Here is a 72,089-nt window from a genome sequence, read left to right as displayed (position 1 = left end):
TTTTTCTTGATGCCACTCATGTGAGTGGGAAGCAGTGTTATCAATAATTTTGTAAACTTCAGTTGCGGTTTTCTTCATAATGGAACCACCAGCTGCTATGTCGATGTCTTTTCGTGTAGTAATGTCGCATCCTTGGTAGAATATTTTTACTATTTGATAAGTATCTAAACCATGTTGCGGACATCCTCTCAATAACTTTCCAAATCTTGTCCACGCCTCATATAAAGTTTCATTTGGCTTTTGTGTGAACGTAACAATTTCTCCTTGAAGTCTCACGGCTTTAGATGCCGGAAAGAATTGTTTAAGAAAATTTTCAACTAAAACATCCTATGTATCAATCGCCCCTTCAGGTAACGATCCTAACCAATCTTTGGCTTCTCCCTTTAAAGTCCATGAAAATAACATGAGATAGATCTGTTCATCCTCTACTTCTCTAATTTTGAATAGAGTACAGATCCTATTAAAGGTTCGAAGATGTTCGTTTGGATCTTCCTTCGGCGCACCACTAAATTGGCATTGATTAGTTACCATGTGTAGGATTTTTCCTTTGATTTCATAATCTGGCGCATTAATGTCTGGTTGAGTAATTGCGTGACCTTGGCCAGTGCGTTTAGCTCTCATTCGGTCTTTGATAATGCTAAAAACGAACATATAATTCATAGCATTATTCCTCAAGAAAGAAAAGCTTTTAGTTGCAATTGTTCTATTTACAAGTGATATTCGTTTAAATAATAAAAGGTGAAGACAAAAGACAGATTCGACGAATTGAAGACGCAAACGACCAAAAAGCTCAAAAGTACAAAAGACAATCAAAAAGGTTCCAATTATTGATAAGAAACGTCTCGAAATTACAAAAGTACAAGATTCAAAACGCAAAGTACAAGATATTAAATTGTACGCAAGGACGTTCGAAAATCCGGAACCGGGACATGAGTCACCTCTCAACGCTCGACGCAACGGACTAAAAATTACAAGTCAACTATGCACATAAATATAATATAATATTTAAATAATTCTTATAATTATTTATATATTATAATAAATAATAAAAACCGTCGGCAAGAAAGACTCCAAACCAGAGTGAGCTGTAATTGCAAACTCCGCGACTCGCGGAGTTTGAAGGGTTATTCACCGCGAGTCGCGGAGCCCCAAAAGTCAAAAATCCCTATAAAAGCAACCGAATTCTGATCGCAAATCATCATCTTTTTCTTCTTCTCCTCATACGTAAAATATATATATATATATATATTTATAATTTATATTTTAATTTTAATTATAATTCTAATAATAAGGGTATGTTAGCGAATGTTGTAAGGGTGTAAGTCGAAATTCTGTCCGTGTAACGCTACGCTATTTTTAATCATTGTAAGTTATGTTCAACCTTTCTACATTAATGTCTCGTAGCTAAGTTATTATTATGCTTATTTAAAACGAAGTAATCATGATGTTGGGCTAATTACTAAAATTGGGTAATTGGGCTTTGTACCATAATTGGGGTTTGGACAAAAGAACGACACTTGTGGAAATTAGACTATGGGCTATTAATGGGCTTTATATTTGTTTAACTAAATGATAGTTTGTTAATGTTAATATAAAGATTTACAATTGGGCGTCCCTATAAATAACCATTTACACTCGATCGGACACGATGGGCGGGGTATTTATATGTACGAATAATCGTTCATCTAACTGGACACGGGAATGGATTAATAGCCACTAGAATAATTAAAACAGGGGTGAGATTATGTAGAAGGACACTTGGTATAATTGATAACAAAATATTAAAACCTTGGGTTACACTCAGTCGACATCCTGGTGTAATTATTAAACAAAGTATTAAAATCTTGTTACAGTTTAAGTCCCCAATTAGTTGGAATATTTAACTTTGGGTATAAGGATAATTTGACGAGGACACTCGCACTTTATATTTATGACTGATGGACTGTTATGGACAAATACCAGACGGACATATTAAATAATCCAGGACAAAGGACAATTAACCCATGGGCATAAAACTAAAATCAACACGTCAAACATCATGATTACGGAAGTTTAAATAAGCATAATTCTTTTATTTCATATTTAATTTCCTTTATTTTATATTTAATTGCACTTTTAATTATCGCATTTTTATTGTTATTGTATTTAATTGCACTTTTAATTATCGTACTTTTTAATTATCGCAAGTTTATTTTATCGCACTTTTATTATTCGCAATTTCATTATCGTTATTTACTTTATGCTTTAATTTAAGTCTTGTATTCATTTTTAATATTTTACATTTGGTTTCCACTGCGACTAAAGTTTTAAAATCGACAAACCAGTCATTAAACGGTAAAAACCCCCTTTATAATAATAATATTACTTATATATATATTTGTATTTTTATAAAAGTAAACTAATATAGCGTTAAGCTTTGTTTAAAAAGATTCCCTGTGGAACGAACCGGACTTACTAAAAACTACACTACTGTACGATTAGGTACACTGCCTATAAGTGTTGTAGCAAGGTTTAAGTATATCCATTCTCTAAATAAATAAATATCTTGTGTAAAATTGTATCGTATTTAATAGTATTTTCTGCTAAAATTAATAACTATTTTATACCACTCCGCTACCACATCAAGTATTTTTGGCGCCGCTGCCGGGGAAACTCTTAAACGCTGGAAGCGCAACGCTAATATATAAAAAAAAAAGATTTTTTGTTTACTTTTATTAAAATTCGCTTTTGTAAAAATACGTTTTGAATATTCGAAAATATAAAAAGAAAAAAAAACAAAAATTTATATATTTTTAAGAGTTTGTTAAAAGTTTTATAAGTTTCTTTATTTTTATTTTAATTTATAAAAATATAAGTTTTATTTAAATATCTTTTATTTATATTAAAACAGAAAATTAGAAAACAAAAAAGAAAAAAAAATATAAATAAAGAAAAACGCGTCGAATTTAAAGTAAGCTGTCATCTGAATTTCTGAACCCCACGACTCGCGGGGTTTGATGCTTTAAATACCGCGACTCGCGGAGGGGACCTGACACACGACAGAAGCCCTAATCCTGCATTTATTACGGAGTATTATTAATTATTATTAATTAAATTGTATTAGGGTTAAATAATTAATTAATTTAGTAGTTAATTTAAGTTTTAATTAATTTGTATTATTTAGTTTAATTAGTTTAATTAATTTGTAAAATTAGTAGTTTTAATAAAAAATTAATATAAAATAATATTTTTATAAAAATTGTACTTTTTACAACTTTTTGTATATTTTTATATTTTGTCCCTTTTTAATCGTTTTAGCGTAACTTTTGTATTTTTAGCTCATATTTAGTTTTAAACTTAGTTTTTGCCATAGTTATTTTTACTTCTAGATTTTTAGGCTTTGCCGTAGAATTCCTTAAGTGCTTTTTCTTTAGACTAAGATTTAGGTGCTTTAGAATTTTGCGACGCCTTTTTAAGTTTTAGTTTCTTTTTAAGTAATCTTCATTTGGGATTTAGTTTTTCCTGTAAACTTTAATATTTTTAGACGACTTTTACCTATGTATCAATTATCATTCCAATTAGTAATTTCAATTTGCGATTATAATTTTAAGTTAGTTGTAGTAATAAGGTTAGGTTAGTCAAATATTTTTTTAAGTTTTATAAGTTTCTTTTATTTTTCCGTCACCTTTTATTTTTCAACCATTTTTCTTTTCCGATCTTTTTCGACGAACTCTTTTTCTTTCTTATTTCTCGCTATTCTAGTTTTTAGGACATAGATTTTTATTCTACTTCTTATTCTTATCTAAATTTCTTAAAATTACGAAAATTTATTTTAAGTGGTTAAATTGATAGACATCAAAATTTTCTGGTTCGTAGTAATAGTTGGATTTGTACGTGGACCGGGTTATTGGAGCCAAACAGTCCTCAATTATATTGAGACCAAACGAATCCTGCCCCTCTGCTGCATCTTTTGGCTATTCGAAACGTGGGCAAAATCAGAAAAGTCTATTGGTTGGATAACTTATTATAATTTTTCTTTCCTGTTAAAAACTAATAGGATATTCAGTGAATGCACCGAGCAAGACGATCACCACCTTTTGTACGTTCACCACCTGTAACTAGATCAAGACATTTAGCAAATATAACCTCCGTTGATTTTTCTTTAGAATCGTCATCCAATCGACCAAGTACTTCAGTTCAAATTTCCGATAATCCATTTTTTGAACCCAACCTCACAATTGAGAATCCGGAGAATATTCAGGAACGGTTCGTAGATCCTGAACCATTAAACTTTCCTCCGGAACCACCAATAATTCAAACAGAGATTGTTGAGGAACGAACCATTAAATCAGAATCCTCTAGTGATTCCGATTCAACAAATTCAATTATGGAAAATCTGGAACCTTTAAGTATGGAAGACCGAATGAGAGCTAAACACACTGGCCAAGGTCACGCAATTACTCATCCAGACATTAATGCGCCAGATTATGAAATCAAAGGACAAATTCTACACATGGTGACTAATCAATTCCAATTTAGTGGTGCGCCGAAGGAAGATCCAAATGAACATCTACATACCTTTAATAGGATCTGCACACTATTTAAAATCCGAGAAGTGGAGGATGAACAGATATATCTCATGTTTTTTCCCTGGACTTTAAAGGAAGAAGCCAAAGATTGGTTAGAATCGTTACCTGAAGGGGCGATTGATACATGGGATGTTTTAGTTGACAAATTTCTTAAACAATTCTTTCCTGCATCTAAAGCCGTAAGACTTCAAGCAGAAATTGTTACGTTCACACAGAAGCCAAATGAAACTCTATATGAGGCATGGACTAGATATGGAAAGTTGTTAAGAGGATGTCCGCAACATGGTTTAGACACCTGTCAAATAGTACAAATATTCTACCAAGGATGCGACATCACTACAAGGAAAGACATAGATATAGCAGCTGGTGGTTCTATTATGAAGAAAACCGAAACTGATGCTTACAAAATTATTGATAACACTGCTTCCCACTCACATGAGTGGCACCAAGAAAAAGATATCATTAGATCATCTAAAGCAGCTAGAGCCGATTCTAGCCATAACTTAGATTCCATTTCCGCAAAGATAGATGTTGTGGAAAGACGAATGGAAAAGATGACTAAGGATATTCACTCAATACGAATTAGTTGTGAGCAGTGTGGAGGACCACATTTGACAAAAGATTGTCTCAGTATTGAATTAACAATGGAACAAAGAGAGAATATTTCATACATAAACCAAAGGCCTGGAAATAATTATCAGAATAATTATCAACCGCCAAGACCGATTTACAATCAAAACCAGAATTATAACCGAAATATTCCATACAACAACCAACAAGGTCCTAGCAATCAACAAGTATCCAATAATACTTACAATCAGCAAAGACCAAATTTTCAAAATAAACCACCACAACAAACCGATGATAAAAAGCCGAATTTAGAAGATATGATGACGAAGCTAGTTGAAACTCAAACGCAGTTTTTCACATCTCAGAAACAAACCAATGAACAAAATGCTCAAGCATTTAGAAATCAACAAGCTTCTATTCAAAATCTGGAACAAGAAGTGAGTAACCTAGCAAGGTTAATAGGTGAAAGAAAACCGGGAAGTCTACCTAGTGATACAAATGCTAACCCCCGGAATGAAACAGCTAAAGCCATTACCACAAGAAGTGGTATAACACTTAAACCACCTAAAATACCTGTAACTTCTGATGAAGCCATTCCTACTCCACAAGAATCACAACCTGATCAAGATAAGGAAAAAGAACCGGTAGTTGAAAAGGTTAATGAAGATAACACAGCTAAGGCTAGACCTTATGTTAAACCATACCAACCACCACTTTCTTACCCGAGTAAAATGAAGAAAGAGAAACTTGAAGCCGAGCAATCCAAATTTTTGGATATGTTTAAACAGATAAATGTAAATCTTCCTTTCATTGATGTGATTTCAGGAATGCCTAGATATGCTAAATTCTTGAAAGATCTAATCTCAAATATAAAGAAAATGGAAGAACTCTCGGCTGTTACTATGAATGCTAATTGTTCAGCAGTGCTGTTGAATAAGATACCAGAAAAACTATCTGATCCAGGAAGTTTCACAATTCCATGTTTTCTGGGTAGTCTTAGTTCAATAGAAGCATTGGCAGACTTAGGTGCTAGTATAAATTTAATGCCGTATTCACTATACGCTAAACTAGACCTTGGAGAATTGAAACCAACCAGAATAAGCATACAACTAGCCGATAGATCAATAAAATATCCTAGAGGGATAATGGAGAACATGCTAGTTAAACTTGGTACTTTAGTATTTCCAGTAGATTTTGTTGTTCTGGACATGGAAGAAGATTCTCAAGTTCCTCTCATATTAGGAAGACCATTCTTAAACACGGCTAAAGCAATGATAGACGTGTTCGGTAAGAAATTGACCCAAAGTATAGAGGATGAGAGTGTTACCTTTTCAGTTGATAGAGCAATGCAACAACCACAATCTGCAGATGATACATGTTATTATATTCAAACTATAGATGCACATGCAGAATTATTAGAAGAATTTCCAGAATTACAAGGAACAGGAGAATGTTCTTTAGGAGAAGGTAATGAACCAATTGATGAAGCTGAAATGTTAGCTACACTTATAGCTAATGGATATGAACCAACAACAGAAGAAATTCAAATGCTAAAAGAAGAAGACAGATATCGATATAAATCATCAATAGAAGAACCTCCGAAATTAGAGTTAAAGCCACTTCCAAACCATTTGGAATACGCTTATTTACATGGTGAATCTGAATTACCTGTAATAATATCGTCTTCTCTTACTGAAAATGAGAAATCACAACTCATTTCTGTGTTGAAAGCTCATAAACCAGCCATTGCATGGAAGATTCATGATATTAAAGGAATAAGTCCTTCGTATTGCACACATAAAATCCTTATGGAAGAAGGTCATAAAACGTATGTGCAACGCCAACGAAGTCTAAATCCTAATATGCAAGATGTAGTTAAGAAAGAGATTATTAAACTGCTAGATGCAGGTCTAATTTATCCAATCTCTGATAGTCCATGGGTAAGCCCAGTTCAATGCGTGCCTAAGAAGGGTGGCATGATTGTCATTACAAATGAGAAAAATGAGCTTATTCCTACTAGGACTGTAACAGGATGGCGTGTGTGTATTGATTATAGAAAATTAAATGACGCCACCAGAAAAGATCACTTTCCCTTACCTTTCATAGATCAAATGTTGGAAAGATTAGCCGGAAATAGTTACTATTGTTTTCTAGATGGATTTTCCGGATATTTTCAAATTCCAATAGCACCCGAGGACCAAGAGAAAACCACATTCACGTGCCCTTATGGTACTTTTGCTTACAAACGCATGCCATTTGGACTTTGCAACGCCCCTGCAACCTTTCAAAGGTGTATGATGGCGATTTTTCACGACATGATAGAAGAATGCATGGAAGTTTTCATGGATGACTTTTCAGTCTTCGGTGATACATTTGAATCATGTCTAGTTAATCTGGAACGAATGCTTCTTAGATGTGAACAATCCAATCTAGTACTTAATTGGGAGAAATGCCATTTCATGGTTAAAGAAGGCATCGTTCTTGGACATAAAATTTCAAAAGAAGGAATTGAAGTGGATAGAGCTAAAGTAGATGTAATTACTAAACTTCCACATCCCACCAATGTTAGAGGAGTTAGGAGTTTTCTAGGGCATGCCGGTTTTTACCGACGTTTCATAAAAGATTTTTCTAAAATTGCCACTCCTATGAATAAACTCCTAGAAAAGGATGCGCCATTCATCTTTTCAGATGAGTGTATCAAATCTTTTAATATTCTTAAATAAAAACTCACTAATGCGCCGATCATGATAACACCAAATTGGAATCTACCATTTGAACTAATGTGCGATGCAAGTGATTTTGCAATGGGGGCCGTTTTAGGACAAAGGATTGAAAAACGATTTCAACCTATATATTATGCTAGTAAGACGTTACAAGGAGCACAAACGAACTATACAACTACGGAAAAAGAACTCCTTGCTATTGTCTTTGCTTTTGACAAATTTCGATCATATCTCGTTCTAGCAAAAACGGTGGTCTATACCGACCATTCTGCTCTTAGATACCTATTTTCGAAACAAGATGCTAAACCAAGATTAATCCGTTGGATCTTACTCTTACAAGAATTTGATATTGAAATCCGAGATAAAAGAGGAGCAGAAAATCTCGCCGCTGATCATCTTTCTCGACTAGAAAATCCTGAATTAGAAGTTCTAAAGGAATCAGCCATAAAAGACAACTTTCCTGATGAATATCTATTGAAGATAGATTATAAAGAAATACCATGGTTTGCAGACTATGCAAACTACTTGGTTTGTGGATTCCTTGAAAAAGGATTATCGTACCAAAGACGAAAGAAATTCTTCAGTGATATAAAACACTATTTTTGGGAAGATCCACATCTGTTTAAAAGTTGTCCCGATGGAATAATACGCCGATGTGTATTTGGAGATGAAGCTAGTAAAATATTAAACCATTGTCACACAGGACCAACAGGAGGGCATTATGGGCCTCAACTAATAGCAAGAAAAGTTTATGATGCTGGATTCTATTGGCCTACAATTTACAAAGATGCACACCTACTTTGCAAATCCTGTGATGCTTGTCAAAAGGCCGGAAAAATAAGCCAACGTGATGAAATGCCACAAAATGCCATCCAAGTATGTGAAGTATTTGACATTTGGGGTATTGACTTTATGGGTCCATTTCCAAAATCTCATAATAATCTATATATACTCGTAGCCATTGATTATGTATCTAAATGGGCGGAAGCACAAGCTCTCCCAACTAACGATGCACGAGTTGTAGTCAACTTTTTAAAACGTCTTTTTGCAAGGTTTGGAACACCGAAAGCTTTAATAAGTGATCGGGGTACTCATTTCTGTAATAATCAACTTGAGAAAGTTCTTAAAAGATATGGAGTAACTCATAAAATCTCCACCGCATATCATCCACAAACAAGTGGACAAGTTGAAAATACCAACCGAGCCTTAAAACGTATTCTAGAGAAAACCGTAGGATCAAATCCAAAGGAATGGTCCATTAAATTGGAGGAAGCACTCTGGGCTTTTAGAACAGCCTACAAAACTCCAATTGGAACCACACCTTTTAGACTTGTTTATGGAAAAGCATGTCATCTTCCAGTAGAAATTGAACACAAAGCATTTTAGGCTTTGAAAACATGTAATCCTGATTTACATGAAGCTGGACGTCTACGATTAAGTCAACTAAACGAATTAGAAGAATTAAGACATGAAGCATACGAAAGTTCGTTAATCTATAAAGAAAGAACGAAGAAATAGCATGATAAAAGAATCAGAAGTTCAAAAGAATTTAAAGAAGGAGACAAAGTTCTTCTTTTCAATTCACGATTCAAGCTATTTCCTGGAAAATTGAAATCAAGATGGTCTGGACCATTCATAGTCAAAAGAGTTTTCCCATACGGAACGATAGAATTAATAAATTCAAATGGGATTGAATTTAAAGTTAATGGTCACAGAGTTAAACATTACATACATGGTCCGATGGAAGTCGACAACGAAGTTAATCACAATTTCGACACCACAGCTAACTAAGTGTGGGGAGAATCAAGTCTTTAAAGGATAATATGTATTTCTGTTAGAGTTAGATTGTCTGCTTTCGTGTAGTTCTCGAAAATGGAACCCGAATGGTCTTTCCCTAGCAGACCCTAAAGAACTAGTCTTCTTCCCCCATTCTGAATTTTTATTTTTTTTTAGGTTTTTACGAAATGAAGACTGCCTGTGAACTAAACCATGGTCTAATGCTACACGCTTTGATCACTAAACGTAATAATGACATACTACCTAGTGAATTAGTATCAGTAATCAGAGAAAGAATGGACGGAGTTAGAAAAGAATCCAGATGCGAAGATAATAAGTTACAATTTGGTAAAGGAAAATCAAAATCCGCAGCGAAAAGAAGAGCACGACACCTAGAAAGATGTCACAAATGCGGAAAATGGTCACATGGAGGTAAGTGTTCAAATAATCAAACCTATTCAAATACCGAATTTGTTACTTTATGCAGAGACGGACCGTTCATATGTTTAGAAGAAAAGACACTGAATGCTCGAGGTTACGCCTATGTAGCCATGGAAAACCAATTAAACCGACTATCTTATGAATGGGATAGATCATATAACTAAGAAATCTATTTCACAGGTATGTCTGTACAGTTTTTATTTTTATTTTTATTTTTAACCTTTTGATAATAAACGCTAATTTGTTCGCTAAAAAGTATTAAATTGGTATTGAATAAAATTAGGTTTGGCGACCGAAATTATTGATATCATTCAAAAATTTATTACATCACTGCGAAATTTAACGTTTATTCTTAAGGTATAAATATCTTTAATCAATCAACCCAAAATATTTCAAAAATTCGTCATGAGTTAAATTAGGTTTTGGAACCGAAATTACTTTACCGAAAAGAGGGGCGCATATTTTTGATAATATTTGATTGACTAAAGTGGGATAAAAAGACAAAAAGATTTTTAATTTTATTTTTACCATGTTTTTAAAATTAATATTTAAATCTTAATTTAATATTATAAACTTTGTAAAAACAATATATTTAAAATTGTAAATATTTGAAAAATTAATATAAGTTTGGTGTGAATTTATAATATGAATTTTTAAATTAAGTTTGGTGTGAATTTTTAATTTTTAAAATATGAATTTTTAATTTTATGCATTTCAAATTTTAAGTTTAGTATGAATTTTTAATATTAATTTTGAATTTTATATTTAAATTGTGTGAATTTAAAAACAAAAATTTACTTTATCTCATTAAGTTAAAAATATGATTTTTAAAATTCGTCGTAAGTTGAAGACTAGGTCTTTGAACCGAAATTGCTTCACCCAAGGGAGGGACGAGAACTTTTATTATCATTATTTTTAATCTTATTGATTTAAAGTATGCAAAAACATTAAAAAACCCAAAAATCTTAGCTTTTAAAACAATCGCTACAAAAAGACAAATTTTAAAATTTTGTCGAGGGACGGAGTAGGACATCGATCCGAAACGACCTCGTCCTAAATAACAAGGGAAACAAAATTTTAAAATTAAGTACTTAATTGTTTTATAAGTTAATGATTATAAAAAAAATATATATATCAAACTCCGCGACTCGCGGAGTTTGAAGGGTTATTCATCGCGAGTCGCGGAGGGACCAAAAACCAGAAAAAAAATAAAACGTAAAAAACAGATCAGTTCACTCCCCCACCCAAAAACACTGCGAAGAACAGCGAAAAAACCCGAAAATACACGAAAAAAACCCCCAAAATCACAATTTTTAACCGTTAATCACCAAATCTTTTACTAAAATCATGTTGAGAAGGATGATATCTAGGAATTACTCAAGAAAAACGGTAAATTTCTACACCTAAACACCATTTAATCCGAAATTAGTGTTCTTGAGCAATTGTTTCCCCAATTTGATTTTGATGCTTTTAGTGTAATTATGATTAAATTGTTTATGTATTATGCTTGTATAACCTAGATTGATGCTATTTAACATGATTAGAAGCCTTAAACTTCAAATTTTGAGTAATCTAGGGTTTGTGTTCTTGAGCAAATTTGGGGCTTTTTGATATAAACAGGTTATGGCCGATTTTTGTCATGAATTGTTGCTAAATTAAGTAGTGTAACATGTTTAGGTAGTTAAATGATCCAAACTTTGAGCCTAAACATGATTTTGAGAATTAAAGTGGACTTTTTCAAGTCTAAAATTCATGAACTTGATTTTTGAAAGATAATGCCATTTGAGACTTGTTTTAATTGCTAGTAATGATTATTTTGACATGTTATTTGAGTTGAATGCTTATGAACTTGGCGAACATTTTCGTATATGCTTATTTGAAAAAGTGTAGATTTGATAAAAATGTGAAAATGAGCTTAAGTTTGATATAAATTGATCATGTCATTGTAATTATTTTGATTGATGATTTTGCTGACACTAATGCATATTTGGATGCACAAAAATTGTGTTTGATGTGTTTTGCAGACTGAAAGGGGTGAATCTTCATCACAAGCCCGCAATGCTCCTGCTGAGAATGTGGAACAACAGGAGGTGGATAACTACTACAAGCAGGATATACCTCATCCAGTCATGACCTTTTCTGATATGCACTTGGAAGAGTTGCACCCGAACCTGAGATTTGACAGACTTTGGATAGATTATCCAAAATATCAAAGGGGTTTGCATACTCTTCATTCTAAGGTTGTTGAGGTACCAAGGGTCATAGAATGGGGACCCTTAGAAGCTGTAGAATTGGCCGGGCCAATTAGAGAATTACTTGTACAGAGGTATGGTAATTCTACTTTTAATGACTGGGTACGTTTATTCACCATGCGTAGACCTGTATATAAAGTATGGTGTGAAGAATTGTTATGTAGTATAGAGTTGAATGATCGGGTAGCTAGTTTAACCGATCATTCTTTTATTAGATTTTTGTTAGGCGGTTCGATGCGCCACATGTCTTTACTGGACATGGCTCAGGCTTTACGTATATATACGTCTGAGGAGTTAGCATCTGCCGATTGTAGAGGGTTGATACTAAACGGTAGAAAGATAGATGAAAATTTTGATACACACGGTGTGTGGAGTCAAATGACAAGCCATCACCATTTCAAAGGGGGAAATTACTCTTATTTGGATATAGATAGAGCCGAATTAAGAGTGATTCATAGGTTTTTAGCTAATTCGATTACACAAAGGGGTAAAAACAAGGAAAAGGTAAATGAACAAGATTTGTTTTACCATATGTGTATTCGAGACCCACAAAGCGCTGTAAGTATACCATATTGTGTGGGTTATTATTTATCAGCTATGGTTTGGGGGATGCGACCGCATAGCATAATAGGAGGTGGTATTTTTATTACTTTGATTGGTGAATATCTCGGTGTGGATATAAGTCAGGGGGGATTATTAATAGAAGAACCAGAACCCCGCGATACTATAGGTTTAAATGTATACCATGGTGCGAAAGTTTTGAAAAGGCGAAATAACGCCGCAGTACAATACCATGGTAGACATCCACAGGTTGAGAGAAACAAACAGCAAGGTAATGTAGGAGGGGGGAATGAGATGCAAGAAATGCAAAGGTTTATAGCTTCTCAGGAGTACGAAAATGCTAGACAGAGAGCATTTGAAGATTGGCAAGTTCATCAGAACCAAATCATATCTCATTGCCAACATATAGGTGGAAACTATATTCCTACACCGAAACCCATCTTCCCTCCCTGGTCTATAGAGATGCAGCCACCGTATCCTACGTATGACCCTGTCGAAGCATTCTATAGCACCTATGGTTATGCCTGGAACCCCTATTGGTACCAGTATCATCCCTAGTATATTTAATTTTTTTTATTTTGTAATTTGTAATGATTGATACGTTTAATACTTTTGTTAATATTGTAATCATTTTTATAATTGTCTAACTTTTATTCTTAGATTTTAATAATTTTTGAATATGGGGTAATATACCAAACTTCAAAAATATGTATATATGTTTGCAGTTTATCTTATGTACACAACAGGGTAAAACAACGCATTTTCAAAGACTGACATTAAGTTCAGCAAAAGCAACTAATTTTGACGACAAGATGCAAAATATATGTGAAATAACAACAAGACGGAATGAACAAATGATGTGCACCATTTATCATTCAGCAAACAAACGCCAATATATTTGGAAACTTTGGTAAAAATTTAATCATTTTCACACAAATCACCCTCAATAATTTAAATTATTACTGATTTCTTGCAAATGAGGGCATTGCAAGATCTTAAGTGTGGGAAGGGGTTAAATTCTTTCGGATTTTAAAATTTTTTACTTTATACACTTGGTTACCATAAAAAATACTAGTAAAGCAGTAGTTGTATTAGAATCTAGTGCTCTCTGATAATAAAGAACAGCCCTAGTCTTATATACTGACTACCCAATTCTAGTAAAATTTTTCAAAATTTTCAATTAAATGAACTCAAGATCATGTTTATATATATTTATGAACGATAAAACTAGGTTTTAACACCGAAATTATTGTTACCTCGGAAAGGATATAAATTGAGAAACAAACCAAAATGTTAAAATTCATTTAAAATGGAATAGAGGACGATAAAAAAGAAAATAAAAGCCAAGTGTGGGAAAATTTACCAAGTTATCTTAAACATATGTCACATATATCTGTAACAAATAACTGAAAATACTTTTGCTTTGGACTAAACTAAACTGTTTTACCCGATGAAAGAAAAGAAGAGATGGATCTACACGATGAATCAATTCCATCATTAAAAGGAAATAAAGTCTTCCGAAAAAGAAACGCGCTTCTTGATTTAGGTCATGAAGTTGTCGTCCAGACCAGCTGTAGGTTGACGAAAAATCCAGAAAAGTCATCACTAAAATCAGCAGGAAATCCACGGACCTCAGCATTAAACAGGGTCGCCAAGTGGTCAGATTTATCCTAACCATGAGAAGGATTTATCTCGTACAATGGGGGGGCACCATGCAAATTAGCTGGATAAGACTAATGAATCAGATCCCCATAAAGGATAATCTCCTTAAAGATTAAAAATCAGCTTTTAAGATTGATATTATTCAATCCTAGAGATTGACCTTAAAGATTGAGAATTCAAACTCATGGAATTCAATGATATCTAAACTCGAGCTTGAACGAGAAAATATTTTGATCAAAATTACAAACCGATTTGTTTTCTGAAAACCCTATTTTCAATGCGTTCATTACCATTGAACGTAAAATCCTAGGAATTCACCTGGAATTCATTAGGTCACCTGAACTAAAACGGGTATCAACCGTAAGAACGGTGGTTGCACAGTGGTCAAAGACAGGACCTTGTGCCATACCGAAAAATTATAAGGGTGAGCTTTACTATTGCTCCTACCAAGGATAGTAATTGCGTCCGACACGTTATAGACCATAATTAAAAGCATGTCAGGGGACATTGCCTTAACAGTTGCTTGTTCAACGCTTTCCTTTACAACCGGACGGTAGTTTACCGAAAGGTAATATACGGGACAAGTAAACTGGACGTGTTGCTTTCCAAATACAAGGTTAGCAAGTGGGTGACACAAAACCGCAAGTTTTGAGCTAAAATTTTCAAATCTGAAACCCACCAAACCCACAAAAATATTTTGCAAACACCGGTAAAGGGTTATTCCGGAAAACTTATCTAGGGTAAAAACTAGATTTAATTTTCAAAAGATCAAATGTTTTCATAAAGATCCAATTTCCTTAATGGATCTAAATTTTTATAGTCATGTGGGACTGTAAACCATATCGTTACTACCATTGTTTATATCACCGTATAGAAATCACTGATGTACAAAGTGTGAAGAATAAAGAAGTGATTCTAGTATTTCAAGACGATATTGCTTAAGGATAAGCAACGCTTAAGTGTGGGAATATTTGATAATGCTAAAAACGAACATATAATTCATAGCATTATTCCTCAAGAAAGACAAGCTTTTATGTCACAACCCTACTTTTTCCGTTATCTTTTTCCGTTAATTATTTAATGACCGTTAACTGTTAGTGTGCCACGTCATTTCTATGACCTATATTATTATTTTTGTGATATATATATATATATATATATATTAAATATTATGTGTTATGTGAATATATGTATTCATATTTTAATTTATACGTTTCTACGTCTCGCGGATTTCCATCCGGCGAATCTTTTCGGTTTTTTAAACCAACGGTCGAGCTTTCGGGATTTTTAAATCCTAAATATTTTAAATATGATATTTTAAGGTCATATTATTATTAGGTGTATTCATATTTATTTTTCGTCGCGCGTTTGTTATCTTTCCGGATTTTTAATCGCGTAATCGTGTTTTCGCGTTTCGGGGTTCGTTCGGGCTTTCGGGCCAAAAGTAATTTAACATTAAGTGAGATGGGCTAGTGGGGCCCACCCCACTCCCCTTGGATCGGCCGAAGCTAAGGGGGAGTATACTCCCATTTGCTTCTCATTTGTTTCCCATATTTTTTTTAGCAAGATATCCCTAAAACCTAATTCTCCTAATTTTCTCTCAACTCCTCCCTCCCCTCTCCCTTTGAGCCGTCGCCATCACCAACCCTAGCATCATCATCATCAAAAATTATTGCTTGATTTAAGAATTGAAGATCATAATCGCGTTCCTTGTTTCGTTCTCTACACGATTCTACTCTTTGATTCTCGATTAGGGTATAAACCCTAACCCTAGAACTTTTCATATTTATTTATATTTCTGTATTTTGAGTTTATATTATTAGTATGATGTATATTAGTTGTTGTAATGTTGTTTGGATGCGTAGAATTACTCGCTTGCATATGTTTTCGGTTTGTAAATTTTGGACAGCAGTTTGATTCGTGTTTTCTGACTTTGTAACTGATATGAATGTTAAAATAAAGTACATAAATGAGTTCCTCTCATCAAGACATTAATTTTAGACTCCGGATTCATGTCGTTTCGATTCCCGGAGCCCTAGATATGCTTAATTTGATTTTTGTTAAAGATTGAAGGGTGTTCTTGGCATGAACAAGGTTGAGTCCGACTTGGTGACTATCCTTGGTGTCTTTAGGGTGTGTTATTTGGTTAGGACTGATGGTGGGACAAATTTTCATGTTCGGGTCACCTAAATCCGAGCCACGGTTCACCCGTTGTGCCCGAATTACTGTTTTGAGTAAATTGTTTTCCCAAGTGTTGTCATGGCTGATATCCACGACCTAGGGACTGTTCTTGGAGTGTTCTTGAGTTCATAATTGTGTCGGGTGGTTTGAGTAGGTGAAGTTGCATATGTGGCTTGCCCGAAACCGACACCCGGGGCTCAAGATACGACCCGGTGAACTTTTAAACTTAAAACTTATGGTTAATGATTAAACTTATGTTAAAATTAATGGATTTCATTATTAATTAATTTCTTATGATAAAAGAAGTAATTATTATTATTTAAGACTTATGATATAAATATTTATTATATCATTTAATCATTAATTATGATTTAATTAACATTTTAATTAAACTTATGATTAATAATACTTTTATTATTAAAGGAAAATACTTATGATAAGTATTAAATTTGTTTTTGAGAAATTATTAAAAGACTTATAATAAACATTAAATAATTATTTATTTATTATAAGACTTAATTATTATTTAATTATAATTTATTTATTAAATACTTATGATTTAATAATTTTAATTAGAAACTTATGATATGACTAATAATTCATTATTAATTAATAATACTTATGATATGATTTAAAATTTATTATAAATTAATAATATTTATATTATGATTAATATTTAATTAATTAATTAAATACTTATGTTATACTAATTATAACATTTCAACTTATATTAACTTTAATAATTCATTTTATTTAATTAAACTTATGTTAAGACATTATTATACACTTTTGACTTTAAATAACATTATAACCTATGTTATTATTATAACTTACACTTTTAAAATTAATGTTGACTATGTTTGACCAAGGTTGACTTTTGAGTTGACTTTTGGTTGACTTTGACTTTCAGTTGACTTCTGTTGACTTTCTAAATAAGGAAACTTTCCTAACTTCAAAACTTTCTAAAAATAGAAACTTTCCAAAAATAGAAAACTTTCCAAAAATAGAAACTTTCCAAAAATAGAAACTTTCCAAAAATAGAAAACTTTCCAAAAATAGAAAACTTTCCAAAAATGGAAACCTGCTAAAAATAGAAACTTTCTAAAAAAAATAGAAAGTGTGTGTCCTTATGCTGTTCCAATCAAACCGATGCTTGCTGAGTAATGTTCTATGCCTACTTGCAACATGTACAATAGCTATCATACTAAGACTTGGCCTAAGTTAGTTATTTATTTCGACCTGCTTTATTTATAGGTCGGCGTTGTGATCTTTCTTGATCACTTTACTTTACTTGCTGTTCGCTTGTTTGTGAGATATCTTCAGTTGCTATTTAAGGTGAGTTATAGTCCCGTTTTTACATACTTTTCAAAGTATATTTTTGGGATGTGATTACATGCAGATTTTTATTTACGGTTAGACACAAGTAACAGTTAAATTTAATTATTCATTGTGAGTTGGACAAAAATATTCCCTAGTCTGGTAACTGTAATCATTGGTTTCTACCGGTGAACGCGAATCCTACGGATAGATCTATCGGGTTTGACAACCCCATTTCGAGCTAGTCGCGCTAGCAATTTATAATCGGAATGTTTAGTACTTCGTAATTTGTTGTAGATACACTGTCCAAGTGTATATTTTTTTTTATTGTGTTTGGCAAGGGTAAATAAAGGGTTAAGTGGTTACCAGGTGGCTCATTGATAATGGAATAATGTTTAATGTTTTCTAACATTTTTAAATCTTGTGGTCTAAAGTTTACTTATTTATTTAAACCTATAATTCACTCAACCTTTGTGTTGACAGTTTACTTGCATGTTTTCACAGGTACTTGAGTTATATGATGCTTCCGCTGTCGTTAGAAGAGTCTGCATGCATTTGGGCAGATTTTATGAAACTATTTATGAAACTTAAGCTTGCATTCTATTTTTGGATAATTTAAATTGTGGGTTTGTTGGCAAGGTTTTGTGTCAACTTTTGGATTATTAATATGTTGGGTTGTTTTAAACTACATATTTTGGTTTGTTTCCTTTTTGGGAAAACTTTTGAAATAAAAGAATGCAACTTTGTTTATTTAATTCATTTAAGTCCGATCAAGCTGTGGGACCAACTGACGGATCAGTTAAGTGTTTTGACGGGGTCGTCACATGTGGTATCAGAGCTCTGGTTGTAGGGAACTAGGCGGTCTTAATGTGGTCAACCCGTGGTTATTAGGGTGCATTAGAGTCTAGTCTACAGCCTGACCTTTTTGCTATAGCATTATTATGCATTTCATTTCGTATAAGTTATATTATTAGCTTTCATATCTTTTTAGTATGTGGTTTGCGGTTTTGCTGTTTGCAGATGTCGACTTCGAGCGATAACTCTGTTGCTGCTCCTGCTCCACCGTCTCCTGCTAGACGTCGTGCTAATCAACCAGAGATCGATGATCCTGTTCATTACTATTTTTCTACCATTACTCATATGAACCAGGCTTATAATGAGGTGACACGTATTAACGCCCTTAGTGACTGTTTGCGCACCTTGCCACATAATGAAGTTATGGACGAGATCCGTGCTGACATGGGTAACTTTATCACTTTCAAGCATAGGGTTGAGGATGCGAACCGCAAGCGTGATCGAGAAGTTAATGCTAAGTTCGAGGCTCTCGAGAGCACTGTTCGTGTGTTGAAGGAAGAGTTGGATGTTGTGAAAGGGAAGTTGCGTAAGTATGAGGATCCTGCTGAGACTCATGCTGGACCAGCTTATCACACCCGCTCTAAGCGAATGTGATATGATTATTCATATTGATTATTTATTTCATCAGACTTAATGTCCTTTTTATACATACATTTTGGGTTATGTACGGCGTTTTGCCGAGGATTTTATTAAGATTTTGTTATGGGATATTTTTTTCATTATGTATGGATGGTTATTTTTATGACATCTATTATCATTATCATGTTTTATTTCTGATGTTGTGGCTCTTGGCATGTTATATTATGCGTAATATATGTTCATGTATGTTAGGTGCTATGTATGTTGTATGATGTTATCATAAAATATGTATGCATGTGATGGTTATTTCTATAACAATCATAACTGTCATGTTATTACTCATAGTGTTAGTTGACTAATATCTTAATGGTTAGTCTTTTCGTGTTTTGATCTATTCCTTTATGACACTAGTATTATTCTTGGTACTAACGGATGTGTTATTCTATTTTGAAGATCATGCCTCCAAGAGAGTCCACTGAAGCGCGTATGCAACGCCTGATCAATGAAGGAATTGCTGCTGCTATGGCAGCAAATGCTAATGTTAACGCCAATGTGAACAACAACGTGGGATGCTCCCACAAAACTTTTATGGCTGGTCGACCCCAAGAATTCAGTGGTACGGAAGGACCAATAGGGCTTACTCGTTGGTTCGAGAAAATCGAATCTATTTTCAGGGTCAGTCGGGTCCGTGAAGAGGACAAAGTTAGTTTCGCTAGTTGCACTCTCAAGGATAGTGCCTTGACATGGTGGAACAATCTGGTTAGTAGTTTGGGAAGCGATGTAGCTTATGGTTTGGCCTGGAATGATTTTAAGGAAAGATTGATCGCCCGCTATAGACCTCGGGGTGAGCTTAAGAAGCTAGAGGTTGAGCTCAAGAATTTGAAAATGCATGGCACCGAGTTAGATGCCTATGAACGAAGGTTTTCCGAGTTAACTTTGCTGTGTTCTAGGGTTTATGCGGATGAGGACCGCAAAATTGAGGCTTACATTGATGGTTTGTCCGAGAAGATTGAACACGGGGTTGAGTCCAGTGAACCCCAGACTATTGAGGCAGCTATGTCTATGGCCCACAAACTTAATGACAAGGTGTTGAGAAGAAGCAAGACTACAGTTGTTGAAAGTAGTGAGGAGGTTGTCAAGAAGGCTGACAATGGGAAACGAAAGTGGGATAACAACCGCAATCAAAACCAGGGTCAGCAGAAGAAACAGGATACCTCAGGTGCTAATAACAGAAATCAGCGGGTGTGTCCTCGTTGCTATAAAGCTCATGATGGTTACTGCACAGTTACTTGTAAGAGGTGCTCTAAGCAAGGGCACATTGCTAAAGATTGTACAGTGCTTTTGCCGGGGTCTGCTACTCCCGCAACTGGTGGTAATAATAATAATGTTGGTAATAGAGGTGGTAACGGTAACGGTAATGGGAAATCGAATAATGGAGGTAATCCAAGGGTTTGTTATGAGTGTGGGAAGCCGGGGCATTTCCGAGATGCTTGTCCCAACAAGAAGACTGCAGAGACTGCACGCGGCCGAGCGTTCAACATTAATGCTAAGGATGCGGAGGAAGATCCTAAGCTCGTTACTGGTACGTTCTCAGTCAACGATTTATCAGTTTATGTTCTATTTGATTCAGGGGCTGATTTAAGTTTCGTGTCGAGTAAATTAAGTCCGAGAATTAAAACGCCGTTAACTCTCTTAGACAATACTTATGTTGTTGAAGTAGCTAATGGTAAGGAACTTACTGCTAAGACTGTACATCGTAAGTGTAACATTAATCTGGGTGGTAGGGATTTCGAGATAGATTTGATACCGATTGAACTTGGTAGTTTTGATATTGTTATTGGTATGGATTGGTTGTCCGCGAACCGTGCCGAGATCGTCTGTTATGATAAGGCTATTCGTATTACTGATGTGATTGGAGAGCCACTGATGGTCTTTGGAGATAAGAAATGCACACAGTTGAACCTTATTAGCTGTATGAAAGTTCGTAAACATCTCCGCAAAGGCTGTCATGCTATCCTTGCTCATGTTGTTGATCCTAGTAAGGAAGTAAAGAACGTTGATGACGTTCATATTGTTAGGGATTTTCCCGAGGTGTTTCCCGATGACTTACCTGGCCTTCCGCCGCAACGCGCGGTAGAATTTCATATTGATCTTGTTCCCGGCGCTGCTCCTGTAGCACGTGCTCCTTATCGTCTTGCGCCTTCTGAACTTCAAGAATTGTCAAGTCAACTCCGTGAGTTGTTAGACAAAGGTTTTATTCGTCCTAGTTCGTCCCCTTGGGGAGCTCCTGTTCTGTTTGTTAAGAAGAAGGATGGTTCTTTTCGTTTATGCATTGATTATCGTGAACTGAATAAGCTCACTGTTAAAAATCGTTATCCTCTTCCGAGAATTGATGATCTGTTCGATCAGCTTCAGGGTTCTTCTGTTTATTCAAAAATTGATCTTCATTCTGGCTATCATCAGTTGCGTGTTAAAGAATCTGATGTTTCAAAAACTGCTTTTCGCACCCGTTACGGTCACTTTGAATTTCTTGTTATGCCGTTCGGATTGACAAATGCACCTGCTGTGTTCATGGACCTCATGAACCGTGTGTGTAGACCCTATCTGGACAAGTTCGTTATTGTTTTCATCGACGACATCCTTATCTATTCTAAGAGTGATGAAGAGCACGAAGAACATTTGAGGTTAGTGCTTGATTTGTTAAAGAAAGAAGAGTTGTACGCTAAGTTCTCTAAGTGTGCATTTTGGTTAAGAGAAGTTCAGTTCCTTGGTCACATTGTTAGCAAACAAGGAATACAAGTTGATCCTGCTAAAATTGAGGCGATTGAAAAGTGGGAAACCCCGAAAACTCCTACTCAAATTCGTCAGTTCTTAGGATTGGCGGGTTACTATAGAAGGTTCATCCAGGATTTCTCTCGTATAGCGAAACCTCTGACTGCTTTAACGCATAAAGGGAAAAAGTATGAGTGGAAGGATGAACAGGAGAATGCTTTTCAGATTTTGAAGAAGAAACTGACTACCGCTCCGATATTGTCTCTACCGGAGGGTAATGATGATTTTGTTGTTTATTGCGATGCATCACGACAAGGCTATGGTTGCGTTTTGATGCAACGAAAGAAGGTTATTGCGTATGCGTCACGTCAGTTGAAGGTTCACGAACAGAACTATACAACTCATGATTTAGAGTTGGGAGCTGTTATTTTTGCACTAAAGATTTGGAGACACTATCTTTTAGGTGTTAAGAGTACTGTGTACACCGATCATAAGAGTCTTCAACATATTCTCGATCAAAAACATTTGAACATGAGACAACGAAGATGGATTGAGACGTTGAATGATTATGATTGTGACCTTTTGTATCATCCGGGTAAAGCCAATGTTGTGGCTGATGCTTTGAGTCATAAAGAAAGGGCTGAACCTCGAAGGGTTAGAGCTTTGAATATGATAGTTAGATCAAACCTCGTTAGGCAGATTCTTGAGGCACAACAAGAAGCCTTAAAGGAGGAGAATTTCGTGAAAGAGAATGTAGCCAAGGTAGCTAAGAAGTTTGAAGTTCGAGCTGATGGTACTAGGTACTTTGCGGGACGTCTTTGGGTTCCGAAATTTGGAGGTCTCCGACAGTTGATTCTAGATGAAGCTCATAAGTCTAGATACTCTATTCATCCTGGTTCAGGAAAGATGTATCCGGATCTTAAGGAGTTGTATTGGTGGCATAATTTGAAGGGTGACATAGCTAAGTATGTGTCTAAGTGTTTGACCTGTTCTAAGGTCAAAGCTAAACATCAAAAACCGTCCGGATTGTTGGTACAACCAGAAATTCCCGAGTGGAAGTGGGAAGGTATCACTATGGATTTTATCACTAAGTTACCAAGAGTTTCGGGTGGTTATGATGCGATTTGGGTGATTGTAGATCGACTCACTAAGTCGGCTCACTTTTTGCCGATTAGGGAAACCGATTCCATGGAGAAACTCACCCGTTTGTATTTGAAAGAGATTGTTTCGAGGCATGGTGTTCCCGTTTCTATAATTTCCGACAGAGATAGTCGATTTGTATCGAGATTTTGGCAATCGTTGCAAGAAGCCTTGGGAACTAGATTAGATATGAGCACCGCTTATCATCCTCAAACGGATGGTCAAAGTGAGAGGACCATTCAGACATTAGAAGATATGTTGCGAGCTTGTGTGATTGATTTTGGGAATGGGTGGGATAAGTATTTGCCGTTAGCTGAGTTTTCTTATAACAACAGTTATCACGCAAGTATTAAAGCCGCACCGTTTGAAGCTTTGTACGGTAGGAAGTGTAGGTCTCCTGTCTGTTGGAATGAGGTTGGGGATGCTCAACTCACGGGTCCAGAAATTATTCATGAGACTACCGAGAAGATTGTACGAATTAAGGAAAGATTGAAAACTGCTAGAAGTCGGCAAAAGAGTTATGCCGACAAAGGAAGGAAAGATGTTGAATTTCAAGTTGGTGATCGTGTTATGTTAAAAGGTTTCGCCTTGGAAGGGTGTTATTCGTTTTGGTAAAAGAGGGAAGTTAAGTCCTCGTTTCGTGGGACCGTTTGAGATCATTGAAAGAGTTGGACCGGTAGCTTATCGTTTGAAGTTGCCACAAGAACTCAGTGCCGTTCACGATGTTTTCCATATTTCGAACTTAAAGAGGTGTTTGGCTGAATTTGATCAGACTATTCCTTTGGAGGAACTTCAAGTTGACAAGCAATTGCATTTTATTGAGGAGCCAGTTGAGATCATGGACCGAGAGGTTAAGACTCTTAAACAGAGCAGAATTCCTATTGTTCGGGTCCGATGGAACGCTAGACGCGGTCCCGAGTTCACTTGGGAGCGTGAAGACCAAATGAAGCAGAAGTACCCGCATTTGTTCTCAGATGCCGAGTCAACCCCTGCGCCTGCTTAAATTTCGGGACGAAATTTCCGTAACGGGGAGGTACTGTCACAACCCTACTTTTTCCGTTATCTTTTTCCGTTAATTATTTAATGACCGTTAACTGTTAGTGTGCCACGTCATTTCTATGACCTATATTATTATTTTTGTGATATATATATATATATATATATATATATTAAATATTATGTGTTATGTGAATATATGTATTCATATTTTAATTTATACGTTTCTACGTCTCGCGGATTTCCATCCGGCGAATCTTTTCGGTTTTTTAAACCAACGGTCGAGCTTTCGGGATTTTTAAATCCTAAATATTTTAAATATGATATTTTAAGGTCATATTATTATTAGGTGTATTCATATTTATTTTTCGTCGCGCGTTTGTTATCTTTCCGGATTTTTAATCGCGTAATCGTGTTTTCGCGTTTCGGGGTTCGTTCGGGCTTTCGGGCCAAAAGTAATTTAACATTAAGTGAGATGGGCTAGTGGGGCCCACCCCACTCCCCTTGGATCGGCCGAAGCTAAGGGGGAGTATACTCCCATTTGCTTCTCATTTGTTTCCCATATTTTTTTTAGCAAGATATCCCTAAAACCTAATTCTCCTAATTTTCTCTCAACTCCTCCCTCCCCTCTCCCTTTGAGCCGTCGCCATCACCAACCCTAGCATCATCATCATCAAAAATTATTGCTTGATTTAAGAATTGAAGATCATAATCGCGTTCCTTGTTTCGTTCTCTACACGATTCTACTCTTTGATTCTCGATTAGGGTATAAACCCTAACCCTAGAACTTTTCATATTTATTTATATTTCTGTATTTTGAGTTTATATTATTAGTATGATGTATATTAGTTGTTGTAATGTTGTTTGGATGCGTAGAATTACTCGCTTGCATATGTTTTCGGTTTGTAAATTTTGGACAGCAGTTTGATTCGTGTTTTCTGACTTTGTAACTGATATGAATGTTAAAATAAAGTACATAAATGAGTTCCTCTCATCAAGACATTAATTTTAGACTCCGGATTCATGTCGTTTCGATTCCCGGAGCCCTAGATATGCTTAATTTGATTTTTGTTAAAGATTGAAGGGTGTTCTTGGCATGAACAAGGTTGAGTCCGACTTGGTGACTATCCTTGGTGTCTTTAGGGTGTGTTATTTGGTTAGGACTGATGGTGGGACAAATTTTCATGTTCGGGTCACCTAAATCCGAGCCACGGTTCACCCGTTGTGCCCGAATTACTGTTTTGAGTAAATTGTTTTCCCAAGTGTTGTCATGGCTGATATCCACGACCTAGGGACTGTTCTTGGAGTGTTCTTGAGTTCATAATTGTGTCGGGTGGTTTGAGTAGGTGAAGTTGCATATGTGGCTTGCCCGAAACCGACACCCGGGGCTCAAGATACGACCCGGTGAACTTTTAAACTTAAAACTTATGGTTAATGATTAAACTTATGTTAAAATTAATGGATTTCATTATTAATTAATTTCTTATGATAAAAGAAGTAATTATTATTATTTAAGACTTATGATATAAATATTTATTATATCATTTAATCATTAATTATGATTTAATTAACATTTTAATTAAACTTATGATTAATAATACTTTTATTATTAAAGGAAAATACTTATGATAAGTATTAAATTTGTTTTTGAGAAATTATTAAAAGACTTATAATAAACATTAAATAATTATTTATTTATTATAAGACTTAATTATTATTTAATTATAATTTATTTATTAAATACTTATGATTTAATAATTTTAATTAGAAACTTATGATATGACTAATAATTCATTATTAATTAATAATACTTATGATATGATTTAAAATTTATTATAAATTAATAATATTTATATTATGATTAATATTTAATTAATTAATTAAATACTTATGTTATACTAATTATAACATTTCAACTTATATTAACTTTAATAATTCATTTTATTTAATTAAACTTATGTTAAGACATTATTATACACTTTTGACTTTAAATAACATTATAACCTATGTTATTATTATAACTTACACTTTTAAAATTAATGTTGACTATGTTTGACCAAGGTTGACTTTTGAGTTGACTTTCGGTTGACTTTGACTTTCAGTTGACTTCTGTTGACTTTCTAAATAAGGAAACTTTCCTAACTTCAAAACTTTCTAAAAATAGAAACTTTCCAAAAATAGAAAACTTTCCAAAAATAGAAACTTTCCAAAAATAGAAACTTTCCAAAAATAGAAAACTTTCCAAAAATAGAAAACTTTCCAAAAATGGAAACCTGCTAAAAATAGAAACTTTCTAAAAAAAATAGAAAGTGTGTGTCCTTATGCTGTTCCAATCAAACCGATGCTTGCTGAGTAATGTTCTATGCCTACTTGCAACATGTACAATAGCTATCATACTAAGACTTGGCCTAAGTTAGTTATTTATTTCGACCTGCTTTATTTATAGGTCGGCGTTGTGATCTTTCTTGATCACTTTACTTTACTTGCTGTTCGCTTGTTTGTGAGATATCTTCAGTTGCTATTTAAGGTGAGTTATAGTCCCGTTTTTACATACTTTTCAAAGTATATTTTTGGGATGTGATTACATGCAGATTTTTATTTACGGTTAGACACAAGTAACAGTTAAATTTAATTATTCATTGTGAGTTGGACAAAAATATTCCCTAGTCTGGTAACTGTAATCATTGGTTTCTACCGGTGAACGCGAATCCTACGGATAGATCTATCGGGTTTGACAACCCCATTTCGAGCTAGTCGCGCTAGCAATTTATAATCGGAATGTTTAGTACTTCGTAATTTGTTGTAGATACACTGTCCAAGTGTATATTTTTTTTTATTGTGTTTGGCAAGGGTAAATAAAGGGTTAAGTGGTTACCAGGTGGCTCATTGATAATGGAATAATGTTTAATGTTTTCTAACATTTTTAAATCTTGTGGTCTAAAGTTTACTTATTTATTTAAACCTATAATTCACTCAACCTTTGTGTTGACAGTTTACTTGCATGTTTTCACAGGTACTTGAGTTATATGATGCTTCCGCTGTCGTTAGAAGAGTCTGCATGCATTTGGGCAGATTTTATGAAACTATTTATGAAACTTAAGCTTGCATTCTATTTTTGGATAATTTAAATTGTGGGTTTGTTGGCAAGGTTTTGTGTCAACTTTTGGATTATTAATATGTTGGGTTGTTTTAAACTACATATTTTGGTTTGTTTCCTTTTTGGGAAAACTTTTGAAATAAAAGAATGCAACTTTGTTTATTTAATTCATTTAAGTCCGATCAAGCTGTGGGACCAACTGACGGATCAGTTAAGTGTTTTGACGGGGTCGTCACATTTTAGTTGCAATTGTTCTATTTACAAGTGATATTCGTTTAAATAATAAAAGGTGAAGACAAAAGACAGATTCGACGAATTGAAGACGCAAACGACCAAAAAGCTCAAAAGTACAAAAGACAATCAAAAAGGTTCCAATTATTGATAAGAAACGTCTCGAAATTACAAGAGCACAAGATTCAAAACGCAAAGTACAAGATATTAAATTGTATGCAAGGACGTTCGAAAATCTGGAACCGGGACATGAGTCACCTCTCAACGCTCGACGCAACGGACTAAAAATTACAAGTCAACTATGCACATAAATATAATATAATATTTAAATAATTCTTATAATTATTTATATATTATAATAAATAATAAAAACCGTCGGCAAGAAAGACTCCAAACCAGAGTGAGCTGTAATTGCAAACTTCGCGACTCGCGGAGTTTGAAGGGTTATTCACCGTGAGTCACGGAGCCCCAAAAGTCAAAAATCCCTATAAAAGCAACCGAATTCTGATCGCAAATCATCATCTTTTTCTTCTTCTCCTCATACGTAAAATATATATATATATTTATAATTTATATTTTAATTTTAATTATAATTCTAATAATAAGGGTATGTTAGCGAATGTTGTAAGGGTGTAAGTCGAAATTCTGTCCGTGTAACGCTACGCTATTTTTAATCATTGTAAGTTATGTTCAACCTTTCTACATTAATGTCTCGTAGCTAAGTTATTATTATGCTTATTTAAAATGAAGTAATCATGATGTTGGGCTAATTACTAAAATTGGGTAATTGGGCTTTGTACCATAATTGGGGTTTGGACAAAACAATGACACTTGTGGAAATTAGACTATGGGCTATTAATGGGCTTTATATTTGTTTAACTAAATGATAGTTTGTTAATGTTAATATAAAGATTTACAATTGGGCGTCCCTATAAATAACCATTTACACTCGATCGGACACGATGGGCGGGGTATTTATATGTACGAATAATCGTTCATCTAACCGGACACGGGAATGGATTAATAGCCACTAGAATAATTAAAACAGGTGTGAGATTATGTACAAGGACACTTGGTATAATTGATAACAAAATATTAAAACCTTGGGTTACACTCAGTCGACATCCTGGTGTAATTATTAAACAAAGTATTAAAATCTTGTTACAGTTTAAGTCCCCAATTAGTTGGAATATTTAACTTTGGGTATAAGGATAATTTGACGAGGACACTCGCACTTTATATTTATGACTGATGGACTGTTATGGACAAAAACCAGACGGACATATTAAATAATCCAGGACAAAGGACAATTAACCCATGGGCATAAAACTAAAATCAACACGTCAAACATCATGATTACGGAAGTTTAAATAAGCATAATTCTTTTATTTCATATTTAATTTCATTTATTTTATATTTAATTGCACTTCTAATTATCGCATTTTTATTGTTATTGTATTTAATTGCACTTTTAATTATCGTACTTTTTAATTATCGCAAGTTTATTTTATCGCACTTTTATTATTCGCAATTTCATTATCGTTATTTACTTTATGCTTTAATTTAAGTCTTGTATTCATTTTTAATATTTTACATTTGGTTTCCACTGCGACTAAAGTTTTAAAATCGACAAACCAGTCATTAAACGGTAAAAACCCCCCTTTATAATAATAATATTACTTATATATATATTTGTATTTTTATAAAAGTAAACTAATATAGCGTTAAGCTTTGTTTAAAAAGATTCCCTGTGGAACGAACCGGACTTACTAAAAACTACACTACTGTACGATTAGGTACACTGCCTATAAGTGTTGTAGCAAGGTTTAAGTATATCCATTCTCTAAATAAATAAATATCTTGTGTAAAATTGTATCGTATTTAATAGTATTTTCTGCTAAAATTAATAACTATTTTATACCACTCCGCTACCACATCAGTCTTCCATACTTAGAGGTTCCAGATTTTCCATGATTGAAATTGTTAAATCTGAATCACTAGAGGATTCTGACTTAATGGTTTCTTCCTCGACAATCTCTGGATGAGTGGTTTGTGGTTCAGGAGGAATGATTAGTGGTTCAGGATCTCTGAATTGTTCTTGAATATCCTCCGGATTCTCAATTGTGAGGTCGGGTTCAAAAAATGGATTATCGAAAATTTGAATTGGAGTACTTGGTCGACTAGATGATGATTCTAAAGAAAAATCAACGGCGACAATGTTGGCTAGATCTCTTGATCGAGTTACAGGTGGTGAACATATAAAAGGTGGTGAACGTTTTGCTCGGTGCATTCACTGAATATCCTATTAGTTATAAAGATAAAAATTATATAAGTTATCAAATTAATAGACATTTCTGATTTTGCCCAGGTTTCGAATAGCCAATAGTTGCAGCAGGTAGCCAGGACCCTTTAAATCGAAAGCCCACAACTCGCCACTAACAAATCCAACTATTACTACGAACCAGAAAAATTTGGATGTCTATCAATTTAACCGCTTAAAATAATTTTTCGCCGAAATTTTGAAATAAAAATCTATGTCCTAAAAACTAGAGCGTCGAGAAATAAGAAAGAAAAAGAGTGCGTTGGAAAACGTCGAAAAATAAAAGGTCGAAAAATAATAATAAGAAAGTAAAGCGTTGAAACTTAAAATTCTAAAAAAAAAACTTAAGACTAAAAGTTGCGTCTAAAGGTATTAAAGCTTAAAAGGAATTCTATATCCAAAACGGCAATAACTTAATTAGGCACTAAAATCTATAAAATATTAAAGCGATAAGCGACGTCGTAATATTTTAAGGCGTCTAAATCTTAATCTAAAGGAAAAGCACTTAAGGAATTTTACGGCAAATCTTAGAAATCTAACAATAAAAATAAACTACGACAAAAACTAACTTAAAACTAATTACGAAAGATAAAAATACAAATTACAATTAAACGATTAAAAAGATACAAAATTTAAAAATAAAACTAAAGTTATAAAAAATATTATTTTTATATTATTATTTAATAAAAGTATTAATTTTATATATTAATCAAACTTATTTAAAACTTAAATATACAAATTTAATTAAAACTAAAATTAATTATTAAATAACTAAACCCTAATTATTATTAATTAATTATAACTAAAATCATAAAAACCCTAACTGTGTAATTAATGCGTACCAGGTCAGGCGTGTCAGAATTCTCCGCGAGTGCAGATTTCTGAAGCCCAATAACTCCGCGAGTGCGGAGGATGCAGATTCAGATGATGTGCAGGTTCAAATTAAGCAGGTTCAGTTTTTTTTTTAAAATTTTAATTTTCTGTTTTGTTTTTTTTATAAAATATAAATTAAATAAAACTTAAATTTTAACGATTACTTATTAGATTTTTATAATTCTAAAAAAAATAAACTTTTTAATTAAATCACCTAAATAGATATATATTTTTTTTAATTTTTTATATTTTTGTTTTTAATATTTAAAACTTATATTTTTACAAAAATAGATTAAAACTTAATAAAAATCTTTTTTTTCTTTTTTTATATAGCGTTTCGCTTCGGCGTTGAATTTTCCCCGGCAGCGGCGCCAAAAATACTTGATGTGTGCGAGGTAGTATATGAAATAGTTATATTTTTATTGCGAAATACTATTAAATACGATACAATTTTACACAAGTTATTTATTTATTTATAGAGTGGATATACCTAAACCTTGCTACAACACTTATAGGCAGTGTACCTAATCGTACAGTAGTGTAGTTTTTAGTAAGTCCGGTTCGTTCCGCAGGGAGCTAGCCAAGTTTAACACTATATTTTTAAACTATATTTGTATAAAAATATTTAAATAAGTAATATTATTATTGTTATAAAAAGGGGGTTTTACCGTTTAATGATCAGTTTATCGATTTTATGTCTTAAGTCACAATTAAAACCTAATGTAAAATATTAAATATATAAATGACTTAATTTAAAGCGTAAAGTAAATAACAATAATAAAAGTGCGATAATTTAAAGTGCAATAAATAAAATGACGATAAATAAAATTGCGATAATTAAAAATTACGATAATTAAAAATGCAATAAGATATAAAATAAAGGAATTATGCTTATTTAAACTTCCGTAATCATGATGTTCAACGTGTTGATTTTAATTTATTACCATGGGTTAATTGTCCTTTGTCCTGGATTATTCGGTATGTCCATACGGTTTTGTCCATAATAGTCCATCAGTCATAAATATAAAGTGCGAGAGTCCTCGTCAAATTATCCTTATACCCGAAGTCAAATATTCCAACTAATTGGGGATTCAAACTGTAACAAGATCTTAATACTTTGTTTAATGAATACACCAGGTTATCGACTGCGTGTAATCCAAGGTTTCAATACTTTGTTAACAATTACACCAATTACCCTTGAATGTAATTGTAGTGACCCGAACTTTTCCATGTTTATATATATTAATTGAGATTGATATTTACATGATTAAATGTTTCCAACATGTTAAGCAATCAAACTTGTTAAGACTTGATTAATTGAAATATGTTTCATATAGACAATTGACCACCCAAGTTGACCGGTGATTCACGAACGTTAAAATTTGTAAAAACTATATGATGACATATATATGGATATATATATAGTTAACATGATACTATGATAAGTAAACATATCATTAAGTATATTAACAATGAACTACATATGTAAAAACAAGACTACTAACTTAATGATTTATAAACGAGACATATATGTAACGATTATCGTTGTAAAGACATTTAATGTATATATATCATATTAAGAGATATTCATACATGATAATATCATGATAATATAATAATTTAAAATCTCATTTGATATTATAAACATTGGGTTAACAACATTTAACAAGATCGTTAACCTAAAGGTTTCAAAACAACACTTACATGTAACGACTAACGATGACTTAACGACTCAGTTAAAATGTATATACATGTAGTGTTTTAATATGTATTTATACACTTTTGAAAGACTTCAATACACTTATCAAAATACTTCTACTTAACAAAAATGCTTACAATTACATCCTCGTTCAGTTTCATCAACAATTTTACTCGTAAGCACCCGTATTCGTACTCGTACAATACATAGCTTTTAGATGTATGTACTATTGGTATATACACTCCAATGATCAGCTCTTAGCAGCCCATGTGAGTCACCTAACACATGTGAGAACCATCATCTGGCAACTAGCATGAAATATCTCATAAAATTACAAAAATATGAGTAATCATTCATGACTTATTTACATGAAAACAAAATTACATATCCTTTATATCTAATCCATACACCAACGACCAAAAACACCTACAAACACTTTAATTCTTCAATTTTCTTCATCTAATTGATCTCTCTCAAGTTCTATCTTCAAGTTCTAAGTGTTCTTCATATATTCTACAAGTTCTAGTTACATAAAATCAAGAATACTTTCAAGTTTGCTAGCTCACTTCCAATCTTGTAAGGTGATCATCCAACCTCAAGAAATCTTTGTTTCTTACAGTAGGTTATCATTCTAATACAAGGTAATAATCATATTCAAACTTTGGTTCAATTTCTATAACTATAACAATCTTATTTCAAGTGATGATCATACTTGAACTTGTTTTCGTGTCATGATTCTGCTTCAAGAACTTCGAGCCATCCAAGGATCCGTTGAAGCTAGATCCATTTTTCTCTTTTCCAGTATTTTTATCTAAGGAACTTAAGGTAGTAATGATGTTCATAACATCATTCGATTCATACATATAAAGCTATCTTATTCGAAGGTTTAAACTTGTAATCACTAGAACATAGTTTAGTTAATTCTAAACTTGTTCGTAAACAAAAGTTAATCCTTCTAACTTGACTTTTAAAATCAACTAAATACATGTTCTATATCTATATGATATGCTAACTTAATGATTTAAAACCTGGAGACACGAAAAACACCGTAAAACCGGATTTACGCCGTCGTAGTAACATCGCGGGCTGTTTTGGGTTAGTTAATTAAAAACTATGATAAACTTTGATTTAAAAGTTGTTATTCTGAGAAAATGATTTTTATTATGAACATGAAACTATATCCAAAAATTATGGTTAAACTCAAAGTGGAAGTATGTTTTCTAAAATGGTCATCTAGACATCGTTCTTTCGACTGAAATGACTACCTTTACAAAAATGACTTGTAACTTATTTTTCCGACTATAAACCTATACTTTTTCTGTTTAGATTCATAAAATAGAGTTCAATATGAAACCATAGCAATTTGATTCACTCAAAATGGATTTAAAATGAAGAAGTTATGGGTAAAACAAGATTGGATAATTTTTCTCAATTTAGCTACGTGAAAATTGATAACAAATCTATTCCAACCATAACTTAATCAACTTGTATTGTATATTATGTAATCTTGAGATACCATAGACACGTATACAATGTTTCGACCTATCATGTCGACACATCTATATATATTTCGGAACAACCATAGACACTCTATATGTGAATGTTGGAGTTAGCTATACAGGGTTGAGGTTGATTCCAAAATATATATAGTTTGAGTTGTGAACAATACTGAGATACGTATACACTGGGTCGTGGATTGATTCAAGATAATATTTATCGATTTATTTCTGTACATCTAACTGTGGACAACTAGTTGTAGGTTACTAACGAGGACAGCTGACTTAATAAACTTAAAACATCAAAATATATTAAAAGTGTTGTAAATATATTTTGAACATACTTTGATATATATGTATATATTGTTATAGGTTCGTGAATCAACCAGTGGCCAAGTCTTACTTCCTGACGAAGTAAAAATCTGTGAAAGTGAGTTATAGTCCCACTTTTAAAATCTAATATTTTTGGGATGAGAATACATGCAGGTTTTATAAATGATTTACAAAATAGACACAAGTACGTGAAACTACATTCTATGGTTGAATTATCAAAATCGAATATGCCCCTTTTTATTAAGTCTGGTAGTCTAAGAATTAGGGAACAGACATCCTAATTGACGCGAATTCTAAAGATAGATCTATTGGGCCTAACAAACCCCATCCAAAGTACCGGATGCTTTAGTACTTCGAAATTTATATCATATCCGAAGGGTGTCCCGGAATGATGGGGATATTCTTATATATGCATCTTGTTAATGTCGGTTACCAGGTGTTCACCATATGAATGATTTTTATCTCTATGTATGGGATGTGTATTGAAATATGAAATCTTGTGGTCTATTATTATGATTTGATATATATAGGTTAAACCTATAACTCACCAACATTTTTGTTGACGTTTTAAGCATGTTTATTCTCAGGTGATTATTAAGAGCTTCCGTTGTCGCATACTTAAATAAGGATGAGATTTGGAGTCCATGCTTGTATGACATTGTGTAAAAACTGCATTCAAGAAACTTATTTTGTTGTAACATATTTGTATTGTAAACCATTATGTAATGGTCGTGTGTAAACAGGATATTTTAGATTATCATTATTTGATAATCTACGTAAAGCTTTTTAAACCTTTATTGATGAAATAAAGGTTATGGTTTGTTTTAAAATGAATGCAGTCTTTGAAAAACGTCTCATATAGAGGTCAAAACCTCGCAACGAAATCAATTAATATGGAACGTTTTTAATCAATAAGAACGGGACATTTCAGTAATCCACCCCTGTTTCAACGAGTCCATTGACTATTAATCCATCCCCGTGTCCGGTAAAATGAACAATTATTGGTATTTATAGATACTTCGTCCATCGTACCCGATTAAGCGTATGTGGTTATTTATAGATATGTCGAATTGTAACCTTTAATATTAAATTAACGAGGTATCGTTTAGTTAATATAAAACCCATTAATAGCCCATAGTCTAATTTCCACAAGTGTCGTTCTTTTGTCCAAACCCCAATTATGGTACAAAGCCCAATAACCTCGTCTTTAATATTTAGCCCAACATCACGATTACTTCGACTTAAATAAGCATAATAATAACTTAGCTACGAGACATTAATTTAAAAAGGTTGAACATAGCTTACAATGAGTATTAATAGCGTAGCGTTACACGGACAGAGTTTCGACTTACAAACTTAAAACATTCGCCACTATAACCTTATTATTATTAAACTTAAATTAAAATTATAAAATATAAATATAAATATATCGTAGATAGATAGATAGAAAAAGGTGTGTTTAATCGATCAGAATGCGCGGCCTTTTATAGGCCCACGTTTAACTGTTGAGCTCCGCGAGTGCGGAGGTTTTCTTCATCATAGCTCCGCGAGTGCGGAGGTCTGGATTCCAGCTCATAGATCAAATTCAAAACGTGGGCTGCGTATAATTATAATATATAATAATATATATAATTAATTATATATTATATTATATTCTTGTGCATAGTTGACTTGTAATTTTTGGTCCGTTGCGTCGCGCGCTGAAAGTTGGTTCATGTCTCAGTTCCGGATTTTGGAACGCCTTTTCGTATAATTTAATATCTTGTACTTTGCTTTTTGTAGCTTGTACTCTTGCCATTTTTAGACGTTTCTCATCAATAATTTGAACCACTTGGATTGTACTTTGTACTTTTTAGCTTTTTGGTCGTTTGCGTCTTCAAATCGTCGAATCTGTCTTTTGTCTTCACCTTTTATTATTTAAACGAATATAACTTGTAAATAGAACAACTGCAACTAAAAGCTTGTCTTTCTTGAAGGATAATGCTATGAAATATATGTTCATTTTTAGCATTATCAATCACCAAAGGTGTTGAAGTACAAATTGCTTCACTAATCAAATCCCTAAGAAAAGCTAGGCAACTTATATAATCAAAGTAAAGCTTTAAACAATCAAAGTAATGGATCTTTAACCAAGCACAATAATTATCAACTCATTCAAACACCCAATTCATAAATTAGGGCAAAATTCAAGCATCAAGTTTACAAATCAAGTGAACACAAGTAATCTAAGCTATAATCATTGCATAAACAAGAAATAAATAAAAGAAATAACAATCATTTATCATTACAACTAAAATGGAGAAAAGGTGCTACCAAAATGGAGAAGAATCACTAAAATGGAGAATGGATGATGGAAATGGAGCTTCAATCTTCATGGATTTAGAGTTAGGAGCATGGAATTGGCCTTCATCTTGATGGAATCATGATTGGAACCCATTTAGGGCTTCAAAGCGGCCTAAGGAAGCAGCTCTCTTCAACAAAAACCCCAAAAATCGTATTTATAGTCGACCTGAATTTCTGCCTGAAAATAGGTCTGGAAAGACGTTCCAGAAAATGGAACCCCGTTCCAGAAAGTGGAACCCCGCTCCTGAAACTGCCTAGAAATCCCATTTTTGTTTTGTTCACCAAATCATCATTTTCTTCAAATAAGAACGTCGTTCTGGTCGTTTGGAACGTCGTTCATGGCTAAAACTTGGCTTTTTAACCCAAAAACTTCACTTGATTCATTCCTTAAGCCCAAGTGTTGATTCCTTTGCATAAATATGATCTATTAAACGATTTTTGCTCCGAAACGACCAAATACCACAAACCGCTCACTAATCATCACAAATCATATCGATATGCCATGAAAATAGGGAGATATTGCGAAGATAAATATGTATATTTTGAGCAATATCAGCATGCTTTTTAATATTAAAATCTTTATTCTTGTTCTTTAAATCCTAGAAATATGTCAGCAAGTAAAACCCTGTTATCATCAGTTATTAAGAAATCTGTCCCTAAACTCGAATTTCCACTAAACCCAGATCGAAGAATCGCTAATCAAATTTCATGATCTCTGATAGATTCTCAAACATTCGATCACACTCATTTTCCTTTCAATCCCTCAACAATTTTGACATAATCGAACCCTACATTTCACTTTCTTTCCGCCTTTATATATCGAAAGATTTTGACCGAGCTAATGAAATCTTGAATCAATTAGCAGTCAATAAAGATATCAAAAACTCCCATTGAAAAGACCAGATCTTTTTTTTGATGAGAAAAATGGGTTCTTTAATAAGGTTGTTATTGCTAAGCTGTTTAACACTCTGTTCTGTGTTTATGCTGATAATTACAGGTTTAATGAGAGTTTATAGGTTTTTGATTACATGAAATGTAATGGTTTTAGTAAGATTGATGATCAGTCCTGTATGGTATTTTTGCATGCAGCAGAAAGATACCAAAAGTTTGAATTGTTATCGGATTTCTTTCGAAAAATGTTAGATTTGGGTGTTAAGATCACGGTTTGTTCGATGACAATGGCGGTATCGGCTTTGTGTAAGCTTGGGGAGAACAGTAAAGCGAGAGAATTGATAAATGAAATGATTATTAAAGGGATTAAACTGAGTGCGTATACATATAATGAGTTGATGTTTTCACATTTAAAGAGTTCAGAGTTTAGTAAAGTAGAGATGACGTTGGATTTAATGAAGAAGGAAGGTGTCTCGTACTGTGTGGAAACTTATACGCTTTTAATCGAGTTGTATTCCAGATTAGGAAACATTGAAAAAGTAGGCAAGGTGTTTGATAAAATGCTCGAGAGAGGTATTCTGCATGATGTGTATGCATACAACGCAATGATTAGATGTAGTTGTAAGCTAGGGACGTTGAAAAGGGCTTTTGAATTGTTGTATGAATTGGTCGAAAGGGGTGTTGTCCCGAATGCACATACTTATGGAGTCTTGATCAATGGCTTATGTGAATCAGGGGAGATGAAAGATGCAGAAGATTTGTTAATTAAAATGCAAAGCAAAGGTATTGAGTGGATGATTTTAGAGTTAATACGTTAATCTATGGTTATTGTAAAAAAAGAAAACGTTGACGAATGGAATAAGCTAAACAACGGTTCGTGTGTGCTTCAGGATGAGAATAAAGTGGATAATTCGAATATGCCTACCATGTCCAGTCGACCTTTTGATCCTCGTGTAGTGAAAGACAAGAACAAGGAAAAGATGGCTAAGGTTTCGTTTGTGCATAGGGATGAAGAGGATGTGAACATGTCGAAGGATGATGGTAAGAAGTTCGTGCTTAGGAATGAAGACAAAACTGGCGATTCCGATAACATTGGTCTCGGGTTTTGCGAAGTGGATCGGAACATTGGTTTTTGTAAAAGTCTTGTGATGGAAGGTTCGCTTCCTGTTCCCGTGTCGGGTGTTAGGATTGGTAGCGGCTCGACAAAGGTTTCTTCATATGCGATTGAGAACCGCGGAGGCAAGAAATTCAATCGTTTGAAGGTTGATGGTGTGGTTGTTAAGCCGATCATAAAGACTCGGAAGAGGAATGGTAAGGGTAAAGAGGTTGGTGGGTAGTTCTGGACCGGTGTTGGTTAGTGTCCTTTATGTAGTTTTCGTTTAGATTTGGTCATTGTCTATGATTGTTTTGTTTGTGGTTTTTTGTTTGAGACCCATGTACGATTTTGTGTTAAGGTTGTTCAAGGCTCGGTTTTAGTTAGCTTTAGGCTCTTTTGTTGTTTTTTAGGGATCGTTTTCTTTTTCTTTTTTTTCGGAAAGACAAGGCCCCAAAAGTGAGGTTGGTGGGATTGAACTTGGGTCTCCTTTGGAGATTTCCAAACACCTAACCACTCAACCACTCCTTTGGGGTTTGAGATCGTTTTCTGCTTCCGAGCCCTGATTTGCGTTTGGTCAGAGTGTACTTTTGTTCGTTTTTTTCATCGATTGATGAAAATACATTGTTTTATGTTATTGTTATTTTAGCGCGAAAAAAAAAATAATAATAAAAAAAACGTGCATAAAAATTTGGAAATAATGCATGCAAAAAAAACCAAACTAAAAATAAATTAACGTAAACAACAATCATTTCTGATTAACATTACGAATAGTTCGATACTAATAACAAACTCCGGATTCAACAAAATTACTTATTGAAAAGTATTCCCCTTAAATTGATAAGAGATTACTGAAAGGTTATGTTCCATTAACCACAAAATTAATGTTGAAAACCAACGCGAAGGCAAAATCGGTGTTGAAACCATCGATTTTGCGGTGAGATATTAATGTGTAATTCAGACATCGATCTTTTAGTGAATCCTTATGGTCTTATGGTTTGCTTAATAGAGAAGTTTTTCATCGATGAATACATACATCTTTAGATTGATACAATGAGTTAGAAATAAGCAATTTCTATGATTAGCTCACCAACGTTTTTTAATATAATATAATATCTTGTATTTTATAAAATGATTCACTATCTTATAAAACATGCTTAAAATTATTAAAATGCTTGATAATTTTTTTAAAATCAATTTTACGTATAGAATATAAAAAGGAAATTATATAATCTCGACGTATTATAAACCAGTATCAAGTTATCAATTAATAATAATAATAAATAACATAATAATAGTAATAATCTTGATATAATAACTCTTGAAGATTGAAGAATACCGAGTATATCTCTAACTATATGAACTATACAATATGAGATAATACAGAAATAATATCAACGGATAGTAATAGTAATCCACTAATCTTGATATATATATACACTTTAAAAAAGAAAATATCCTTAATCCTTAATAAGATGCCCTGCTTATATATTTATATATATACAGTAACATCATACGTACGTAGCATACTTTTATAAATTAAAATATTTCTTCTTGTTATCTTAAACCCTAGACTAGAAATATGTCATCGAGTAAAACCCTGTTATCAGCTTTTAAGAAATCCGTCTTCAAACTCCCAATTCCACTCAACCCAGATCGTAAAGTTGCAAATCAATTTTCACGATCGCTAACAATGGCTGTCTCGGCTTTGTGTAAGCCTGGGGAGAACAGTAAAGGGGTTACTTAAACCTAATAATGTGTACACATATAATGCATTGATGTCTTCACATTTAAAGAATTCGGAGTTTAGGGAAGTAGAGAAGGTGTTTGTTGAAATGCTTGAGAGAGGTATTGTGCCTGATGTGTATGCATACAATGCAATGATTAGATGTACTTGTAAGCAAGGGATGTTGAAAAGGGCTTTTGAATTGTTCGATGAAATGGCCGAAAGGGGTGTTGTCCCGAATGTACATACTTATCGATTCTTGCTCAATGGGTTATGTAAATCAGGGGAGATGATAGCTGCAAAAGTTTTGTTAATTGAAATGCAAAGTAAAGGTATTGAGGTGAAAGATTCTATAGTTAATAAGTTTTTTTTTTTTTTTTTTTTTTTTTTTTTTTTTTAAGTTACCGCAATTCAATACTTGTGGAAATATCTCAAGTATAGCGTTTTTTTTTTTTTTTTTTTTTTTTTAAATCAAAAACTATTACAAGGTTAGGGCATACCCACAACCCACTACCAACATACAAACAATAACGATACCTACCTAAACAGTGCAATACAAACAAAAACATACAAAAAAAACCCCAAATTCAAATTGAAGAACTGTTACCCAGCAACAATCGATCCTTCTCTATATGCATGCTCCAAATTGCAGCAGCTTTCTTCACTGAAGGAGTATTCTTCACTCTTAAAGTTGCCAATTTCATCATTATACCCACTTCAATGAACTTCAATACCTCTCTCTCATTTCTCCTTTTTCCTTTGAATACTCTGCAATTCCTTTCCTGCCATAATTGATAAGCAGTAGCAGCAAGTTAATCTATGGTTATTGTAAAAAAGGAGACGTTGACGACGCGATTAAGTTGATGAGTTTAATGGAGAAGAAAGGGTTCGAACCTAGTGTCATTTCGTATAATAGTATTGCTAACGGTTTGTGTAAGGCAAACCGACACGAAGAAGCAAAGACATTATTGTTTACGATGGTGGAAAAAGGTGTGGCTCTAAATATGTTTTCTTACAGGATGTTGATTGATATATTTTGTAAGCAAGGGGATTTAGCCGAAGCTAAAAGGAGGTTGAGAGAGATGGAAAGTGAAGAAATGAAACCGGATGTTTTTACGTATAATGTTTTTATTAATGGTTATTGTAAGAAAGGGTTAATAAAGGTAGCATACAAAATAAGGAATGAAATGGAAGAGAAGGGGGGGGGGGGGGGGGGGGTGATGCCGGATGTTTACACGTACAATATTTTAGTTCTTGAGGAATGTATGGCTGGTAGAGTAGATGACGCAAAGAAGGTGTTTGATGAAATGCCTCAGAGAGGTTTAGCTCGAAATCATGTAAGTTATACGACTATGATTTCTAGTTTGTCTAATAAAGGAAGAATGGAAGAAGCTAAAAGGACATTGAGAGAGATGGAAAGTGAAGGAATCAAACCGAATGTTATGATGTATAATTGTTTAGTTACTGGGGAATGTATGGCTGGTAAAGTAGACAATGCAAAGAAGTTGTTTGATGAAATGCCTCACAGAGGTTTAGCTCAAGATGCTGTAAGTTATACGGCTATGATTTCTGTTGAAATAATAAGGTCAAATATGGGAGACAATATTAGGTGAGTTCTATAGTCAACAAACACATGCAAAGTTGTGTTTTGAAGACTTTTGTGCACAAATTATTTACCATGATGTCATTCTCTTCTACTATAAATACATGATCTTGCAAGCTTCAAAATGCATCCCAACACATTCTTCCTTCTTGTGTTCTAGTAGTCTAATAGAGAGTTTGTGAGATATATCTCCTAATTACAAGAGATATAAAACTTGGTACTTATCCTTGTAATTAGAGCGAAGTGTAATTCCTATTATTCATATTAGTGAAACATTTCTTTCTTTGCCCGTGGTTTTTACCCTATTGGGGTTTTCCACGTTAAATCTTGGTGTTTCTTTATTGTCATTATTTCAAGTATTACTAGCAGGTTTGCTATAATTCGGTGTCGCTTTTCTCAACAAGTGGTATCAGAGCTAAGGTCTAATATCTTGTGTGTATTAATCTACTTATCGTATGCTCTGTGGTTTCCACACTGGTGGACTTTCACATCAGAAAATAAGTAAGGTTATTTTCACTCGATAAAAGTTCTCAAGTACTATTTCTCGAAAAGTAGTATTGTCGAAAAGAAGATTGTAATTATAGCAATGTCTACAAAATTCGAAATTGAAAAGTTCAACGGAAGTAACTTCTCGTTATGGAAACTAAAGATGAAAGCTATCCTGAGAAAGGATAAGTGTTTGGCAGCCATCAGTGGACGTTCCGCCGAAGTCACTGATGAAAAATGGGAAGAGATGGACGGCCAGGCTATCGCAAATCTTCATCTGGCACTAGCAGATGGCGTTTTGTCTAGCATAGAAGAAAAGAAGACGGCGAAAGAGATTTGGGATCACCTCGTAAAATTGTACGAGACCAAATCACTCCACAACAAGATATTCCTTAAGAGGAAACTTTATGCGCTACGCATGAATGAATCTACTTCAGTTAATGAGCACATTAATTCTTTGAATACTCTATTTTCTCAACTCGCTTCGTTAAGTTGCAATATAGAGCCAAAAGAACGTGTTGAACTTTTACTTCAGAGTCTACCTGACTCGTATGATCAACTCATTATTAACTTAACCAATAATGTTCTCTCGGAGTATCTAGTCTATGATGAAGTTGCGGCTGCTATTCTAGAAGAAGAAAATCGGTGCAATAACAAGGAGGATAAACAGGCCGGTTCACGACAAGTGGAGGCCTTGGTGATGTCAGGAGGGAGATCAACGGAACGTGGCCCAAGTAGGAGTTACAATCATGGTAAACCGAAGTCTAAAAAGAAGAAGACCTATACATGCTACAATTGTGGCAAGAAAGGTCACCTGAAGAAGGATTGTCGGAGTTTAAATAACTCAAATCCTCAAAGAAATATTGCAAGCACTTCAGATGATGGGACTGCTTTGGTTAGTGAGGCAGTGGTAGCAAATGAAGGCAGAAAGACATTTGTTGATGTCTGGTTATTTGACTCGGGAGCTACTTTTCACATGACCCCTAGAAGAGAATGGTTCAAACAATATGAACGTATCTCAGGAGGATCTGTATACAGTTGCAATGATCATGAACTAAAGATCATTGGAATTGGAGATATCATTCTGAAGATGCACGATGGTATAGTTAGTACTATTCAAGGTGTACGATACGTGGAGGGTTTGAAGAAGAACTTATTGTCTTTAGGACAATTGGATGATCTTGGTTGTAAAATGGTGATACATGAGAAGATCATGATAATCAAGAAAGGCGCGGTTGTACTTATGAAAGGAGAAAAGGTGGGTGCTAATTTATACATTCTGAAAGGCGAGACGGTACATGAATCGGAAGCATCTGTTGCTTCGAATAGTTCAAGTGATAAAGTTGCTATGACATGGCATCAAAAGCTTGGACACATGTCTGAGCAAGGTATGAAGATTCTTGTTGAAAGAAATCTTATTCCTGGTCTTACAAAGGTATCGCTACCTTTCTGTGAGCATTGTGTAATCAGCAAGCAACATCACCTGAAGTTTAACACATCAAATTCTAGAAGTAAATTGATTCTAGAATTGGTTCACTCTGATGTGTGGCAAGCACCAGTTCAATCCCTAGGAGGAGCAAAGTATTTTGTATCATTTATTGATGATTACACTAGGAGATGTTGAGTGTACCCAATTAAGAGGAAAGCAGATGTGTTTGAAGTTTTTAAAGTTTACAAAGCGCGGGTTGAACTTGATTCTGGTAAAAAGATCAAGTGTTTAAGGACGGATAATGGAGGAGAATACACTGGTGATGAATTTGATAAGTTCTGCAAACAAGAAGGTATCAAAAGACAGTTCATGATGGCATACACTCCTCAACAAAACGGAGTAGCAGAGCGGATGAACAGAACCTTGTTAGATAGAACAAGGGCGATGTTGGCAACTGCAAGTTTGGGGAAATCATTCTGGGCAGAAGCGGTCAATACTGCCTGTTACGTGATAAATCGGTCACCGTCAACTGCAATTGAGTTGAAGTCACCGATGGAGATGTGGACTGGAAAACCAGTTGATTATTCAGACCTTCATATATTTGGAAGTCCTGTGTACGCAATGTACAATTCTCAAGAAACGACAAAGTTGGATCCGAAGTCCAGAAAGTGTTTGTTCTTGGGGTATGCTGATGGAGTTAAGGGGTATCGCTTGTGGAACCCCACTGCCTACAAAGTAGTCATCAGCAGAGATGTTATCTTTACAGAAGACAAAGATCTTGAAGATGTTAGCACTTCAAAAGAAACTATACCGATACAAGTGAGTAATGAATTTCATAAAGATTCTTCTGAAGCAGTACCAGAGCACGATGAAAATCAAGTAGTCGTTGATGAAGCTCCAGCGACTCGTATTTCTAATCGGGAAAGGAAACGTCCAGGGTGGCACTCGGATTATATTATGGAAAGCAATGTTGCATATTGTCTTCTAACAGAGGAAGGAGAGCCAACAACTCTTCGCGAGGCACTGAATCATTCAGATGCATCTCAGTGGATGACGGCTATGCAGGAAGAAATTGAAGCTCTTCATAAAAATAAAACATGGGAACTTGTGCCATTGCCAAAAGGTAGAAAACCTATTGGAAATAAATGGGTGTATAAGATCAAGCGAAATGGCGATGATCAAGTGGAGCGGTATCGTGCAAGACTGGTGGTTAAAGGATATGCTCAGAAAGAAGGTACGGCCTTAAATGAAATATTTTCTCCTGTGGTTCGACTTACAACAATTCGAGTAGTTCTAGTGATGTGTGCTACATTTGATTTGAATCTAGAGCAGCTAGATGTGAAAACTGCATTTCTTCATGGAAATCTTGAAGAAGAAATTTATATGCTTCAACCAGAAGGTTTTGAACTACAAGGAAAAAAGAACTTGGTTTGCAGGTTAAAGAAATCTCTGTATGGTCTCAAACAGGCGCCGAGATGTTGGTACAAGAGATTTGATTCTTTCATAATGAGCCTTGAATATAACAGACTTTATGCAGACCCTTGTGCATATTTCAAGAGGTTTGGGGACAATGATTTTGTCATTTTGCTGTTATATGTAGACGACATGTTGGTTGCAGGCCCCAAAAAAGATCGTATTAATAAGCTGAAGGCTCAATTGGCTAGGGAGTTTGAAATGAAAGACTTGGGTGCCGCAAACAAGATTCTAGGGATGCAAATTCACCGAGACAGAGATAATAGGAAGATTTGGCTTTCTCAAAAGAATTATTTAAAGAAAGTCTTGCAGCGCTTCAATATGCAAGATAGTAAGCCAATCTCAACCCCACTTCCTACTAATCTCAAGTTATCCTCCATTATGTGTCCTAGCAGTGAATACGAGAGGAAAGAGATGTCTCGCGTACCGTATGCATCAGCAGTGGGAAGTTTAATGTTCGCAATGATATGTACAAGACCAGACATTGCACATGCAGTGGGAGTAGTTAGTCGGTACATGGCGAATCCTGGTAAAGAGCATTGGAATGCGGTAAAAAGGATCCTTAAATATATCAAGGGAACCTTAGATGTTGCATTATGTTATGGGGAACCGAAATTTATTGTCAAAGGGTATGTTGATTCAGATTATGCAGGTGATATCGATAAAAGTAAATCTACCACTGCATATGTTTTCACACTTTGTGGTGGAATAGTAAGCTGCGTTTCAAAACTGCAGTCAGTTGTGGCGACGTCAACAACAGAGGCAGAATATGTAGCGGCTACTCAAGCTACTAAAGAGGCAGTATGGTTGAAGATGTTGTTGGAGGAACTCGGACACAAACAAAAGAATATCACTCTATTTTGTGACAACCAGAGTGCCTTGCATCTTGCAAGGAATCCGACATTTCATTCAAAGACAAAGCATATACGAGTTCAGTATCACTTCGTTCGTGAGAAAGTGGAAGAAGGAACCGTGGATATGCAGAAAATTCATACTGACGACAATGTGGCCGATTTTCTAACAAAGTCAATCAACCGTGACAAGTTTATTTGGTGTCGTTCCTCATGCGGCCTAGCGGAAACGTAAGCAACATCATTGGCAAGGAAGGATTATCGTGTGAAGATTGATTGAGCTTCAATCAAATCTTCAAGTGGGAGATTGTTGAAATAATAAGGTCAAATATGGGAGGCAATATTAGGTGAGTTCTATAGTCAACAAACACATGCAAAGTTGTGTTTTGAAGACTTTTGTGCACAAATTATTTACCATGATGTCATTCTCTTCTACTATAAATACATGATCTTGCAAGCTTCAAAATGCATCCCAACACATTCTTCCTTCTTGTGTTCTAGTAGTCTAATAGAGAGTTTGTGAGATATATCTCCTAATTACAAGAGATATAAAACTTGGTACTTATCCTTGTAATTAGAGCGAAGTGTAATTCCTATTATTCATATTAGTGAAACATTTCTTTCCTTGCCCGTGGTTTTTACCCTATTGGGGTTTTCCACGTTAAATCTTGGTGTTTCTTTATTGTCATTATTTCAAGTATTACTAGCAGGTTTGCTATAATTCGGTGTCGCTTTTCTCAACAATTTCTTGTTTGGTTAAAGAAGGAAGAATGGAAGAAGCTTTTAAGCTGTTTGATGAAATGCCTGTGAGAGGTTTACCTCGAAATGCTCAGAGTTATACGGCTTTGATTTCTGGTTTGGCTAAAGAAGGAAGAATGGAAGAAGCTTTTAAGCTGTTTGATGAAATGCCTGAGAGAGGTTTAGCTCGAAATGTTGTAATATATACGGCTATGATTTCTGGTTTGTCTAAGAAAGGAAGAATGGAAGAAGCTTCTAAGTTGTCTGATGAGATGAAAAGTGAAAGTATTTCATCGGATGACAACTTGGACTCGTTTCTTAAAGAGAGCGTTCTTAGTGTTAAGGGTTAAATCGTATAATTATATTATATATTTGATCCTTTTGAAAAGTTATGCATTCATATTCGTTTGAAATAAATGATTCATTTGAGAGTTTGACAAAATTATATATGAGCAATGTGAGCATGAGTTAAGAATGTATTTGGTCATAGCTTGCTACTGTTATGTGCATATGAACTCATAAAACCATAAACAATTAAGCAACTGTAATTAGCAAAGCATAAGCCCATAATGCAGCATCAGTAGTTTTGGCTTGTCGACCCGACCCAGACCCATTGGACATGGTTTTTAAGAGCACACTAACTTTCTTGGCGATATCATGATCATGATGTAATCATGATCATCCAAAGCAAATTCTGCGTTTTTGTCTAATTAATTAATGTTTCACATCGAAATCCATTGATTTAGCTTTACTCCTTGAGAACTTAACTCCACAAATAGTTACTGGGCTTGTAACACTACTAGTGATGAAATTTTCAAAAAATAATTTCCTATTTTTTGTTTGAATGGTTGTGGTGTTGTAATAATGTCACCTAGACTTTCATTATTATATATTCTTACCATTTGATTTGGTGGGCAAGAACTAGTGAACACATTTGAAGTCATGTAAAGATTCCAAAATGCAAAGACATATAAATATGCACTTCTAAGACCTACAATGTCATTTCTAAAGATTATCACAAAATGCATAACTTGTGATTTCACAATTGTAATGACCCGCACTTTTTCGATCGTTCTATACTTATAAGATTAATATTTATATAAATTAAACCTTACCAACATGATAAGCAATCCAAATTGTTGAGACTTATGTTTTTGAAATGAGTTTTACACAACGTTTGACCGTCTAGTTTGACCAATGATATCACGAACTATACAATATATGATAATTATACGTTTGTGTATATATATGTATATATACATATTTAACATGATCTAAGGATGTTTTAATACCTCATTTTTTATTAATAACAATAAGTTATAAGTATATTTTGAAACTACTAACTTAAGTTTTCAAAACGATAACCATACGTAACGTTATTTGACATAAATACTTATGACCTATAATGTTTATACATATATCGTATAAGTAATGTATTTAATCACTTTTTAAGGACTTAAATACATAAAAAAATATAAGTGTATTCACAAAAGATAGCTATATTTGAATTCTCATTCCATTTTTCACAAAATTTCTATACGTATATCTAGAGTACATGTACTCGTATCATACGTAGCTTCTATACGTATTTACTATTGGTATATACACATCAAATCACCACCAACCAGCCCTTGTTCAATGCCTTATGTATAAGGTAACTACTTTTGTTATCTAGTATGACAATTTCACATGATTAAAAGATTTTTTCACAAAATTACAAACTTATACACCTTTTACATCACCATTTATACTCCATCCATTTTCAATTTTTGATTCATTTTTACCTCAAACCTCTAGCTAAAAACACACACACTTTTAAGAGTCTTAAACTCCATAACCATTCAGCTAATATCCATGAAGATCTAGCCATAAAAACATCACTTAATCACCATAAGAAAACTCTTACAAAAACACTTCAAGAATCCTTCCAAGAACACAAACTTACTTCCAATCTTTCATCCAATTCCATCACCCTTTTGGTTCTAGGTTCTTACTCCTCTTTTACAGCAATCTTTTCCAAGTAAATTGAGGTAGTAACTTTGTTCATAACCTTATTCGATTCATATATATATAGCTATCTTATTTTATGGTATAAAATTTTAACAACAAGAACATAGTTTGAATGTTTTCAAACTTGTTTGCAAACTAAATAGATCCTTCTAACTTAACTTTTAAAATACTTCAAGACCTGTAATATAACTTAAATATATGCTAATTTAACAAGGTATAACTTGGTTTTTCAAAGAACACCTTAAAAACTGTTTTTACGACGTCGGAGTGCAACCGGGGGCTGTTTTGGGTTGGATAATTAAAAACCATCTTAAACTTTGAATTGGAGGTTTATTTTCTGGAAAAATGATTTTTACTATGAATATGATAACACATAAAAATTTCATGATTTAACTCAAAGTATAAGTATTTTTAGAAAAATAATCATTTAAGGTTGTTTACATGATGGAAAATGATTAACTTCATAAGTTTCACTAAAGTTTGACCTATGACCTGTGATTTCGAATACAAACTAAGGTATTTACAGTTCATAGTCTTAAAGAGGGACTCGATCCAAGGAAGTGGCAAGTTAAACCAGCGAAAACGGAGTTGTAACGAAGAAACTACGACCAAAACAAAATCGGATATCCAAGACTAGTTTAGCTACGAAAATAATTGGAGAAAATTAAATAAATCACATCTTTTTAAAATAACATGATATTTTATATATATGTACTCATAATTTAATTTTATATGGTTCAGGATCACCCGTAAACAATACGAGAAGATTAATCATAAGATCCCATGATTGTACGCAACACGTCATTTGACAACACCGGTACTTTATGTACGCAACACGTCATTTGACAACACCGGTACCGTGGGTCAAGATTAATCTCGACCAATACATATACGATGGGGGTTTTATTTATTTCGTTGGGGGTTTATTAAACACCTAAAAATGAACCATTTAAAATTGAATTACTAACATCGGACTGCTAACTACGGACTAAGGAATTATTAAAAGTATTAAAAGTATTATAAGTATATATATGTGACGATTGTTTAAAAAGAAAAGGTATTGATATATTATATGGATAGGTTCGTGATATCAATCGGAGACCAAGTCAAAATTTCATATCTTCAAGACGAAAGTGAGTATATAGTCCCACTTTTAAACTCTAAGTATTTCGGGATGAGAATACATGTATTTTATGTTTTACGTTATGGACACAAGTAACTGAAAAATATATTCTACGTTGAGTTGTACCACTGGCATACTTCCCTGTAGCTTGGTAACTGTTATTTACAGCGGTATTGTAAACGCGAATCCTGTTGATAGATCTATCGGGCCTGACAACCCCAACCGGACTGGACGACCAGTATTCAACGGTTGCACAGTACTTCGTTTCATGACTACACTTGGTACGGTGTAGTAAGATTTCATAATAAAGGGAATATGCGACGTGATTAAATGTTAAGTATGGTTATCAAGTGCTCAACCACTTAGAATATTTTTATTAAAATGTTTACATATGAAATCTTGTGGTCTATATTTATACCGCTGCCGGCATTAAACCTATATCTCACCAACTTTATGTTGACGTTTTAAACATGTCTATTCTCAGGTGATAACTAAAAGCTTCCGCTACAACATGTTGAATTTAAACAAGATCTTGAGTATGCATATTTGTGTCAAAAATAAAACTGCATATCGGAGGATTTGTAATGTAAAATATGCTAGAAATCGTATTGTTATCATCACATGTAAAGTTTGTAAGTCTGAGATTATCGCTAAACGATAATCATCTTTATATTGTCTAAAGCTTGTATTAAAATAAGAGTTATGGTTTGTAATGTAAAATAAATGCAGTTGTTCTTTTAAAAATGTTGCATATAGAGGTCAATACCTCGCAATGAAATCATACGTTATCTAACTCGTTCTTATGGTTAAGGACGGGTTATGACATGTGGTATCAGAGCGGTGGTCTTAGCGAACCAGGTTTGCATTAGTGTGTCTAACCGAGAAGTCGTTAGGATACATTAGTAAGTCTGGACTTTGACCGGGTCTGATTTAAAAACCATTGCTTATCATTGTTGGTTAAAATTTATATGTAAATATTATGTAGTACTAATGGGTTAGTTGTTATGTGATAGATGTCGGGCTCGAAACTTATTATCACATTCAGCGACTCCGAATCAGAATCTTCAGATGGCGTTTCAGTCATTAACCTATCCGATGACGAAAATGATATCTTTGGGGAAGACTCACAAATTCCGGATGAACCAACTATAGGGAACCCGGAAAGTGAACCCGAGGAGGAAAGTGAACCCGAGGAAGAAATACAGGAAATTACGAAAGACAAGTTCGAACTAGGAAAGAAACGAAAGGCTAATGAATTAGAAAATTTAAATCTTGAGTTTAATAAGGATGATGTGGCACCAACTCCACTAGACACTATCACCCCTATTCCCGCTATTCCTATTCGTTCTATCCCGGCATCCAGTTCTTCAGTCCCACAGCCAAAATATAGGCAGACAGCCAGGATAAGCGTTAAGCGATTCTTTGAACCTAAACGTCCTAGAAAATAGACCAAACGATGCGCTGCCGTATTAAACCATGGGATCATATAATGTTTTGTATAATATTATTAGTGTGGTTTGCTTAATGTTCGATGTAAGATAAGCATATGTAAAATAGTGAAGTGTGAAATGCAATAATTTTCCATGGTTAAGTATTATTTGGGTGGTAGTAATTGATTTTCGTACTAAGCTATTAAGTATGAACTTTAACGGGTAGGTACTACCCTAGATATAATTATAAAATGCTAATAAGAAGAAAAGGCTTTTATAATAATACCTGGTTCATATTATTAATAAGCTATAATGTACTGTAAATATACACTACATCTATAATATTCCATGTGAATAATTATTTTCTTTTCATTCTTATAGAAGAATATGGCGCGATTGAATCGAATGACGGAACAAGAAGTCGAGGAATTCATCAACCAGCGAGTGAACGACAGAATGTTATGGGTCGAGGCTGCAAGAGCTGCTGCAATTAACCCAAATCCTCGTGTAGGATGCACCTACAAGACTTTTCAAGCTTGCAAGCCCTCATCATTCAGTGGAACGGAAGGACCGATCGGTTTAACCCGGTGGATAGAAAAGATGGAGACTGTGTTTAAAATCAGTGGTTGTGTTGAAAAGGACATGACCAAGTATGCATCGTGCACTTTACAAGATAGTGCACTCACGTGGTGGAAAAATTATGTGAAGGCTGTAGGAGGAGATGTAGCTTATGATACTCCATGGGAAGAATTCAAAACAATGTTAATCAACGAATATTGTCCAAGGAACGAGGTTAGGAAGTTGGAAGATGAATTACGAAGTCTGAAGGTTGTTGGTACTGAAATCACCAACTACAATCAGCGATTCATGGAATTAGTTTTGCTATGTCCTGAATTGGTTCCAACCGAAGAATGGAAGATTGAAATGTACAAAGATGGTTTGCCCAAAAAGGTCAAGGCAAACGTTACAGCATCGAGACCTAAGACAATTCATGAAGCTATAACCATGGCAAACGAGCTAATGGATCAGGTCATCTTGGATAAGAAATCATCCAATACTGATGTGAAGGTATTGGGTAACAAAAGAAAGTGGAATGGAAATTATAATCGAGGTAACCAACAACAATCTTTTAAGAAACAAGAAACCACGAAAGGTGCGGGTAGTGGTTCAGGTTTTGGTTACAAAGGACAAAGTCCTTTATGCAACCGATGCCACAAACATCATTTTGGTTACTGTAGTGTGGTATGCAACAAGTGTAATCGACAGGGTCATCTTGCTGAAGATTATAGGACTCTCGTTACAAATACAAATGGTACCAAGACTCCTGCCACCAATGCAAATAAAACTGCTTTGGCTACCGTTACTTGTTTTGGGTGTGGAAAACAAGGTCACTATAAGAGCCAGTGCCCAAATCCAGAGAAGAATGTCGGACCTGCACGTGGGAGAGCATTTATTATTAATGCTAGAGAGGCACGTGAAGACCCGGAGCTTGTTACGGGTACGTTTACCATTAATAACTTATCAGCGTCTATTATATTTGATACTGGTGCCGATAGAAGTTACGTGTGTAGAAATTTTTACACTAAATTGAATTGTTCATCATTACCTCTAGATGCTAAGTACATGATTGAGTTAGCTAATGGTAAACTAATTAAAGCCGATAAAATTTGTTGTGATTGTGAAATAAATTTAGCCGGAGAAATGTTTAAAATTGACTTGATACCCGTAGAATTAGGAAGTTTTGATGTAATAGTCGGCATGGACTGGATGTCCAAAGTAGGAGCTGAAGTTGTGTGTGCCAAGAAGGCAATTCGCATTCCTAGTAAGGATAAAATGTCGGTGATGATTTATGGAGAGAAGGGTAATTCAAAGCTAAAACTCATTAGCTGTTTGAAAGCCAAGAAGTGTTTAGAAAAGGGATGTTATGCTATTCTAGCACATGTTAATAAAGTCGAAAAGAAAGAAAAAGAGAAGTGCATCAACGATGTGCCTGTGGCAAGAGATTTTCCTGAAGTTTTTCCGGAAGAGTTGCCGGGATTACCTCCATTTAGATCTGTAGAATTTCAAATAGATTTAGTACCAGGAGCTGCACCAGTGGCTCGTGCTCCATATAGACTTGCACCGTCCGAATTAAAAGAACTTCAAGATCAGTTAAAAGAATTACTGGACCGTGGATTCATACGACCAAGCACTTCACCGTGGGGAGCTCTAATTTTATTTGTTAAGAAGAAAGATGGATCTTTTAGGATGTGTATAGATTATCGTGAATTAAATAAGTTAACAATCAAGAATCGGTATCCACTACCGAGAATTGATGACTTATTTGATCAATTACAAGGATCATGTGTTTATTCGAAAATCGACCTAAGATCGGGCTATCATCAAATACGTGTCAAAGAAGAGGACATTCCGAAAACTGCTTTTCGGACACGTTATGGTCATTACGAATTTTTGGTCATGCCGTTTGGATTGATGAATGCGCCAGCTGTATTCATGGACCTCATGAATCGAGTTTGTAGTCCGTATTTAGATAAGTTTGTTATCGTTTTCATTGATGATATTCTTATCTATTCCAAGAGTGAGCAAGAGCATGAACAGCATTTAAGGTTGATATTAGAGTTGTTGAGAAAAGAACAGCTATACGCTAAATTTTCTAAGTGTGCTTTATGGTTAAAAGAAGTGCAATTTCTTGGCCACGTTGTTAGTAGCAAAGGAATTCAGGTTGATCCAGCAAAAATTGAAGCCATTGAAAAATGGGAGACTCCTAAGACACCAACGCAGATACGCCAATTTTTGGGTTTAGCCGGTTATTATAGAAGGTTTATTCAAGATTTTTCCCGAATAGCTAAGTCGTTGACAGCGTTAACGCAAAACGGGAAGAAATATGAATGGACCTCTGAGCAGGAGAGTGCATTTCAATTACTAAAGAAGAAGTTAACTACGGCGCCCATTTTATCGTTACCAGAAGGGAACGATGATTTTGAAATATATTGTGACGCTTCGCGACAAGGTTTTGGTTGCGTTCTTATGCAACGGAAGAAAGTTATTGCATACGCATCCCGACAATTGAAGATTCACGAGCGGAATTATACGACGCATGATCTAGAACTGGGAGCAGTCGTGTTTGCATTAAAGATATGGAGACACTACTTGTATGGGGTTAAATGCACTGTGTTTACTGATCATAAAAGTCTTCAACATATTTTTGATCAGAAACAGCTGAACATGAGGCAACGTAGGTGGGTCGAGTTAATAAACGACTATGATTGTGAAATTCGTTATCATCCAGGGAAAGCGAATGTGGTGGCTGACGCACTAAGCAGAAAGGAACGAGAACCAATTCGAGTACGAGCGATGAACATAAAAATTCGTATGAATCTCAACTCACAAATCAAAGAAGTTCAACGAGAAGCACTTACTAAAGAAAACATAAGAAATGAAATAATGAAGAAGTATGAGAAGCAACTCGTTATACGGGAAGACGGAATTCGATATTTTGCAAACCGTATTTGGGTACCGAAGTTGGGTGGATTAAGGAAGTTGATATTGAATGAGGCACATAAGACAAGATACTCGATACATCCTGGAGTTGGAAAGATGTACCAAGATCTTAAGACACATTATTGGTGGCCTAATTTAAAGACAGACGTTGCAACATATGTTGGGGAGTGTTTAACTTGTTCCAAAGTCAAAGCAGAACACCAGAAGCCGTCAGGGTTACTTCAACAACCAGAAATTCTAGAATGGAAATGGGATGGTATTACCATGGATTTCATCACGAAGTTACCAAAGACTGCCTGGGGATACGACACCATTTGGGTGATTGTTGATCGTCTCACCAAGTCTGCACATTTCTTGCCTATAAAGGAAACGGATAGAATGGAGAAACTATTACGATTGTATATAAAGGAAATTGTTTCAAGGCATGGAATACCTATTTCCATTATATCTGATCGTGATAGTAGATTTACCTCAAAGTTCTGGCAATCACTACAGGAGGCACTAGGAACTCGTTTGGATATGAGTACCGCATATCATCCGCAAACGGACGGGCAGAGTGAAAGAAAAATTCAGACTCTTGAAGACATGCTCAGGGCATGTGTGATCGATTTTGGAAACGGATGGGATAAGTATCTACCATTAGCAGAATTCTCGTATAATAATAGTTATCATGCGAGCATTAAAGCTGCACCATTCGAAGCATTGTACAGAAGGAAGTGTAGATCTCCTATCTGTTGGAATGAAGTAGGAGATCGACAATTAACTGGTCCCGAGATCATACATGAAACTACTGAAAAGATAGTACAAATTAAGGAGAGATTGAAAACAGCCCGTAGTCGCCAAAAGAGCTACGCCGATGTTCGAAGGAAACCATTAGAGTTTCAGATCGGTGACATGGTTATGCTAAAGGTGTCACCTTGGAAAGGTGTAATACGTTTCGGTAAAAGAGGTAAACTGAACCCAAGATATGTAGGCCCGTTCAAGATCATCGAACGCATTGGACCGGTAGCTTATCGACTCGAGTTACCGCAACAAATCGCCGGAGTACATAATACTTTTCACGTCTCAAACCTTAAGAAGTGTCTTGCAAAGGAAGACCTCACCATTCCTCTTGAAGAAATCCATGTCGACGAGAAACTACAATTCATCGAAGAACCAATCGAAATCATGGATCGTGAAGTTAAACGGCTCAAGTAGAGCAACATACCGATCGTTAAGGTTCGTTGGAATGCTCGAAGGGGTCCCGAGTTTACTTGGGAACGAGAGGATCAAATGAAACAAAAATATCCACACTTGTTTTCCGATGACGCAAAATAGGTACAATTTTAAAATTTCGGGACGAAATTTATTTAACGGGTAGGTACTGTAATTGTAACGACCCTGGTTTTTCCAACGTTATTTATTAATAATTATTATTATTAATACGCTTGATTAAACGAATGTATGTTATTACATTTACATGTTGCTTTAATTGCCCGTACTTGAACTTTAAATGCCCGAAACGTCTTTGTGACACCCGGAACTTGCACGAATAATATTTTAAGATATTATTTACATCCATGATTAATTTTATTAATCATTTTAATTAACTAAGGCTTTTAGTTAGTTACTTGGGCTTAACTTGGACTTTTATTGGATTACTTGCAACTTGGGCTTTAATTAGTTTAATGGACTCATGAATAAGACTCACAAGCCCACCCTACATCTTAAATGGGTTTATTAGCCCATGTCTTCATAGTGTAAGTAATACTTACATCAATAACTAGCTAGTTTGTATATTTAGAATCTTGTTGCACTTAATCCCCATGAACACCACCTTATTATCCAACTTTAACCAACCTTTACAAGCTTTTAACCAACAAACCAAGCACCCTTCCCCATGGGGCTGCAGGCCGTGGGTTTGAAGGCTTCAAGGAGTCCACACTTCTTCATTTCTTCATTACAACTTACATACAACACTCTCTCAAAAACACACACACATTACTAGCAATTATCCCTCTTTCTTTTCTCTCTCAAGTTCTTTGTTCTTGCAAGTAAGTTAAAGACTTTTTCCTTTCTTCTTTGTCTAAACAAAACCGTGGCCTTGAGCCCTTTGATCATCATCATGATTTGTTGTTTTAATCTTTGTTTACAAGTGTTGATTTCTAGTTACTTGTTACTTACTTTCAAGCTTTCAAGAAGCAAACTTTTTAGTTTGATTTCTTCATGTATATCTTGTATTTAACAAGAACATCAAGAACATAATCTCTCTAGTTATGTTCTACATATTTTGCTTCAAAGAATTGAAGTTCATAGTTGTATAAACTCTTTACTTGTAGTTCTTGAAGTAACTTTAAAAGTTACTTCACTTAAAGATCAACTTGGGTTAAATCTTTAAAAGTAAGAGCAACTATGAATCATCTTCTTGTTTAGATTAGCTTTCTACTTTATTTATTTCAAAGATTTAAAGTTTATAATCTTTAATTTTTGTTACTTGTGTTCTTGTTTGTTGTATGTTACTAGAATACCACCTTCATGGTTGGTTTAGGCTTATCATTCATTTTCTTTATTTTTAGTTGCTTACTACACATTTGAACAAGGACATGAAACCAACAAGAGCTTACACTTTGGTGCAAGTATCATGGATCCAACACTTGGTTGTGATCTTTCTTAGTGTTCATGAACTTGTTCATAAACTTACATGTAACCTTGGTTCATCAAACACTTACAACATTTGCACTTGAGTTATGATGGACAAACCTTGGTCAAAATGATGTTAACACATCAACGAGTTGTACACTTGAAGCTATACGCATCAAGGACGAGAACCGTGATGAACATCAAGCACCGAGACAACCGGAACTATCCAAAACCCACTGTTCTGTCCAAAACCCACTGACCTGATGCTTCTGGAACAGACCAGTAGACCTGGGCTGTTCTAACCTTGATTTTTAGATAGAACTTTTCGAGTAGATAACTTTTCATATAGGACTCGTCTTAATCCGAGTTACGGTTTAGGATTTACGGCCCTCCGATCGTTACCATGTCCTTTAACGTTGTGCAGAAATTTCTGACCTACTCGCACTTAGACCGTCGCCACGGTCAAACCAAGACGAGTTTGCTTCTGTAAATTTTACCACACTTAAGGGACTCATAGACGGAGCCATGACCACTGGTCTCACCTTAATTCAGTAAGGGTAGAGGCCGTGGTGACTGACCGAAGTCAGCCTTTGTTTTAAACGACTTTCATAAACGAGTCTTACTTGTTACCTTTTGTTTAATGATGATTGATGATGACCCTTATGACCTTAATTACGTACTTATAAACCTTTGAGACGACTTATTGACTTAGTGCTATTTGACTTAGGTTGAGGACGTTTGGACTGTTACTTGCACACCACTTTCCGACTACTACCTTACCATTACTACTAATCATTGTGAGTTATAGCATTCCCTTTTTACTTTAACTTATTTTGGGAACTGAGAATACATGCGGATTTTATGTTTTACATACTAGGCACGAGTACTTAAACTTTATATATGTGTGGGTTATATAACGGCATAAACATTCCCTTTAGCTCGGTAACGTTTAATCATTGGTTTTTGAACCGTGAACGCGAATCTTAGATATGGATCCATAGGGTTTGACATCCCCACTCGGGCTAGTAGCGCTAGCATTTAACGAGTGTTTAATACTTCGAGGTTATACGCACTTGCCAAGTGCACTTTAAGGGGGTACATTAAACGTTAAGTTAGTTACCGGGTGCCCACGGTTAAGCATATACTTTTACATACTTTTGAAACGCTCGTTGTAGCACTGAAATCTCGTGGCCTACTTACATTACTGTTATACTTAAACTATAGCTCACCAACCTTTGTGTTGACCTTTTTAAGCATGTATTTTCTCAGGTGCTTGAAGTCGCTTCCGCTATCTTACTAGTCGTGCTGTAGAACCCGCTGCCTAGAGTTGTTATCGCATGACTACTTATGTTGCATTCAAACTTTTTACTTATGAACTTATGTTATGTAACGACCATTATGGTCACGTACACTTATTTAATGCTTCTACTTAGCGAAGCATACTTTCGATTTGTAAAACAATTGACGTATGTTATGACGTCACTTTTATTTATGAATGTAAACTCTGTTTTGAAAACGCATATAGTACTTAACCTTGTAATGATCCTGTTGTTGATGGTCCGTACATGATGATTTAGTACGGGGCGTCACATTTGGTATCAGAGCATTGGTTGTAGGGAATTAGGATGCATTAGTGAGTCTAAGACCGACCCGAGTAGGATTCACTAATAGGACTAATCTACAACTTGTTAGTTTACCTGTTTTCGCTGAACTTACTACATGCTGCTGCTTACTGTTACTGCTATATGCCGTATGCTACTACGTGATTTCACTACTGCATGCTATTACTTGCCTTCGATTGCATGCTAGTTTCATACGATTACTGATATTGCCATGCTACTTATTGTTATACATGATATAAACTGTTGGCCTATTATTTGCTTGCTTTATGACATACTGACATGGAAAATTTATTTTTCCTTGTTCAGATGTCGGACGTTCCACCTACTGACATCCCGAGCGGCTCAGGCCCCGTTGTTCCACCCACTGCTGCACCTGTTGCTGCTGCTGCTGCTGCTGACATTCCGGCCCCGACACCCACTGGCGACCCCGGCGCCTCTAGTTCTGGAGCTAGCTCTAGTGTGCCTATCCCGGCGTCTTCTTCCAGACCCCTGAGGCAACTGGCTCGCATTGGTGGCATGGAGATCCCCGCCGAGTTCGGGGAAGGACCCTTCCGTAATCACTGGCGCACACCTTGCCGACGCACTGCCGACGGCCGCTTAGCCGTGATTACGCCAGGCCGACACCGACAGATGTTGGCCGCTTTCGGATACGTTGAGCCACCCGCGCCACCACCGCATGATTCAGACGACGGTTCTTCCACCGATGCTTCTTCAGACGACACCTCATCTGACGACTCCAGTGATGAGGAGGATCCCGCTGACCGACCGATTCAGGCACCTTCTACCCCGCCGAAGAAGCGGTATCGCTTCGCTGGCATAATTCCTGGTCGTACTGTCACTGACGCTTATGGTCGGCGTCGTAGGATCACTGCTCGTAAACGGCTGGTGCCGTACCCCGCCGACCCACTGATATTACCGTCTCCACCCAGAGCCGGACCATCCACTTCAGCACCACCGGCTCCACCTGCACCGCCAGCACCACCTGCCCCACCATCTTCCTCTAATGAGGAAATGAGGCGGGAGATTGAGATTCTCCAGACTCGAGTTACTGAGCTCGAGGAGCAGTTGGCTCATGTTTTGGACATCTTGTACCCACCATCGCCGTAGGACTTTGTACTAGATTCTGTATTGTAATCTCTTTTGTAATTTCATATTTCACTTATGTAATGTACGAACTTATTGTAATATATGAACTTATTATCATTAATGAATGGAATTTGTGTTGCTTACTTCTTGCGCAAGTGTTCTATTTACGTTATCATCTCATGGTTTTGTGGTACCTATATCTGCTTGCGTTATTTAATCAACATGTGTTGTGCTGTTTTCATGTTGGTTGTTATATAATGTACTATTATTATTTGCATAATGGATTTTGACTTGAGTCAAAATGTTTGTATAGAACATCATGGCCAACGGGAGATCTATCCCCACCGCGGCACAAATTGAGGAAATGATTAACGAGCGAGTCGCTGCTGCACTAGCTGAAAGACAACCCCAAGTTCCACCGCCACCGCCTGTCAATCCACCTGTCGTCCGAGATGGGTGTACTTACAAGGAATTCCAAAACTGCAAGCCACACTACTTCAGTGGCACTGAGGGACCCGTCGGTCTCACCAGATGGTTCGAAAAGTTGGAATCGGTATTCAGGGTTAGCAATTGTTCTGAGGCTAACAAAACGAAATTTGCATCTTGCACGCTGTCTGATGGCGCGCTCACGTGGTGGAATACCATGGCCCAAGCGAAAGGAATTGATGAGGCGTATGCTACGCCTTGGGAAGAATTTAAATGTGCTATGATCGAGGAATACTGTCCGAGAACCGATATTCAAAAGATGGAAATCGAATTTATGCAATTGAAAACCGTAGGGAACGACCTTAACAGCTACAACCGTAGGTTTTTGGAATTGGCTCTTATGTGTCCAACCATGGTCACCCCCGAATTTAAGCGTTTGGAGAAATACTTCTCGGGACTTCCTAAGTCCATCAAGGGTAATGTTACCTCATCCAAGCCACCAAGTGTTCCCGAAGCAATGCGCATGGCGCATACTCTCTTGAATCAAATCATCCTTGACGAGCCGGAGAAGGCTAAGTTTGAAACTGTTAGTGGTGAAAAGAGGAAATGGGACAACAACCACAACAACAACAGGGGTAGGAACTATGATCAAAACCCGGCAAAACGACATGAAGGGTTCAGGCAAAACAACAACATGCACAACAACAACACCAACCCCAACAACAACAACCGCACCAATCTGAACTACAAAGGAACCTTACCACAATGCAATAGGTGCTACAAGCACCACACTGGGTATTGCAATGTTATCTGTGAGAAGTGCCAACGATCTGGACATGTTGGCAAGGATTGCAAGGTTACCACTTTGAATGTGAAGCCAAACCACAACAACAATGGGCCTAAGAAGTTTTATGAATGTGGAAAGACGGGCCATTTCAGAAACGAGTGTCCTAACAAGCGTAAGGATGGCGGACCACCACGTGCTAGAGCCTTCAATGTTAATGCAAGGGACGCTCGCGACAACCCCGACTTGGTGACAGGTATATTCAAGATCAACAATCTTTTAGCTTCTGTCCTATTTGATACTGGTGCCGATAGGAGCTATGTGTGTAGACATTTTTGTGATAAGTTAGATTGGTCGTTAGTTCCTTTGAAGGAAAGTATGCTTGTCGAGGTCGCCAATGGAAAACTTGAAAAGGTTGACCATATTAGTCGTGGAGCTATTATCAACATAGCTGGTGCAGATTTCGAAATTGATTTGATACCTATCAAACTGGGAAGTTTTGACGTGATCGTCGGTATGGATTGGTTGAGCAAGATAAAGGCCGATGTTATCTGTGGAGATAAAGCACTTCGCATACCACAAGGAGATGGCGAACCACTGGTTATCTATGGAGAGAGATGTACCTCGAAGTTGAACCTCATTAGTTGCGTGAAAGCACAAAAGATTATGAAGAAGGGACGCTTTGCTGTCCTAGCACATGTGAAAGCGGTAGAAACTGAGGTGAAGAACGTGAACGATGTGCGTATTGTGAACGAGTTTTCTGATGTCTTTCCCGAAGAACTGCCTGGATTACCGCCACCGAGGGCAGTAGAGTTTCAGATTGACTTAGTGCCAGGAGCTGCACCTGTAGCTCGCGCACCTTATAGACTCGCACCCTCCGAGATGCAAGAATTACAGAGTCAACTACAAGAGCTATTAGATCGAGGGTTTATCCAACCAAGCTTCTCGCCTTGGGGCGCACCTGTGTTGTTTGTAAAGAAGAAGGATGGATCCTTCCGTATGTGTATCGACTACCGTGAACTCAACAAATTGACTATCAAGAATCGATATCCTCTTCCACGAATTGATGATCTTTTTGATCAACTACAAGGATCGAGCGTTTATTCAAAGATCGATTTGCGATCCGGATATCACCAGCTGAGGGTGAAGGAAAGTGACGTGATGAAAACTGCATTCAGGACCCGTTATGGTCATTATGAGTTCCTCGTGATGCCATTCGGTTTGACAAATGCCCCTGCCGTGTTCATGGATCTCATGAATCGTGTCTGCAAGCCTTACTTGGATAAGTTTGTTATCGTCTTCATAGATGATATCCTCATCTACTCTAAGAGCGAAGAAGAACATGAGCAACACCTTCGGCTAGTGCTTGAACTCTTAAGACAAGAGCAACTTTACGCCAAATTCTCCAAGTGCGAATTTTGGTTGAAGGAAGTACAGTTTTTGGGTCATGTTGTGAGCGACCAGGGTATCAAAGTTGATCCCGCCAAGATTGAAGCCATCAGCAAGTGGGAGACCCCCACTACTCCAACGCATATTCGCCAATTTCTAGGTCTCGCCGGTTATTATCGAAGGTTTATCGAAGGATTTTCTCTGATTGCGCGTCCTTTGACCGCACTGACTCACAAGGGCAAGAAGTTCATTTGGGAACCCACACACGAATCAGCATTCCAAACTTTGAAGAAGAAGTTAACCTCCGCACCTATCCTATCACTTCCTGAAGGCAGTGACGACTTTGTTGTTTATTGCGATGCATCGAAGAGTGGTTTTGGTTGTGTACTGATGCAACGATCAAAGGTTATTGCCTATGCCTCCCGCCAATTGAAGATTCACGAGCGGAACTACACTACACATGATCTTGAACTTGGAGCCGTTGTCTTTGCACTCAAATTGTGGAGACATTATTTGTATGGAACTAAGAGCACTATCTTCACCGATCACAAGAGTCTCCAGCACATCTTCGATCAGAAGCAATTGAATATGAGACAGCGTCGATGGATCGAGACGCTCAACGACTACGATTGTGAACTCCGTTATCACCCTGGCAAGGCCAATGTTGTAGCTGACGCTTTAAGCCGAAAGGAGAGGACGGCACCTCTCCGTGTTAGGGCTCTGAACATCACCATCCATTCAAACCTCAACAACCAGATCAGAGTAGCCCAAGTTGAGGCTCTCAAGGAGGAGAACATATCTCACGAGCATTTGAATATACTTGTCTCTCGATTCGAGGTTAGAGAGTCTGGACTCCGATGTTATGCCGGAAGAATTTGGGTACCTTACTATGGAGATCTACGAAGCCTGATACTTGATGAAGCACACAAATCGAGATATTCGATTCACCCCGGTGCAGGTAAGATGTACCACGACCTTAAAGAACAGTATTGGTGGCCGAATCTTAAGAAGGACGTTGCGACTTATGTTGGAAAGTGTTTGACTTGCTCGAAGGTTAAAGCCGAGCATCAGAGACCTTCTGGGTTACTTCAACAGCCGGAAATCCCACAATGGAAGTGGGAAAGGATCACAATGGATTTCATTACTAAGCTGCCGAAGACGGTGGGCGGATGCGATACTATTTGGGTTATTGTTGACCGCCTCACCAAATCTGCACACTTCCTAGCGATGAAGGAAACTGATACAATGGAAAGACTTGCTCAGCTGTACATCAAAGAGGTTGTATCTCGTCATGGTGTACCTTTATCAATCATCTCCGATCGCGACCCTCGTTTTGCTTCTAGATTTTGGCGTTCTTTGCAAGAAGCCATGGGAACTCGTCTCGACATGAGCACTGCATATCATCCTCAGACTGACGGGCAAAGTGAACGAACAATTCAAACCTTGGAGGACATGCTACGTGCATGTGTTATCGATTTTGGAAAGGCCTGGGAAAGGCATTTGCCACTCGCCGAATTCTCGTACAACAACAGTTATCACTCAAGCATTAATGCTGCACCTTTTGAAGCATTGTATGGTCGTAAGTGCCGATCTCCTATTTGTTGGGCCGAAGTAGGTGAAAAGCAAATCACCGGACCCGAGGTAGTCCACGAAACGACGGAGAAGATTGCTCAGATTCAAGCTAGACTTAAGACTGCCCGTGATCGCCAAAAGAGCTATGCCGATCTTAAACGGAAAGACTTTGAATTTAATGTTGGTGATCGTGTAATGTTGAAGGTTGCACCTTGGAAAGGTGTGATCCGTTTTGGAAAACGTGGAAAGTTGAACCCACGATACATTGGCCCATTCGAGATCTTGGAACGTGTTGGACCAGTTGCATACCGTTTGGATCTACCAGCACAATTGAGCTCAGTTCATCCTACCTTCCATGTGTCAAACTTGAAGAAGTGTCTTGCTGCACCCGAACTCATCATACCTTTGGAAGAACTTACTATTGATGACAAACTCCACTTTGTGGAGGAACCTGTTGAGATTATGGATCGTGAGATCAAAACTTTGAAACGCAACAAGATTCCGATTGTACGAGTACGATGGAATGCCAAACGAGGACCTGAGTTTACTTGGGAGCGAGAGGATCAAATGATGCGGAAATATCCTCATCTTTTCCCGACTCCTTCATCTACTTCAGCTTAAATTTCGGGACGAAATTTTCTTTAACAGGTGGGTAATGTAACGACCCTGGTTTTTCCAACGTTATTTATTAATAATTATTATTATTAATACGCTTGATTAAACGAATGTATGTTATTACATTTACATGTTGCTTTAATTGCCCGTACTTGAACTTTAAATGCCCGAAACGTCTTTGTGACACCCGGAACTTGCACGAATAATATTTTAAGATATTATTTACATCCATGATTAATTTTATTAATCATTTTAATTAACTAAGGCTTTTAGTTAGTTACTTGGGCTTAACTTGGACTTTTATTGGATTACTTGCAACTTGGGCTTTAATTAGTTTAATGGACTCATGAATAAGACTCACAAGCCCACCCTACATCTTAAATGGGTTTATTAGCCCATGTCTTCATAGTGTAAGTAATACTTACATCAATAACTAGCTAGTTTGTATATTTAGAATCTTGTTGCACTTAATCCCCATGAACACCACCTTATTATCCAACTTTAACCAACCTTTACAAGCTTTTAACCAACAAACCAAGTACCCTTCCCCATGGGGCTGCAGGCCGTGGGTTTGAAGGCTTCAAGGAGTCCACACTTCTTCATTTCTTCATTACAACTTACATACAACACTCTCTCAAAAACACACACACATTACTAGCAATTATCCCTCTTTCTTTTCTCTCTCAAGTTCTTTGTTCTTGCAAGTAAGTTAAAGACTTTTTCCTTTCTTCTTTGTCTAAACAAAACCGTGGCCTTGAGCCCTTTGATCATCATCATGATTTGTTGTTTTAATCTTTGTTTACAAGTGTTGATTTCTAGTTACTTGTTACTTACTTTCAAGCTTTCAAGAAGCAAACTTTTTAGTTTGATTTCTTCATGTATATCTTGTATTTAACAAGAACATCAAGAACATAATCTCTCTAGTTATGTTCTACATATTTTGCTTCAAAGAATTGAAGTTCATAGTTGTATAAACTCTTTACTTGTAGTTCTTGAAGTAACTTTAAAAGTTACTTCACTTAAAGATCAACTTGGGTTAAATCTTTAAAAGTAAGAGCAACTATGAATCATCTTCTTGTTTAGATTAGCTTTCTACTTTATTTATTTCAAAGATTTAAAGTTTATAATCTTTAATTTTTGTTACTTGTGTTCTTGTTTGTTGTATGTTACTAGAATACCACCTTCATGGTTGGTTTAGGCTTATCATTCATTTTCTTTATTTTTAGTTGCTTACTACACATTTGAACAAGGACATGAAACCAACAAGAGCTTACACTTTGGTGCAAGTATCATGGATCCAACACTTGGTTGTGATCTTTCTTAGTGTTCATGAACTTGTTCATAAACTTACATGTAACCTTGGTTCATCAAACACTTACAACATTTGCACTTGAGTTATGATGGACAAACCTTGGTCAAAATGATGTTAACACATCAACGAGTTGTACACTTGAAGCTATACGCATCAAGGACGAGAACCGTGATGAACATCAAGCACCGAGACAACCGGAACTCTCCAAAACCCACTGTTCTGTCCAAAACCCACTGACCTGATGCTTCTGGAACAGACCAGTAGACCTGGGCTGTTCTAACCTTGATTTTTAGATAGAACTTTTCGAGTAGATAACTTTTCATATAGGACTCGTCTTAATCCGAGTTACGGTTTAGGATTTACGGCCCTCCGATCGTTACCATGTCCTTTAACGTTGTGCAGAAATTTCTGACCTACTCGCACTTAGACCGTCGCCACGGTCAAACCAAGACGAGTTTGCTTCTGTAAATTTTACCACACTTAAGGGACTCATAGACGGAGCCATGACCACTGGTCTCACCTTAATTCAGTAAGGGTAGAGGCCGTGGTGACTGACCGAAGTCAGCCTTTGTTTTAAACGACTTTCATAAACGAGTCTTACTTGTTACCTTTTGTTTAATGATGATTGATGATGACCCTTATGACCTTAATTACGTACTTATAAACCTTTGAGACGACTTATTGACTTAGTGCTATTTGACTTAGGTTGAGGACGTTTGGACTGTTACTTGCACACCACTTTCCGACTACTACCTTACCATTACTACTAATCATTGTGAGTTATAGCATTCCCTTTTTACTTTAACTTATTTTGGGAACTGAGAATACATGCGGATTTTATGTTTTACATACTAGGCACGAGTACTTAAACTTTATATATGTGTGGGTTATATAACGGCATAAACATTCCCTTTAGCTCGGTAACGTTTAATCATTGGTTTTTGAACCGTGAACGCGAATCTTAGATATGGATCCATAGGGTTTGACATCCCCACTCGGGCTAGTAGCGCTAGCATTTAACGAGTGTTTAATACTTCGAGGTTATACGCACTTGCCAAGTGCACTTTAAGGGGGTACATTAAACGTTAAGTTAGTTACCGGGTGCCCACGGTTAAGCATATACTTTTACATACTTTTGAAACGCTCGTTGTAGCACTGAAATCTCGTGGCCTACTTACATTACTGTTATACTTAAACTATAGCTCACCAACCTTTGTGTTGACCTTTTTAAGCATGTATTTTCTCAGGTGCTTGAAGTCGCTTCCGCTATCTTACTAGTCGTGCTGTAGAACCCGCTGCCTAGAGTTGTTATCGCATGACTACTTATGTTGCATTCAAACTTTTTACTTATGAACTTATGTTATGTAACGACCATTATGGTCACGTACACTTATTTAATGCTTCTACTTAGCGAAGCATACTTTCGATTTGTAAAACAATTGACGTATGTTATGACGTCACTTTTATTTATGAATGTAAACTCTGTTTTGAAAACGCATATAGTACTTAACCTTGTAATGATCCTGTTGTTGATGGTCCGTACATGATGATTTAGTACGGGGCGTCACAGTAATGACCCGCACTTTTTCGATCGTTCTATACTTATAAGATTAATATTTATATAAATTAAACCTTACCAACATGATAAGCAATCCAAATTGTTGAGACTTATGTTTTTGAAATGAGTTTTACACAACGTTTGACCGTCTAGTTTGACCAATGATATCACGAACTATACAATATATGATAATTATACGTTTGTGTATATATATGTATATATACATATTTAACATGATCTAAGGATGTTTTAATACCTCATTTTGTATTAATAACAATAAGTTATAAGTATATTTTGAAACTACTAACTTAAGTTTTCAAAACGATAACCATACGTAACGTTATTTGACATAAATACTTATGACCTATAATGTTTATACATATATCGTATAAGTAATGTATTTAATCACTTTTTAAGGACTTAAATACATAAAACAATATAAGTGTATTCACAAAAGATAGCTATATTTGAATTCTCATTCCATTTTTCACAAAATTTCTATACGTATATCTAGAGTACATGTACTCGTATCATACCTAGCTTCTATACGTATTTACTATTGGTATATACACATCAAATCACCACCAACCAGCCCTTGTTCAATGCCTTATGTATAAGGTAACTACTTTTGTTATCTAGTATGACAATTTCACATGATTAAAAGATTTTTTCACAAAATTACAAACTTATACACCTTTTACATCACCATTTATACTCCATCCATTTTCAATTTTTGATTCATTTTTACCTCAAACCTCTAGCTAAAAACACACACACTTTTAAGAGTCTTAAACTCCATAACCATTCAGCTAATATCCATGAAGATCTAGCCATAAAAACATCACTTAATCACCATAAGAAAACTCTTACAAAAACACTTCAAGAATCCTTCCAAGAACACAAACTTACTTCCAATCTTTCATCCAATTCCATCACCCTTTTGGTTCTAGGTTCTTACTCCTCTTTTACAGAAATCTTTTCCAAGTAACTTGAGGTAGTAACTTTGTTCATAACCTTATTCGATTCATATATATATAGCTATCTTATTTTATGGTATAAAATTTTAACAACAAGAACATAGTTTGAATGTTTTCAAACTTGTTTGCAAACTAAATAGATCCTTCTAACTTAACTTTTAAAATACTTCAAGACCTGTAATATAACTTAAATATATGCTAATTTAACAAGGTATAACTTGGTTTTTCAAAGAACACCTTAAAAACTGTTTTTACGACGTCGGAGTGCAACCGGGGGCTGTTTTGGGTTGGATAATTAAAAACCATCTTAAACTTTGAATTGGAGGTTTATTTTCTGGAAAAATGATTTTTACTATGAATATGATAACACATAAAAATTTCATGATTTAACTCAAAGTATAAGTATTTTTAGAAAAATAATCATTTAAGGTTGTTTACATGATGGAAAATGATTAACTTCATAAGTTTCACTAAAGTTTGACCTATGACCTGTGATTTCGAATACAAACTAAGGTATTTACAGTTCATAGTCTTAAAGAGGGACTCGATCCAAGGAAGTGGCAAGTTGAACCAACGAAAACGGAGTTGTAACGAAGAAACTACGACCAAAACAAAATCGGATATCCAAGACTAGTTTAGCTACGAAAATAATTGGAGAAAATTAAATAAATCACATCTTTTTAAAATAACATGATATTTTATATATATGTACTCATAATTTAATTTTATATGGTTCAGGATCACCCGTAAACAATACGAGAAGATTAATCATAAGATCCCATGATTGTACGCAACACGTCATTTGACAACACCGGTACTTTATGTACGCAACACGTCATTTGACAACACCGGTACCGTGGGTCAAGATTAATCTCGACCAATACATATACGATGGGGGTTTTATTTATTTCGTTGGGGGTTTATTAAACACCTAAAAATGAACCATTTAAAATTGAATTACTAACATCGGACTGCTAACTACGGACTAAGGAATTATTAAAAGTATTAAAAGTATTATAAGTATATATATGTGACGATTGTTTAAAAAGAAAAGGTATTGATATATTATATGGATAGGTTCGTGATATCAATCGGAGACCAAGTCAAAATTTCATATCTTCAAGACGAAAGTGAGTATATAGTCCCACTTTTAAACTCTAAGTATTTCGGGATGAGAATACATGTATTTTATGTTTTACGTTATGGACACAAGTAACTGAAAAATATATTCTACGTTGAGTTGTACCACTGGCATACTTCCCTGTAGCTTGGTAACTGTTATTTACAGCGGTATTGTAAACGCGAATCCTGTTGATAGATCTATCGGGCCTGACAACCCCAACCGGACTGGACGACCAGTATTCAACGGTTGCACAGTACTTCGTTTCATGACTACACTTGGTACGGTGTAGTAAGATTTCATAATAAAGGGAATATGCGACGTGATTAAATGTTAAGTATGGTTATCAAGTGCTCAACCACTTAGAATATTTTTATTAAAATGTTTACATATGAAATCTTGTGGTCTATATTTATACCGCTGCCGGCATTAAACCTATATCTCACCAACTTTATGTTGACGTTTTAAACATGTCTATTCTCAGGTGATAACTAAAAGCTTCCGCTACAACATGTTGAATTTAAACAAGATCTTGAGTATGCATATTTGTGTCAAAAATAAAACTGCATATCGGAGGATTTGTAATGTAAAATATGCTAGAAATCGTATTGTTATCATCACATGTAAAGTTTGTAAGTCTGAGATTATCGCTAAACGATAATCATCTTTATATTGTCTAAAGCTTGTATTAAAATAAGAGTTATGGTTTGTAATGTAAAATAAATGCAGTTGTTCTTTTAAAAATGTCGCATATAGAGGTCAATACCTCGCAATGAAATCATAAGTTATCTAACTCGTTCTTATGGTTAAGGACGGGTTATGACAACAATGCTTAAATCCGAATAAGTAATCAAAACAAAACATAAAGCCTAAAATGTAATGAATATATTACAATCTCCATTAACAAATTTTAATATAAAGAAAAAGTCCAACTAGAATATAGTTATACAATTTGAAATCTTACTTGATATAATGACAATTTATTTATCAGGAAATTGATAAGAAAAAAATGGTCAGCTCTTTTCACATGTTACACAACCAATTTTTTTTTTTTTTTTTACATCAGATTGGGACACAACCAATTAATTTATTAATCTCTACTAATAATAAGAATATTTTTATCCCAAAGGATTTGCATCACCAAGACAGCCAGATCTTCGAAGAAATCATTAAAAAGTTGAGACAGCTTACCAAAAATCGTTTATTTAATATCTCCCTTTGAAGCTTATTCAAGTGTGCTTCCCGATTTAGTAGAAAAGGCCTAAATTCATGTGCATGTAGTGCAATTGTATCAAGACCATTGCCATTATTTGTCACCATTATATCAACTCGAGGTGGAAAAAATGTTCCAAAAAAATAAGGCATCATCAAATTCTGTTTCGTTTAAAAAACAAATTCTTCTTCTATATATTCTATAACAGACTCACATTCAGCAGAATCAACCCCTTGTCCCATGTTTTGAAAGTCAAATCGATATACTTGGTCGATACTTCTCTTCTATATCTTCATTGTTGCTATGGTGCACCACAAATGTTCCAGAAAATGTTTCTGGAACAAACATACAGGGTGAAATCTAATAATCATCCGTTTAAAATATATTACTGATATTATGTTACCTTATCAAAGAAAAAAAAATTAAACAAAAAAAAGTTGTATAGCTTTTCGCGTTTTACCTGATTAAAATGGGTCATGAGCATAATCTATGTCCTGCATAATGATTATAACAGAACATCACATTGTAACGGTGATGGAGTTTTTTGATGCGTTGGTGAGTGAGGTGAGGTAGTTGACGCTGAGGTGTGTTTGTAAAATGGAGAGTTAATGGGGTGGCATGTTTGGTGATGTGTCAAAATATGATTGAAAGTTGGGC

The 72,089-nt window shown here is 35.3% G+C and overlaps 1 pseudogene; it reads left to right on the top strand.

The window, feature by feature from the left end:
* Positions 1 to 37,392: 37,392 nt before the first annotated feature.
* Positions 37,393 to 47,425, top strand: LOC139901526 (uncharacterized; annotated as a pseudogene).
* The last annotated feature ends 24,664 nt before the right edge of the window (positions 47,426 to 72,089 follow it).

This window comes from Rutidosis leptorrhynchoides, chromosome 3, assembly GCF_046630445.1.
Source record: "Rutidosis leptorrhynchoides isolate AG116_Rl617_1_P2 chromosome 3, CSIRO_AGI_Rlap_v1, whole genome shotgun sequence".
NCBI lineage: Eukaryota > Viridiplantae > Streptophyta > Magnoliopsida > Asterales > Asteraceae > Rutidosis > Rutidosis leptorrhynchoides.
This window is presented reverse-complemented; position numbering and strand designations above follow the sequence as displayed.